At 33.5% G+C, this 72,089-nt stretch overlaps 3 protein-coding genes and 1 long non-coding RNA gene across 7 annotated transcripts; 1 reads left to right on the forward strand and 3 right to left on the reverse strand.

Moving 5' to 3' along the window:
* Positions 1-4,819: 4,819 nt before the first annotated feature.
* On the reverse strand, positions 4,820-13,311 carry LOC120089387 (uncharacterized). The gene is made up of 3 exons (XR_005485162.2): positions 12,963-13,311; positions 12,759-12,879; positions 4,820-12,655 (listed from the first exon to the last, which is right to left on the reverse strand). It is a non-coding gene; the product is annotated as an uncharacterized LOC120089387 (long non-coding RNA).
* A 6,328-nt stretch (positions 13,312-19,639) lies between these two features.
* RPL4 (ribosomal protein L4) lies at positions 19,640-21,907 on the reverse strand. The gene is made up of 2 exons (XM_039046888.2): positions 20,947-21,907; positions 19,640-19,861 (listed from the first exon to the last, which is right to left on the reverse strand). Exons 1-2 carry the CDS (start codon positions 21,770-21,772, stop codon positions 19,824-19,826), a joined length of 864 nt encoding a protein of 287 aa, XP_038902816.1. The 5' UTR covers positions 21,773-21,907; the 3' UTR covers positions 19,640-19,823.
* Positions 21,908-59,891: 37,984 nt separating this feature from the next.
* On the forward strand, positions 59,892-63,242 carry JOSL (JOSEPHIN-like protein). Of its 4 annotated transcripts, none has more exons than XM_090305764.1 (5): positions 59,892-60,144; positions 60,231-60,361; positions 60,640-61,569; positions 62,431-62,513; positions 62,629-63,242. In XM_090305764.1, exons 2-3 carry the CDS (start codon positions 60,278-60,280, stop codon positions 61,108-61,110), a joined length of 555 nt encoding a protein of 184 aa, XP_090161890.1. In that variant the 5' UTR covers positions 59,892-60,144; positions 60,231-60,277; the 3' UTR covers positions 61,111-61,569; positions 62,431-62,513; positions 62,629-63,242. The 4 variants fall into 4 exon arrangements, with proteins under 4 accessions (XP_090161890.1, XP_090161891.1, XP_038902688.1 ...); XM_090305765.1 differs by having other exon boundaries at positions 62,446-62,513; XM_039046760.2 differs by having other exon boundaries at positions 60,640-61,550.
* Positions 63,243-64,608: 1,366 nt separating this feature from the next.
* On the reverse strand, positions 64,609-65,240 carry LOC120088545 (thylakoid soluble phosphoprotein). The gene has a single exon (XM_039045932.2). The coding sequence runs from the start codon at positions 65,037-65,039 to the stop codon at positions 64,749-64,751; it is 291 nt and encodes a 96-aa protein (XP_038901860.1). The 5' UTR covers positions 65,040-65,240; the 3' UTR covers positions 64,609-64,748.
* Between the last annotated feature and the right edge of the window lie 6,849 nt (positions 65,241-72,089).

Genomic DNA, 72,089 nt, shown 5'->3' on the forward strand with positions numbered 1-72,089 from the left:
ATATCAATGGTTGCAATGTAGGTTTTAATTTGTTTCATTCACTTTATAAGAGTTATAAATAAATGAAATTAGAAATTAAAATCAATAACTAAGAGTTTCATACAAACATAGGTGAAATCATTTTTTAAAATAGTTTTAAAATATGATTGACATAGACATAAGTTCACAAGTTTCTATTTAGATTAGAAATTTAATCTTTTTTAATCTGTTTAATAGGATTAAATTGATTTCAACAAAATATTAAATTTGTAGCAAATATATCTATAAGGGACCTTTGTCTAAGGCGAGTTCTGGCTAGGCTGGGGACTTAAGCTGACAGAAACGGAACATCTCTACCTGATAACCTACCTGGAAAGGTGAATTAGATAGATTTGCTATAAGCATGCAATTGTTGATTAACACTTGTTAAAGTGTTTAATGACTATTAATCAAAATTGTTTAACTTTCCAAAGTAAGTATTACTTTTGGGCAAACTTAAACAATCACTTAGTAAAAATAATTAGCCGTATTTTTCCTAAGTAAATTAAATTTAGGTTATTAAAATACTCAGTGGGAGAAAAAGATGTATATGATATGTCATTTTTCACTCACGTTTCTCCCTTAATACTCACATGGTGAGACTCATGCTTGGCCTTAAGGCACCCTGGGAGCGTCCTCCTTCGGATGGTGTTTGCATGGGTCAATATCAAGGTAAATGGAGAGAGTATTTATAGTAAGTGGGAGAGAGATATGTGTCAACATGTCCTACGGTCTTTTTCATTGGTTTGCACTGTTAGACCTTCTTGCACGACGTCAAGGCGAAATCCAGAAATGGATAGGATCACTTTAGTTTTTACCCTAATCAGTTTTTCCCTTCGGTTGGCTGATTGGGGCGAAACTCTAGGATTTAAAATGGAGTGTCACACTTACGAGAAATTATTAAGCAAGTTAATGATTTCTTGACCAAATAAATGATGATTGATCGGTATAGGAATAAGAGTTATCTAGTGTAATGATTGGTTGAGAGTTTCTCAATTCAGTGAAGGGAAAAACTGACTACCCTTCGGTGGCTTTTGTCCTAAATCACTGAAGCATCATTGCAAAATTAGATGTTAAATGGGGTTCATTTAGGTTTTGCTAAAACTGATTGGATTATTTTAAGAGTTATGCTAAAATCTAATGTATATCAGTGCAATGATCAGAAGTTGATCTCAACGAGCAATCGGACACCACCACAAAGGCTACCTTGGTATTATCGGTGTGAGAATCGAGGAGTTGTGAGCTATGTATGACTTTGAATAGAGGAATGGAGGAAGTGAACGATCGAGTAGATGATCGAGTATGCGACCGAAGAAGGAAGTCTATTGTATAGACTTGATACTCAATCATGTAGCAACGAGTAACTATCGTACAGTAAACTCGATATTTGATTGTTTAGCTATCTAATACTATCATTTAGTAACACTCTTTTACTTGATAGTGATTTTCTTGTGAGAACTATTTGAATGATGAATCATCATGTGATTTGGAAAACTATTTTCCTTTTTATCTCAAAATTACCATAAACCGCCAATAACCTCCCACTCAAGTCGGTTAGTGAGAAAAAGAATAATTAATTATCACATAATTAATATATTATAAATAAATATAACAACTAACTTATCATATTATATTTATAACCTATAGTTTTAATATTTCATCATATGAAACACATAAACTATAGTTCTTTTTCTCTTTTATGGCATTTAATATAAATCATATTTATATTAATTCCTCCAATCAAATAATATATCAAATACATTATATCAATTATATCACATATAATTGAATCAATTTAATTATATCATATATAATCAAATTTCCTCTTGTTAATTTGAACACTTCGAACTAATCTAAAGTCTGATTCTCAACTTGAACCCATTGAGCTACCAAGGGAACCTTATGGACCTGTAGCTTGAAGCTCCCACGGTACGTGAATAACTAACTAAACTCTGTAATCACGATATCCATCATCTATTAACTGTTGGTCAATCCATTAAAGACGGACGACGTCACTCTTCGCACTGCAGATATATTTCTGTGTTCATATAACCAATCAATAGTGCGTTGATCCTTCGCAAATCGCTTGTAAGTACAGTTGGGCCAATTTACCGTTTTGCCTCTGTAGTTACATCTAACTCCTGAAGCACCACTGATTTCTCTAATGAATAATAAGTCATAGTCTCACTATGACTGAGTCCTATTTTCCCAAGAGAGGGTATGGTTACTATGTTCAAGACCCGAAATCAACCCTTAAGAAAGAAATTTATCTATTTACTCCTGCTTCAGAGAATGAGTGAATTCCGTCTTGTGTAGCTGAGTTCCCAGCTCCCCAATCAGACGAATCCCCAAAATGGTAGGCTTGTTGAGTTGGCAATTTGACCACTCTCACCCATATAAATCAAAGGACCGCCCTCATAGGCAGGAGATTCCAACTCACTCAAGATTAAGGTCATGTCAACTATAATCATCTTAATGAAATGTTAAGTCTCAATTATCAACAGCATTATATAAAGAGACGAATCATTTCGTGGTCTGGTCTTATACAAATGCTTTGTATAGGACACACCCGCTCACATGTCTCCACATGAATGATCAGAATTAGACCATTTGTAGCACTTTACAGCACTTGTAACATCTACAAAGCGGGTCGTATCCGTGGTGTCACTAGGATAAGATAGCCCTTCTTATCCATATACTACAGACCATTAATAACAATATGTTTACAAAATTTACAAACTACGAGACTACCAAGAGATTTAGGATACCATTCCCAACAGATATAACATATAGTGTATATATATATATATAATAAAGTAGTTATAAAAAATAGCAGGGATTTCACGCAAAAATTCGAAATTTGAGATTTTATCTTTCTTTTTACCTATATATATTCTATCTTATTAATTTAATTGAAACTAATGTAAGAAATTATAACTCCCTTCCCCATTCTCTCAAGTTAATTTACGTGGGATTCAAGAAGTTAAATTAATCATCACTTTCCTTAATTCTCTCAAAGAAGAAGTATTCTCTTTAAGGAAAAACTCACAGAGAAGAAAAGTTATTCTCATCCCTCTCATTCTCTCCATATCCTTCACTCTTCTAAGGATTCAAGCAAAGCCCACAACTCTTACTTGAATCCTTTATCCAAAGAGAATACATAGGGTTCTCAAGTGGTGGTGACCATGTGAAAAAGGAGATCTGTGTGGAAGGAGTTCTATTTGTGGCTTGTACAAGAGAGTTGTTGAAGAAAGGGTTCTTCAAAGGTAAGAGTTTCTGAAACTCTATGTAATTGTTTTAAAGCATGCTGTAATTTTAAGTAAATGCATATCTTGTTGTTATTTTACTGTAAAACTTTATACTCAATAAAAATGGAATTTGGGACGATCTTTGTTTCTGCTCAAAGGATCTTTTCGATAAATTTTCTTCAATAAGAACACATATCCACTAGTAAAGCTTAAAATTTTCTTCAATAAGAACACATATCCACTAGTAAAGCTTACTTCGTCATTCTATGTAGCCAGACTGCATATACTACCCTTCTAATATGGCAGGAAATATTAAAATGCAAACAATAATCTATTGTTCCATTTAGATAATTTAATAAACGACAAAAAGGATCTTAGATCTTTATCAATATTATGTGAATATCTACTCAATCTTCTCATAACATATGCAATAGGTCTACTATAGTTCATGAAAGCATCACACTTCCTATAATCCTTGCATGTTCATATCGAGAAACACTATATTCCTTATTTTTAATAATATCATAAGTTGTTCTTATAGGAGCATCATCAAAACTATAAAATCTCTATAACAGTTTTTGGTTTGTGATTAACATCAAGAAAAACTATTTTTAGTAACATCAAGTATCACATTAGTCTCATCTAATTCTTTTATTTCAAATTGTGAGGACATAAATAACTTAGTATCGTTATTTACATCTATGTTTGTACCAAAGATCAGTATACCATCAACATACAAACATATAATCATATAATCAGTTCAAATAAATTTGAGTAATTTAAAATATTTTAGTCATTATGAGAATATGCATCAAAATATTTGAATATCCAGTTAAATCTAACTGGTTTTACTAAATCCATAAAGTTCAATTTTCATTTTCTCTTTTCAAGATCCTAGATAGGCTCGATGAAACAAAAACTTTATACTTTCAATAAAATGAAATTATATATATATGTACACCTATGTACTCTAATCATCTCCTTATCTAACCAATGTACGACTTTAGTTGCATTCCCAACGATCCTCCATTTGAATAAAGAACCAACTGAACCTCCCATCAAGTAGCCATTCATCCATCTAACTCTTATCTAGGCAAATTCCTTTTCACCAGAGCATTCCTTCTATCCGACAGAGTTCAACTATGGATTACACCATGACTACTTTCGAGGCTCCACTACATCTTCGACACCTGAGGATTTATATCAACATGGCTAAGCTAGAGAAGGACTATGATACCACTTATTAGGGATAACAACTCTTCAAATATCTTCACAATAGTATGGACATAAGCCCTCATGGCTTTGCTTTTGGGTTTGACCCCAAAAAGCCTCATACCAATTGAAATAATTATTCTACCTCATACCAATTGAAATAATTATTCTAACTTATATACCCATGAAAATTTCTTATGAAATATCCACATATTTTATAGCTTAGACAAATCTCAAATTATCATCAATTTTACAAGCTTCCACATAAAAATGATAGAATTTATATATTTTCATACTACAAACAAGCTATGTGATAGTCGTAATAATGTTATAGGGCCAAACTCAATTTAAAAATAATAATAATATTTTTCAACTTCAAGAAAATTAATGGCCAAACATAATATTCCTTTTGTAAAGGTAGTAACTAACTCACTGTGAAACCAATATTTACTTTATCCTTACTGTTGTAACCAACATGTAAAACATGATCTAAAAGAGAAAATTAAGAAGAGTGAAATTTGAGAAAGATCTTATATGCTCTATTTTTACCCTATAAATTCCTCCTAGAACTCATCAATAACAGCTCCTCTCGTGCGCATAAACTTTGTTGGCTGAACCATGTTAAACCTTCATGTGTTTCTTCTTCTTCTCATTCTACATGCTTATTTCTTCATCTCTATCTCCCAGATTTTGCTCCTTTTTCTTCTTTCTTCTTGCTATAAAATTCACCATTGAAGAAAGATAAATGAGAGGGAAACTTTTATTCAAAATGAATATTGATCAAACTAAAACAAATTGATTGAGAGAAAGGTTTTTACCTTTACATGTGCCTTATCTTTACCTTTACGTGGCTTTTTGTAGATCATACATTGTAGCACAAGTTGATATCTCTCTTTTTTTTTTTTATCAACGTTTCTTCTCTTTTAGGCCTCAATGGATTTAGGAAAAGCTCAAAAAAATGGTATTGGAGCCTCCAAGAATAAATCAAGAATTTCAAGAACATAAAAGAAAGTGAATCTTGGAGCTCAAAAGCAAGACAATGGCAGTTGCAAGGTATGGTATTGAAAAGTATAATGGGAAAAGAGATTTCAGTCTTTGGAAGGAAAAAAATCAAGGTTGTTTTAGGTAAACAGAAAGCTCATAGGGCTTTAAAAGATCTTTCTAAGTTGCTTACTACTATAGCAACAGATGATAGAAAGAGTATGGGTCTAATTGCACATGGAACTCTTGTTCTAAACCTATCAGACAATGTGCTTTGATAGGTAATTGATCAAGATACAACTTTTAAAATATGGTCAAAATTAAATAGGCTCTATGAATCAAAGGATCTTCATAATAAAATGTTTTTTAGGGAAAGATTTTTTTTATTCAAGATGAGTTCATCCAAAACCTTGACTAAAAATCATGATGATTTTAAAAGGATTATAGCATAATTTAAAACACAAGGTGACATAATAGGGACAGATAATGAAGCAATTGTACTTCTTAATTCTCCTCATGAGGTATGTAAAGATGTTAAAATAACTTTAAAATATGGGAGAGATTCCGTTACACTAATATTATCAGTTTTGCTCTTAGAACTAAAGAAATATAACTGTCGTCTAATAAAAAGGAAAAACCAATGTTGAAGGTCTGTTTGTGAAAGGCAATAACAATCATCACAACAAGGAAAAAGGAAAACAGTCATCAAGATCTGAGAATAAGGATAAGTCCAACAAGTGCAAATATTATAAGAAAGTAGGACATCTAATCAAGAACTACAGAACACTAAAGTGGAAAAATGAGCAAAAGAATAAGAATAAGAAAGCTCAATCAACACATTCAGGTGAAGTTTCAGTATGAAAGACTCCTTCTTCTACTTAGATGCCTTAGTCACTTCAAATCAAAGGGCATAACTTGAAAATCCAGCATTTGATTGGGTGTTAGATTCATGGTGTTCCTTTCACATGTCACCCAACAAGAATTGGTTTAACTCCTATAAGGAAATGGATGGAGGTTCTATCTATATAACTATTAATAACTCATGTCCATTAATTGGCATTGGTCCAATTCCTCTTAAAATAGAAGACATATATGTTAAACTTCTAAGGAATGTTAGGCATGTGCCCAAACTTAAAAGAAACTTGATATCTTTAAGCATGCTTGACATAATAGGTTGTGATACAAAGAAAAAGAATGTTACTGTGAAGTTTGGAAATATTTCGAATTAGTATTCAAGGGAGTAAAGATAAATGATGTGTATGTGGTCCAAGGTGTTCAGAAAGTACAATAAGCTTTGGTTGTAACTCACAAGGAGCCAATTGATGAAGACTTATGATACAAAAGACTTGCACACATTAGTGTTAAAGGTCTTTAAACTCTAGCTAATCAAGAAATCTTACGTAAAGGGGTTCATCAAGACCTATCCTTCTGTGAGCACTGTGTAATTGGGAAGGCTACAAGAAAGAGCTTTGTTAAATCTTAGCACACAAACAAAGCAATCCTTAGCTATGTACACTTAGACCTATGAGTTCCCTCACCAATTCCATCATTAAGGGGTTCTAGGTACTTCCTATCCTTCGTTGCTGTTTTTTCTAGGAAGAGTTGGATATATTTTCTTAAAATTAAAGATCTAATCTTTGAGAAATTTAAAGAATGAAAAATTATTGTAGAAAAACAAACAAATTGTCAAGTTAAATGCCTTAGAACAGATAATGGGCTAAAGTTTTGTGCAGAAGAGTTCAACATTTTTTGCAAACAACATGAGATTCTTAGACACAGAACAATCAGGTATACACCTCAACAAAATGGTGTGGCAGAGAGGCTGACTAGAACTATACTTGAAATGGTGAGAAGTCTCTGATCAAATTCCATCCCATCAGAGAAATTTGAGCTGATGCAACTGAAGGATCACTTGAACAAGAGAACCATTAAGCGGAAGCAGATCGATCCAAATCCCATTATAAAAGAACAAGAACATTTACAGTCAAACAATAATAGTTATGCATCCACAAGTAAATTACAACGTGTTTTAAAATTAAATACAGAAGGATCAAGTAAGACATACCTTTGAAGCACTCTTCTTCAAGTATTCTCCCGAACAATCAGCACAGCGTTTAAGCAAACTCGATCAAGTGCACGAACACAACGTACAAGACCAGCAAACTCAAACTAGTAGATCCTTCAACACAATTGAGTAAAACTCGATCCTCGTCTCTCAAACAACAAACTCGACACTACCAAGTGGCTACTTGGTATTCTCGGTGTGATAATCCAGGAGGTGTGGGCTCTGTCTAGATTTGGTTAAGGGAAGGAGGAACTGAACGATCATGTAAACGATCGAGTAAGTGGGAAAATCGAGAAGCCTATAGTCTAGAATGGGATACCCGATTGTTGAGTAACGAGGAACTATTGTCTAGCACACTCGATGCTTGATCGTTCACTCTCTCAAAGCTATTGTATAGCCTTTCTTTCTTTACACGATTGGATTGCGTTGGATTATGAAAAATGAAAACAATTTTCATTTTTATCCCTCAGTTATCAAAACTGAATAAAACCTCCCACTAAATCGGTTTATTGAGCAAAAAATAACCAACAACAATTATCTCATAATTGTTTTGTTATAAATAAATATAATAACTAATTTATCATATTATATTTATAACCTATAGTTTTAATATCACATCATATATAATATATAAACCATAGTTCTTTTTCTACTTTTTGATATATAATATAAATCATATTTATATTAATTTCTCCAATTAGTATATCTAATACATCAAATCAATTATATTATATATAATTGAATCATTTTAATTATATCATATATAATCAAATTCCCTCTTGTTATGAACACTCTAAACTAACCCAAAAACTAATTCTCAACTTAAATCCATTAAGCTACCAAGGGGACCTTATGAACCTATAGCTTGAAGCTCCAACGATACGTGAATAACTGACTAAACTCTTTAATCACGATATTCACCATCCGTTAACTGTCGAGCACTCCACTAAAGACCGATAGCTGCACTCTTCGCACTATAGATATATTTTTGTGTCTATTAGATATAACCAATCAACAATATGATGACCTTTCATAAATCGCTCGTAAGTACAGCTGGGCCAATTTACTATTTTGCCCCTATAATTACATCTAACTCCTTAAGTACCACTGATTCCTCTAATGAACAATACATCATAGTGCCACTATGAGTAAACACTTCTCAAGCCATGAGATGGTGTGGCGTCACATTGTTGAAGCCCCAGAATCAGCCCTTAAGGGAGCAATTTATCTACTTACCCCTACTTCAGGGAAGGAGTGAATTCCGTCTTGTGTAGCTAAGTTCCCAGCTCCCCAATCAGACGAATCTCCAAAATGGTAGGTTTGAGTCGGTGGTCTGTCTACTCGCACCCATACAAATCAAAGAACAACCCTCATAGGTAGGAGTTCATAACTCACTCAGGATTAAGGTCATGTTACTTATGGTAACCTAGTGAAATGAAAGTCTCTATCATGAACGGTGTTATATAACGAGACTAAACATTTCGTGGTCCGATCTTATACAAATTCCTTTATGTAGAGCATCCTCGCTTGCATGTCTAATAAATGAATGGTCATGATCAGATCATTTGTAGCACTTTACAACACTTGTAACATCTACAAAGTGGGTTACACTCGTAGCGTCACTAGGATAACGTTTCCCTCCTTTATCCATATATTACAGACCATTTAAGTTATCACTTAAAGCACGATCCACTTATATGTCTCCACATACATGCTCAAGTTACAACGATAACCAAGGATCTTAGTTTATTGGTTTTGTGGTTAATGCAACTAAAATATCTCATATTTCATATATAAAAGTGAATAAAATATCTCATATTATAAATCACCAAATGTTTGTTCATACATGTGTTTACAAACTACAGGACACTACGAGATTTAGGGCTTCAACCCCAACAGCAACCTCCTATACAGCGTATACACTCAATAGATGCCATAATGCATCTCTTGACCCACTTACTTCTGAAGAGAAGTGTACCAAGCATCCCTATCACCTAAGAAACCTAAAGGTTTTTTTGGTGTATTGGTTTTTTTCATCAGAATAAAGGTAAACTGAATGCCCAAACTATCAAAAGCATGTTTATGGGGTTCATTGAAGGTGTAAAATACTACAGGCTATGGCATCCTATAGCAAGGAAGTGTATGATCTGCAAAGATGTTATTTTCAAGGAAAATGAAATGTTTATGCAAAAGAGTAATGTTCCAGAACAATCACCTCAAGAGTTTACTGATAAAATTGAGGTGGAGTCACTCATTTAATCCTAATTCAGCTCCCTAAAGCTCAAATTCTCTAAATATCAATGATACAATGTCTTAGCATGAAGAAGAAGAAGAAGCAGAGACAGCCACAATCATTGAGCAAGAGGGACTGGAGCTTAGAAACCATTCCTTGGCTAGAGATAGATAAAGGAGAACTATAGTATCACCTACAAGGTATGAAGCTGATTATATCAATCTAGCATTGATTGCATCAGATGAAGTGAGTGACCTAGAACCATCCACATTTGAAGAAACAATATATTGTGTTAATTCAAGAAGATGAATAGAAGTTATGAATGAAGAGATTGATTCCATAATAAAAAGTGAAACTTGGGACTTCGTTCCTCTACCTGAGGGATGTGAACCAATTACATCTAAATGGGCGTACAATTTCAAAAAAAAAAAAAAAAATCCTTAATGTACAAGAATCTAGATTCAGAGCTAGGTTGGTAGCTAGGGGATTCACTTAGAGACAGCAGGTGGATTACAATGAAATTTTCTCACCAGTCGTAAAACAAACCTCAATCAGATTGCTTTTATCCCTAGTAGCACAACAAAACCTAAAGCTAGACCGACTTGATGTTAAAATGGCTTTCCTCCATAGCTACTTAGAAGAAACCATATATATGTGTCAACCTAAAGGTAACCAAACCAAAGGGAAAGAAGACAACTATTGCCTACTTAAAAAATCAATGTATGGACTAAAGCAATCCCCAAGGTGCTAGAATAGAAGGTTTGATGTGTTTATGTTGAAGATTAGTTTGTTAAAGAGCTTCTATGAAAGTTGTGTTTACATCAATCCTAAGTCATTAACTAATCGTGTCTATCTCTTATTATATCTGGATGACATACTTCTATCAAGAAGCTCTAAGGAGAAGTTGAAACAAGTAAAAGACCTATTAAAATTAGAGTTTGAAATGAAAGACATGGGCTATGCAAAATAATAATAATAATAATAATTAAATAAATAAAACTTGACATAGAAAGATACAGAAAAGATCATAGATTATACATCAGTCAAGCCAAGTATTGTGAGAAACTAATTCAGAAGTTTCATATGAAAGAAACAAAAACAGTCAGCATACCCATTGCTCAGCACTTCAAACTATCAGTAGAGAATTCACAAAAAAAAAAAAAAAAGACATTGAACACAAAAAAACTGTCTAAAGTACCCTACTCCCAAGCAGTGAGAAGTCTCACGTATTTTATGATATCTACAAGATCAGACATAACTTATGCAACCAGCTTGGTTAGTAGATACATGGCCAATCCTGGCAAAAGGCATTGGGAGGCTACCAAGTGGATCTTGAGGCACTTAAAGGGCACAAAAGAAGCTAGGCTTCTATACCAACAAATCATCAACTTGGACCCTGAATTATTTGATTTGTTGACTTAAATTATGCAGGGAATTTCAATAAGAGAAAGTCCCTATCATGATATATTTTCCTATTTAGAAGTTGTGTACTAAGTTGGAAAGCTTCCCTGTAGTCAGTGATAGCTCTTTCTACCACTGAAGCAGAGTTCATTGCTTTATCTGCGATTGTGAAAGAAGACCTATGGCTAAGAGGTTTATTACAAGACTTTGGTATCACACAAACAACGACAAAGATTTATTGTGATAACTAGAGTACCATATATCTATATAAAAATCTCTAATATAATAATCGTTAGGGGTGTTCATGGGTTAGGTTAGGTTGGGTTCAAAGACTTTTTAGACCAACCCAACCCAATTGTTCGGGTTGTAAATTTTTTCAACCCAAATAACCCTTGTTAAAAAATGAACCCAACCCAACCCAACCATGAAAATGGTTGGGTTGGGTTGGTTTGAGTTAATCGGGTCATTTATTTAAAATTTTTTTCTAAAAAAAAAGCAAAATGTAAATATGTAAAAATCTAATTTAATTATTTTCATATATTTAATTAAGATTAACAACTCAATTTCAATTTATATAGTGAAAAATTTCTTTCTAAAATGAAGAACTACTTTTAAGAGTTGTTGAAGAATAAATTATTCAAAAAATATTAGAATCAAATAAAATTAAAATCAATATATGTATAAATAATTGTGTTATAAGTAATAAAAAATATATTTTATAAAGTTAATAATAAATACGGATTTGTTCGGAATGGTTTGGGTTATATTAGGTGAACCTATGGACCAACCCAACCCATAACATTTTTATTTATTTGAACCCAATCCAATCCAAATAAGTTGAAAACCCAACCCAAACTGCATGGGTTGGGTTGGGTTGATCGGTTTTTTCGGGTCATCAGGCTTTTTGAATACCCTTAATAATCGTACAAAGCATATAGATGTGAAATAGCACTTCATCAGAGAACAAATAGAAGATGAAAAGATCGAAGTTCCCAAAGTTCATACCTCAGACAATGCCTCAGATATGTTGATAAAGACTGTCACTTAGCTTAAACTTCAAAAGTGCATTGACCTCATCGGATTTGAGCTACCTGAAAAAGGTTAGAAGAAGGGTGATTAGAGAAGAAAAGCTAATTATTAATCAACAGTAATGTTGTTTTCAAGGTGAAGACTTGGAAAGGCAGTAACTAACTCACTATGAAACCAATAATTACTTTCTCTTTACTCCTCTAACCAACGTGTAAAACATCCTATATATAAAGGATCTAAAAGAGAGAAAATTAAGTAAAGTGAAATTTGAGAGAGATCTTATCTCGACTCTATTTTTTCCTTGTAAATTCCTCCAAGAACTCATCAATAGTAGCTCCTCTCGTGGATGTATGCTTTGTTAACCAAACCACGTTAAACCTTGGTGTATTTCTTCTTCTTTCTCGTTCTGCTTGCTTCTTTCTTTATCAACATCTCTTAAATTTTGCTTCTTTTTCTTTTTTCTTGTTGCTGCAAAATTCATCATTAAAGATAGATAAGTGAGAGAGGAACTTTTATTCAAAATGAATGTTGATCATACTGAAACAGAATGATTTGAGATAAAGGTCTTTACTTTAACGTGTTGCAGCTTCTCAAATACGTGGCCATCTGTAGATCACACATTGTAGTTGAAAGGAGTATGTGACTACTCACAGCAGAAAAATCGTGTCCCAATTTTAATTTTACAGAACAATCTGAGGACAAAAACTATGATATAAACATACAACATGCTTTGTACAAAATATTGAAAGGAAGAAAAGATAAAAGTATCACTTACCATTGAATACCAAGTTCTTCACAATTCCCCTTCAAGTCATTGCACGAACACGAACGACTTGAACTCTTCCTTTAAACTCACGAATGCCCAAAAAATGAAAAAATAGAAACTTCAAAACCCCGAACATTGCCATGGGTTCTTCCTCATTATTCTCAAGATAGAGAATCGCTGAGAGGTGTGGACTTCAGGAGATTATTTTTTTTTTTTTAAAAAAAAGGGAGAGCTTTTGATTTTGAGAGCAATTTATTTTCTAATTGTTCACCGAGAAATTTAATGGAGAAAGATGAAGTTTATGTTGGGATTGGTGTCCTAAATATCTTGTATTCTCGTAGTTTGTAAACATCGTATAAATAAATTGATATTAATAAAACAATTATTATTTTATGAGCATATACTCAATCCAATAAACTAAAATCCTAGGTTATTTTATGTAATTTAAACAAGTATGTAGAGATATACAGGTAGATTTTGTTTAAATAATAACCTAAATGGTATGTAGTAGATGGATAAGATTGGTACCTTATCTTGGTGACACTATAGATACGACCCGCTTTGTAGATGTGCTACAAATGATCTAATCTTGATCATTCATGCGGAGACATGTGAGCGGGGGTATCCTATACAAAGAGTTTGTATAAGACCGGACCACGAAATGATTATTATATAACATCCTTAATAATAAAGACTTACATTTCACCAAGATGACTATAGGTGACATGACCTAAATCTTGAGTGAGTTGTGAACTCCTGTCTATGAAGGCGATCCTTTGATTTGTATAGGTGAGAGTGGGCAGATTGCCAACTCAATAGGCCTACCATGGGGATTCGTTTGATGGGGAACTGGGAATACAACTACACAAGACGGAATTCACTACTTTCCTGATATCAGGGTAAGTAGATAAATTGCTCCTTTAAGGGTTAATTTGGAGGCTTGAACAATGTTGGCACACCCTCTCTTGGCCTGAGAGGGACTTGGTCATAGTTGGACTATGACTTATTGTTCATTATTAGAAGAATCAGTGATACTTAAGGAGTTAGATGTAATTATAGGGGCAAAATAGTAATTTGGCCAAGATTTACTTACGAGGAATTTGTGAAGGGTCATCTCACTGTTGACTGGTTATATCCAATGGACATAGATGTGTGAATAGTGCAACTGTCAGTCTTTAGTGGGATGACCGTAATGGATGTTGGTTGATTTAATTAAAGAGATTAACTAATTATCTAAGTACCATTGGAGCTTCAATCTACAAGTATATAAAGTCCCCTCTGTAGCTCAACAGGGTTTAATTGAGAATTAATTTTTTGTTAATTTGAATTGTTCGAATTAATTGAGGAAAATTAATTATATATAATAAATAATTTAAATTAATTATGTGTGATACAATTAATATATTGTATTGGATACATTATAATATAAAATATTTTGAGAGGAATTTGAATATGATTCAAATACTAATTATATGAATGAGATTTATATAATTAAATTTAAAATAAATATGATTTACGTTAAATACCATAAATAGTTGAGAGAAATTAAATATTTGAACATGATTCGAATACTAATTATATGGATGAGATTCATGTAACTGAATTTTGAGAGAAAATAAAACTATAAATTATATTGTATTTGATACAATTCAAAACTATAGGTTATTTGTTAATATATATATATATATATATTGATATTAATAAATTAAATTAAATTAAAATTTTATTTAATTAATGGGACGCCCTCCCCCTAATTCCCTCACCCAAATACGTGGAATGTGAGAAGTTGGAAAATAAGTCTTCTTCCACTTTTTGTGGATCTCATTCTCTCTGCAAGTTTCACAGATAATTTTTCTCTCTGGAAAAAAACCTTCTCATTCCTCTTTTCCCTCAGCCACCACTTCTGCACATTCTCATTCGCAAGAGAATACAGAGGGTTCTCAAGTAGTGGTGTCCAACTGGGATTCTATATTTTTTAGATCGAAGGTTTTCGCGAAGAAAAGTAAGTGCAATTCTTCTTCCCTTTTTCTAATCCTTGATAAAAATTGCATGTTGTATTGTTTAGATTGATAATGCAGAATTTCTATTATGATATGTAATTTATGAATTATGTGAAAAATAAAAATTGGAAACGATCCTCGCTTCCGCGCAGGAACCTTCATTGGTTTCTCTTCAGTTTATCACATAATAACTTCTATGTATCTTTATAAAACGTAAAAATAATTTCACATTATTAATTTGAGAGATAAAAGAAGAGAGACTCTCTCTCATTAATTTTAATTTAATTTTGATATTCAAAATTTCAAATTAAGTAAAACTAACTACTTCATTAATATATATATATATAATCAATTTTATTATAATTAAAATATACTATGTGTTATATCCCATAATAACACATCATCTATAGTTTATTATATCGCATATAATATAACCTATAATTTATTAATCTCTCAAACAACCTGTAGAATTAATATGAATCATATTCATATTAATTTTAACATATCGTTTTTATATGAATCACATTCGTATAATTAATATTTGAATCATATTCAAATATTTATTTTCTCTCAAATAAAACTTTATATTATAATGTATCACATACATTATATTAATTATATTTTATATAATTAATTCTATTTAATTAATTTGAATAATTCAAATTAATCCAGAATTAATTCGATTCTCATTAATCCCAATTAAGCTAACGATGGGATCTTATGGACCTATAGATTGAAGCTCCAATAGTATTTGATTAATTAAATTATTCAACTTTCATTAACTGTCGGTCAATTTACTAAAGATCGACAGTTGAACTCTTCGCACTACAGATATATTTCTGTGTCCATTGGATATAACCAATCAATAGTGTATTGACCTTCACAAATTACTAGTAAGTACAGTTTGGCCAAAATTACTGTTTTGTCCATATAGTTACATCTAACTTCTTAAGTACAACTGATCCCTCTAATGAACAATAAGTCATAGTCTAATTATGACCAAACCCTTCTTAAGCCAGGAGAAGTGTGGTGTCACATTGTTCAAGCCCCGAAATTAGCCCTTAAATGAGTAATTTCTCTACTTTTCCTAACGGTGGGGAGGGAGTGAATTTCTTCTTGTGAAGCTGCATTTCTAGCTTCCCAATCAGACGAATCCTCAAAATGGAAGGCATATTAAGTCGGCGATACTGGTTACTCTCACCTATGCAAATCAAAAGGACCGTTTTCATAGACAGGAGTTCACAAATCATTCAAGTTTCAAGTCAAGTCACCTATGGCCATCCTAGTGAAATGTAAGTCTCTTCTATCAATGGTGTTATAGAGACTATTCGTTTCGTGGTCGGGTCTTATACAAACTCTTTGTATAGAATACCTTCGCTCACATGTCTTTACATGAATGATAAAGTTCAAATCATTTGTAGCACTTTACAACAATTGTAATAACTACGAAGTGGGTCATATTCGTTGTGTCACTAGGATAACATACCAAGTCTTATCTATCTACTATAGACCGTTTAGGTTATTACTTAAACATGATCTACATATATGTTATTTAAGTTAGAGAAGATAACCTTGGATCTTAGTTTAATGAATCAATCATTGATTTAACTAACACATAACTACAAAGTTTTAGGGCACACATCCCAACTGTAACACAAGTTGATTTCTCAATTTCAGATCAACATCTCCTCTCTTTTGGGCCTTGATAGATTTAGGAAAAGACTAACACTTTTTAACATGAATCATGCATAAACTTTGTCAAAAATAGCATATGTAAAATTATTTAGATTTGATCACAACAACATCTCATTTGAGGTAATACAATCTGCTAGTCATGAAATATTCATATATGTACTAATCAAATATATATTGAATATCATGCTACAAAATAGCAATGAAATAAAATTGCTAAATTTTTATCCATATCTAATTGCAGTCCAACAAATCAATAATTAATACCTCAATCAATAGAATGATGCACAATTTCTTGCCAAATTTTCAATGCCTATAATATCTTGTATTGTAAATGTTATTTTCTTTATTTGGATATTACACATAGCAGAGCCTCTCAACTTTTCTTACACAATAGCTCTCACCATGAAACATATTTCTCTATTTTATATTTCCTCATTTTAAGAAAAGAGTTTTCTAATACATTTTCCAATTAATGTACCATTGACCTTTTCCCAAAACCAATGGTGAATTAATTATAAGCTCTCTTTTAAGCATTATGGTTTGGGTATTTTACAATGCTTGTAGATAATTAGTCACATATGGAAAAAAAAAAAAACACTTTGGTTATTGTAATTGTATGTCAAGATTGTCTAAGTAGAGTTCAAGAAATCACTATCACGTTTAATCCAATTTTTAACCAATTAAAATATATTCAATATATGTGAAAGCTGAATTTATATTAAGATTCGAATCAAAATGAGAAAATCTCACCGGCAACATTATTCAAATTTACAATAATTTGAAAAATATAAATACAAAAATTATAAGAGAAATTCAAATTCTCTATCACAGAGCACAAATGACAATTGATTTGGGTCATTATTTCTTTAATTTATTCTACCTAATATCTACTTTTAATTTTTCTTAAATTTTACTTCCTCTATCTCTCTAGTTTCTTCTAATTTTAGATCAACCGTTGGCGATCTCAAAAAAAAGAATCAAAATATAATCATTTTTCAAAACTTCTTCCGAATAGAGTATTCATTTAGTAAAAAAAAATGGCAAACCAACAACCTAATTATGCTTATATGATCGCTAAAAGAAATGAGCTTCTTTTGTACCTTTTCATACCATTACTAGCTCTGCCATTGTCAAATAGACATCGAACATGTAACCAGATCAATCACAGACCGACCGATCCAATCCGAGTATTACATAATTTTGTTGGAATATATGGTAGTGACCATTCGTATAGAGTTGTATTGTTTCATAAATGAACACGTCTTTTCATAATTAACCAACTTGAAGAAGAGACATGACTATTCAAATAACCACGTATGTCTACAAATGTCTCTTCTTTAAATTGCAAAAGAGAGTTTTTCACCAATACTTTTCTCCTATAAAAACATTTCTCCATTTTTTGTAAATTGGTTCTCATTCGGTTTATTTCTACAAAATATAGTTAGTTGGATCTTGTGGACAGGGTGTTATTTTCATAAGAAAGTTAATCTGTTCTATCATGAAAGATAATTAAAATTGTAGGAGACAACTTGAAGTCGTTGGTCTAGATTCTCTTCTATATATAGAGTTATGTATTTGTTTGGTTTTTGGTGATATTATTCGACAATTTTAGAACATCCACTTTGTATGTACAATTTTTTTCTTCATGCATCTGATTTCTTCGTGGCCATGACATTTTACTTTAGTTTCTTATGTTGATTTCAATTGAGTAAGAATGAACCAGCATATATAAACATTCAGTTTTAGAAAAATAATTTGATAAATATAGAATTCTTGAAATTCTTAGAAACATATATAGGGAAATATTTTTATATTCTGTTTCTTATCTATTCTGATAAATATTTTGTTTCTATGTGCATGTGTTACTATTATGCATAATTAATATAATACATAATATTTTCATGGCGTTTTATGTTTCAAGCTTAATGGATAATGTCTCAAGTTTATTTGATGTTTTTATTGAATTTATTTAGTGAGAACTTGTTTGGTAAAGTTATTTACTTTGTTTCACAAATATTTAGTGATTGATATCACATAAATGCCATCAACAATACCAAATTGTTGTACCTCGTTTTGGTGGAAATCATCGAGAAAATTATGAGAAATTTAATGGTATTGATTTCAAATGACGAAAAGAGAAATTCCATTCTCCCTCATAACTTGAAATATGACAAGTTTTTTGAAAAAGAAAAAGGTCATTATAATGTTGAAGGAGAAGCTAACAAAGCAAAGTTACTTACCCTTGAGGCTTAGAAATTTACAAAATATATGCAAGAAGTACATTTTAAATGGATTAGATAACACACTAAATAATGACTATGGTAGTGGATTTTAGCAAAAGCTTATGAGAATCATTAGAGAAAAATAATATATATAAGACTTGTCATAACAATGAAATTTATATTCAGAAATGATTGATTCCAAAATTGTGATAAGACACATTTTGTGACTATTTTAGCCGTTTGAAGTTTTAGGTATGGAAACATAGAAAATTCCTTGTGAATTATGGAAAGGTGGAAAGCTTTCTTAAAATCTTATGTTATTGTGGGGTATTTGGGAGAGTGACTATTTCACAATGATAATCCAAGTTTGAGAATATTGGAATACCGTGGCTTTAACCTTAGCCAACTGAAGCACGGCTTGTTTAGACATATATTCTCAATCATGAGATCAGAAATTCAGATTCCCACCTCCCGCCCCGTCATGTTGAACTCAAGGGGGGATCAGAAGATTTTCCCAGTCTAAAACAGCACCCCCACAAGTTGGTTAAAGAACTATAGAAATCAACCCTAAATTTACTCCAAAAGTGTAGTTTTGAGCAGAGCCTGAGATAATATGCAGATTCTGCTACATAAGATATGATCTACTAAAAACTAGTCCTCTTTCTCTCTGAACATTTCCACATGTTATTAACTGCCATTAGAGAAGCTATAATAATGGAAGCTCCAAACTTGGGAAGAAAGTACAGGGAAGGCAATAACAGAATGCAAGTTCCGAAAGAATAAAAGATTATTCTTGAAGATATCATCCGCTAACAACACTTTAGGATATCAGAGGAAAAAGGGACAAGAAAATACCTTTTGGTGTGTACAAGAACAAAAAAGAAAAAAATGCGTTCAAAGCCTGAAAGTTAACATACCCCGAAAGCTTCTTCCATGATTTGGACATGGCAGAATCATTCTGCTGCATCCGAATCCTCGCCCGCCTCCGGCCCTGTTTTCAGAAATGAAGAAGATGTTAATGGAAGAACTATTTTCTCCCTCTCGATTAACTTCAGTATGTGTGTTTCATTTTTCTGGTAAGAAACCCAGCTTATTGTAGAAGGGCATACAGAAAGCAAGACCATAAAATGGGTCTACAACAAGTTTCAAAAACAGATTCTAATCCAAAAGAATTACACCAAGTCGAAAATCATTAAAAGTCATCGCTCATAATGATGCATTAAACCTGAAAACAGTGGAAAGAGAAACGAAAAGAGATTAATGAAAAAGTTGTCTTGCTAACCATTTCATGTCTTATTTTTTTTCTTTTCCTGAAAATCAAGTCTATTTCGTCTCAATTTCTTAAGATGATTTGCATCTTTGTTAAGCATGATAGATGAATTTTGAGCCAAATTTCAAAAACAAAAACAAGTTTTTAAAAACTACTTTTTTATTTAATTTTCAAAATTTGGCTTGGTTTTTAAAAGCATTGGTATAAAGTAATGTTTATAGACTTACTTTTTAGTTATCAAAAATTGGCTTTGATTTTGAAAATACTTTCACAACAAAACATATAAACCAACGAATGGAAATAACATTTATACGCTCAATTTAAAAAAAATAAAAACAAAAGACTAAGTGGTTATCAAACCGGACTTCACTTCTTATGGTGTGTTTTATGTGAAAAAATGGAAGTAGCAGCAAGAAAGAGCAATGTTAAAAAAGCATAGGTTGTAGGGTGAAGAAAGTCGAATATCCATCCTGAACTAGCTTTCCATTTCGATTACTCCTCTAAGATTTCTAACAGAAATGAAACAAAAATATAAGAAATCTGAATGAAAATCGATTTTGCAAAATGACAATGCAAAAATGTTAACAGAAACAGATCCAAAACCAGAATCCATAGTATAATTCAAAGGCAGCCCAGCACAAAAGGGTATCAAAGAAATCAAGAATTCAAGAAGAAGATGGCACTGTAATTTGATTTGAATGTTGAATTAGACAAAACTGAAGAATGGAAGGATAATGTAAGTTCTTAAAGCAGTCTATCATTTATCTAATTGAATAATTGAATCGGAGAAAGGCAGAAAAATCAACCTTCTTCGTCTGCTCCACCCTCTTCTTCTTCTGCTTCTTCGTAATTAATTCCATATCTCTCATTCAGATATTCTACCGCCGCCGGCGTCAAAACCAACTTATCGGAATCCAAAATATCAAACAAATTCAGCGTCCTCGGCGTCAACAACTTCAACGTTCCGATATTACGGCTAGATAGTCGCACATTATCAGAAACCTCCGTCATTAAGAACAATGATTTCTCCTTTGGATCGATTCCCCATCTCTTCAACGCAGCAATGAACTCTTTAGTTTTCGGCTTCTCGAACTTGTCCCCAAAATCCTCCACCACTATCGTATTAACCGCCGCACTAGCCACCGCCGTCGATATTGCCAGTCTCTTCTCCTTTCTGTTGATCTTAATTGACCAATCTCTAGGTTTCGGCCCGAAGACCACTCCTCCGCCTGGTCGGAGAGGAGTACGCATCGAACCGCGACGAGCCTTCCCGGTTTTCTTCTGCTGGTAGGGTTTTCTGCCGCCTCCACTAACCTCAGCCCTGGTGAGAGTCGAGGCCGTCCCACGGCGCTTGTTCTGTTGATCGGTGATAATGGCACGGTGAACGACGGCGCGGGCCGTTTCTTGTGGAGCGGATTTGAGGTCGAGGTAGGTTTCGCCGACTTTTTCTCCGGTGAAGGAGAGGACTGGAAGAGTAGCGAGCTCGGAGGAGATTGATAAGGGTTTGGTTTGGGGTTTAAGGGAGTTAGGTTTCCAATTGCAGAAGAGCTTGGAATTTTGGTGGTTGGGGGAAGAAAGGAAGACCGATGAAGTGAAGAAAGAGAGCGACGATGGGGAGGTGGAGGTCGCCATTGTTGGAGCTTTGAGTTCTACGGATGGCTTCGTTATCCACTCCCGCTGGAGATCAGTGGCAAAGAGGAAAATACCATCTTCGTCTCTTTTTCACCAAAAAAAAATAAATAACATTTTTCACTTTAAAATTTAAATTTAGTAATTTGTATCCATTTCCATTTAATAAATAAATCATAAACCCAGGGATTTTTGTAAGGATGGCCCCTTTTTTGGGGAGGCCAACTAAAAAATAGCCCGCTAAGGAATTCGCTAAAATTTGACATTTTGCTTATGTCAGCTGCATGTGAAATTACCCAATTGGCCCTAAAAGATGCACTTGATTACCCCCTACATCCCAACTTCGATTCCCGATCTCATTTCCTGTTCTCTCCTATCAATCCCCGATCTCGATCAATGGTTCAACTCCATGCTTCTCGATCTTGTTCCCCGTTCCATGTCCCCGCTCCCCGATCCCGATCCACGTCAGACAATTAAAATCGTTCCTGATACTTCTTCTCGATCCTGATCCTCTTTCTCGCTTGCGATCCCAATTCCCATTCCCAATGAAAATTAATGTGGTGTACGAAACTAACAAAGCACACAATCGTATCCAATCAATTTAATGATACTTGATTAAGAAGTTTTGTTCGAAATTCGAAGAACATAAAATGTTTCGTTTGATATCATTTTTTATCAAATAAGCATTACATCCAAATTTTGTGGAGAATCCATACGTCCGACCAAGCTACGGCTAGCATCCCCAACAAACAGAGAATAAACATTATATTGAATCACCAAATATAAGCTACTTCACACGACAAGTAAGTAAATGCAGAACTTCATACGCTTTATTTCATCAATTTATAAAACATATCACATTTTATAAGACGTAAATATGTGTGTGGCCAATTAATAAAAACGAGCGAGTGTCGAGGAAATGTAACGAGATAGACAACCACTAACAAGATGAAATATAGGAACGGGTGAGGAAGGAGGAGGGACAAGAACGGGAACTGGGATCGAGCGACGGGACCAGGAAATGGGAGCGAGGAACAGGAGCAAGACAAATGAGGGAGAAATGACATAACTGAATTGATTTTAATGGTCTATGTTTTGTATTATTTTAAAGGATGGATGAGATGCAGTTATTTATTCGGCATGGTGGAAAATGGAATGATAGTAAACAATGCTATGAGAGAGGTCGTTTGAAGGGCATCGTGGTGTCGAGGGCATTAAGGTATGCTGAATTAAGGGATCGAGTTTATGAAATTGCAAGAGTCACTTCTTCAAAGTTCAACATTGTAATGAGGGTTCAACATTAGTTGGACTCATATGGTCCTGCAGTATGTTTACTGGACGATGACGATATCAAGTGTTTGCTTCTTAAGCTAGATCATAATGGACCTTAAATATTTGTCAATGTTGAGAAGATATACGAAGACAGAAACACGTATGAGATCGAGACAGAACATGAACCTTTGTTTGGAATAGATGTTGTTAAGTCTGAAATATTTTCATCTGTTGTATCTATGGAAAACGACGACATCAACCCATGGGATTCACAAAAAACACACCAGTATGTTGGCCAGAAACAGGTTCGTGATGATGCATTTGATGCAGTTGTGGAAAATGATTCTCATGACACCGGTAGGGATTTTGGGAATGACATTGGAACCGAAAATGTTGTTAATCATTGTAGGGATAATTCGGCAAGTGAACTACATCAAACTTCGAGCCAGCCTGCTAATTTGGATATACCATAGGAAACTCTAATCCTTCGTAATGATTTTGTTCACTGTGTTGGCAATATGCTGCGAAAGCCTGATACAGTAGTTGAGTGTGGCTTTTCAAGAGGTGGACCATCTGAGAGCAATGTTAGAAGTGACCTGGTCATACAGCCACAATCTTTATTTGGTATGAATGTAGAGGTAGAGTAATTATTCTTCTCCAAGAATGATGTGAAGATATTGTTGTCAATGCTAGCCATTGAGATGCATGTTCGAAAATCAAATAAAAAACTATATTCTGTACGGTGTATCCACGATACATGTAAGTGGATAGTTCGTTCAATGAAGATTGAGGGATGTGACATATTCAAGATTACAAAAGTTACAATTGTGCACACGTGTTCCATGGAAGTTTTGAATCACAACCACTGATAGGCTAGTGCATTTTTTGTAGGCCAATTAATTAAGGATAAGTTCAGTTAGTCGTGCTGAGAAACTGCACAATATAATTGAGGACATATGGCAAGAGTACGAGGTGAATATAAGCTATCATAAGGTGTGGCATGGCGTGCGAGGAAGACAACTTTCAGTCTTACGAGTGGGACTCTTGAAGAAACTTATGGTTTGTTGCATGCTTATGGGTAAGCGTTAAAGATAGAAAATCCTGGGACTATATTCGAAATTGAGCTTGAAGATGGTCAATACTTTAAGTACATGTTTATGGTACCAGGATCGTGCTTGCAAGGATTTAAGAATTTTCGTTGAGTGATAGTTGTAGATGGCATGCATTTAAAGGGTAAGTATAAAGGTACAATATTGGTTGGTGTTGTTATGGACGGTAATAATCAACTGTACCCTTTAGCTTATGCAATTGTAGATAATGAGACTAACCAGTTGTGGAAGTGGGTTGTGACAAACTTGAAAAATGCACTTGGAGATTGTCAAAATTTGGTATTCATTTCAGATCGTCACCCTACTATAACTCATATTGTTGATGATGTTGTATTCCCAAACACATTTCACATGTTGTGTACTTTCCATCTCAAGAGAAATGTTGATACGAAGTTCAAAGACGCAGGGGTGAGTAACTTGTTTGATAAAGCAGTTAGAGCATTCTGGGAGCCTGAATTCAAAAGATATTGGGACCGAATAATGGACTATAAAGATGGTAGCCTTGTATGATATCTGAAAGAAGTTGGTATTGAATGATGGAGTCGGTATTATCAATATGGGAGCCGATATGATAACATGACTAGCAATGCCGCCGAATGTTTCAATTCACTTACCGTCGAAGGAAGGAAGTTACCGATTGTTTCTTTCCTTGAATTCATTAGAAAATTTATCCAAGATTGGTTCTACGATAGATGGAGGCATTGGTCGGCTAGTACATCGACACAATCAAATTATGTGGAGACAATAATGTCAATTGAGTGTACAAAAGTGAGACAGTACAAGGTCAATCCAATTGATTGTTATCGATTCCATGTGCAGGACGGTGGGTTGGATGGTATTGTTAGTCTTAACACATTAGAATGTAGCTGTAAACAGTTTGATTGTCTAAAAATTTCGTGTTCGCATGTTATTGCTACAACTAGAGAGCGAAACATCAACCCATTGATTCTTTGTAGCCGACTTTATAGCATTGAGTCTCTTGTCCTTGCATACATAGAATCAGTAACTCCACTCGACCATGTGTCTGAATGGATGAAACCGACAGATTATTCTGATATTAAGATTCTTCCACCAAAAAGAGTTGTTAAGGTGGGCCACCGTCAGGTGCAACGAATTTCGTCTATTGGAGAACACCATTGAGCCAAGAAATGCCAACGTGTGGTGGCACGGGGCATGGTAAAAAAACTTGTAATGAACCATTAATTATCATGAATTTTAATGTAGTAGCGGTACAAGCAAATACTCAATGAATTGTTATTTAGTTTGAAAAAAGAAACCTGCGAGTTATGCAAATTATGAAGTAATTTTGTTTCTGTAACATTCTCGATTAAGGATATCGATTCTTAATGATAGTGCTCGTTCTCAATCCTGATTATTGATTATGGCACTCGATCCTAAACCTAGATTATGGCGTTCAACCCCAATCTTCGATGGTGGTGTTTGATCCCGATCATTGACTTGTTTTTTATAAATTTTTTAGACATTAAAGTCCTCGTTTTCTCAAAATTGTATCTCTTCATTATCACTCGCGTTTCATTAATTATGTGGTTAATAATTTGCATCAATATTTTCTCAAAATTATATCTCTTCATTATCACTCGCGTTTCATTAATTATGTGGTTAATAATTTGCATCAATATTGATTATCACTCACGTTCATCTCTAAATTTGCTCTTGTTGCATGCATTAGAGAAAAATTACTACTTGATAATTACATTTATGAACATTAAATTATACAATGGACTAAAAAAAGAATCTATCAGCCCACCACTGCATCTATATTGGAGCCGAAAATCTGCGATTTACGATTGTACAAGTGAGTCTTTAGTCGAGGTCCCCATGACTAAATACTTGAAGAACTTCAAATAGAAGATGTCAGAGTCTAATGTATTTTTGCCTGGATGTTACGAGTCTCTGCTCGATACATCATCCACAGACTAGGTTGTAGACTAGGTTTCTTATCAATAAGACTGCAGTAATGACATGAGGATGACAATGTATGGGTCAGTGGCATAAAGACGAGTTGAAGATAACCCTGTGATTTGTACAATGGTAGTGAGTCATATAGTATTATCCATCTGATGTTCATGTCTATCATCACCAGTATCTGGTGTTCATGAAAATTGTACACTATGTATACAAAGTCGACATCCGCCAATGTAGGTGATGCTTCATTTTTACCTAACACCATATCGATCAGTGACTCCTCACGTGCCCATACCTCCGTCGCTTCCCCCGAACTCCTGCTAAATATAGACATGTACAAACAATCGTTGGTGTAGAAGTTTATGTGACGTTGTGTGCATGATAAGATGTTATAAAAAATAGTATTCATATACGAACACGTCGTGCGAAAGTCAGATTATACGTATGATGTATGCATATGGGAAAACGGTGAATCTATGTATACATATCTTTGGTTGCAATTTGAACTTCTTGGATAAGAATTGTAGTATGGTTTTGAGTACCTATAATCTCGACCGACTTCTTTTAGTACCATAATTCCAAAAAAAATTAGGTAACGGATATATGAAATGAGAACAATTTATGTATTACTTACTTTGCACTCGACCCACTCATTATCCATGATTAGTTTATAAGACACTTGTCAAGTAGTGCAACCTGTCTGGAACAGAGCCCATCTCCTCAGTACATGCGACTTAACATCGTCAGCAGTCAGCCAATCTATAAACTACATGTACACATCCTCTGGTACCGAATGTGTCAGATTGTACAACACTCTGTCTACCCGTGTAGGTGGAAGGATACTCGGAGTCATTAAGTTCCTCAGAACTTTGGCCTTCTTGACAGCCACGGGATGGGTATATGGTTTGACTTCTTTTCTCTTTCTCTCCATGTGCCTATGTCCTTTATTGTCAGCTCGTTTTATTATCGGCTTCGTCTTTGAATGAGCGATCATCTCTACCTTGGGGTCGATGATGGCAATGGGAGTTTGCTTTATGGAAGTGATTTTGGTCTCCGGTACGATAGTGGTAGTGGTGGTGGTGGCGATGGTGGTGTTGTTGGGGTTGATGCGCTAAATCTCGTAGGGTTCTATAGTTTGTAATTGTATTATACAAACTTTTTATTTATGTAATAAAATATGTGATGTTTTATTTCAAAATTAGTTGCATTCATCATAAACCAATAAACTAACATCCAAAGTTATCTTGTAGCTTAAACATGTATGTAGAGACATATGTGTTGGGATTGGTGTCCTAATTCTCCCAGAGTCTCGTAGTTTGTAAACATTATACACATTGTTATTAATAAAATAAGAGTTATTTTATTTCCATTTACTCATATCCAATAAACAAAGATCCGTGGTTATTGTATGTAAACTTAAGCATGTATATGAGATATACAAGTGGATCATGCCTTAAGTAATAACCTAAAAGGTCTGTAGTATAAGGATTAAGGAGGGATACCTTATCTTGGTGACACTACGGATACGACCCGCTTTGTAGAGGTTTACAAGTGTTGTGAACTACTACAGATCCTGAACATTCACGTGGAAACATGCGAGTGAGGGTGTCCTATACAAAAAGTTTGTATAAGACCAGACCACGGGATGATTCGTCTCTTTATATAACGTCGTTGATACTTGAGACTTACATCTCACTAAAATAACCATAGGTGACATGATCTTAATCCTGAGTGTTTTAGGAACTTCTGCCTTTGAGGGTGGTCATTTGATTAGTATGGTGAGAGTGGCCCGATTGCCAACTCAACAAGCCTACCTTTTTAGGGATTTGTCTGATTGGGGAGCTAGGAACTCAATTATGTAAGACGGAATTCACTCATTCCCTAAAGTAAGGGTAAGTAGATAAATTGTTCCCTTAAGGGTTAATTCCAGGTCTTGAACATAGTGGCCATAACCTCTCTTTGGAAGAGAGGACTCAGTCATAGTAGGACTTTGACTTATATTTATTAGAGGAATCAATGGTACTTTAGAAGTTAGATGTAACTATAGGGAAAAAATGATAAATTGACCCAGTTGTACTTACGAGCAATTTGTGAAGGGTTGTCGCACTGTTGATTGGTTGATATGGACACAGAAATATATCTGTAGTGAGGAGAGTGCAACTGTCGGTCTTTAGTAGAGTGCCTAACAGTAACGGATGATGGATCTCGTGACTAAAGAGTTTAGTCAGTTATTCACGTACCGTTGGAGCTTCAAGCTACAGGTCTATATGGTCCCCTTGGTAGCTCAATGGATTCAAATTGAGAATCAGTTCTTAGTGTTAGTTTGAAGTGTTCAAATTAACAAGAGGAAATTCAATTATATGATATAATTGGTGTGATGTATGAGATACATCAAGTGGAGGATTAATGTAAATATGATTTACATTAAGTACCATAAGATAGAAAAAGAACTATGGTTTGTATGCTTCATGAAATGAAATATTAAAACTATAGGTTATAAATATAATATGGTAAGTTGGTTATCATGTTTATTTAAAATAATATTGATTATATGATAATTATTTCTTTTTCTCTAATAACCAAGTGAGTGGGAGGTTATTGGTGGTTTTATGGTAACTATGTGACAAAAGGAAAAATATTTTCCTAATTTTAGAAGGTTACTCAATTCGGAAATAACTCACGGTAAAGTTATTAAGTGAAAGTGTTTCACTAAGCGATACCTAATAGAGAGACTAAACGATCGTGGAGTGTGACTATACGATAGTTCATTCAGTTGATCATAGCTAAACGATCACGTGGCTTTGTCTATACGATAGGCTGCCATCTTCTACACGATCGAGCATATTGTCTATACGATAGATAACTTCCTATCTCCCACTTGCTCGATCGTCTACACGATTGTTACCCTCAAATTTCTTCCTTTAACCAAGATCATACAGAGCCCACAACTCCTGGATTCTTACACCGAGAATACCAAGGTAACCATTGTGGTAGTGTCTTCACTCAACTCGATTGATTTCGAGGTTCTGGAGGCCGTTTGTTGGATTTGTGATCGTTGTGTTTGTTATTGATCGTGTTGTTGTATTGGTTGTTGCATTCGAGGGCTGAGTTACTGTTTTTGGACGATTGGAGATTGATCGAGAAATTTTGAAGAATGTTTCTTCAAAGGTATGCATACTTTTTTCCCTTGACATTCTTGAAAGCATGCTATAATTTTGTTTTGTGCATGACCTGTTAGTTTTCGTTTTGTGACTGTAATTGTTTGATTTCAATTTCAAATCGAATTTGGAACGATCCTTCCATTGCTCATGGAAGTCCTCATGTCTGATTTCCTTCAATTGGGGTGGATCATATTTAGGCGATAACCTAAATCGTTTGTAGTAGATGGATAAGGTTGGATACTTTATCCTAAGGACACTACGAGTATGACCCATTTTGTAGATGTTACAATTATTGTAAAGTGTTACAAATGATCTAATCCTGATCATTTATGTGGAGATATGTGAGCAGAAATATTATATACAAAAAAGTTTGTATAAGACCGAACTACAAAATGTTTAGTCTCATTATATAACGTCGTTTATAATAGAGACTTACATTTCACCAGGATGACTATAGATAACATGACCTGAATCCTGAGTGAGTTGTGAACTCTTGCCTATGAAGGCAGTCCTTTGATTTGTATAGGTGAGAGTGGCCAGATTGCCGACTCAACAAACCTACTATTTTAGAGATTCGTCTGATTAGGGAGCTGGGAACACATTTACACAAGAGGGAATTCACTCCTTCCCCAATGTCAGGGTAAGTAGATAAATTGCTCCCTTAAGAACTGATTCTAAGACTTGAACAATGTGGCGTCGCACCCTCTTCTGGCCCGAGAGGGGTTTGGTCATAGTTGGACTATGATTTATTATTCATTAGAAGGATCAATAATGCATAAGGAGTTAGATGTAACTATAAGGGCAAAACGGTAATTTTGGCCTAGTTGTACTTACGAGCAATTTGTGAAGGTCATTATACTGTTGATTAGTTATATCCAATGGATATAGAAATATATCTGTAGTGCGAAGAGTACAGCTATCGGTCTTTATTGAAGTGTCCAATAGTTAATGAATGGTGAATGATTTACTTAAAGAGTTTAATTAATTATTTACGTACTGTTGGAGCTTCAACTTACAGGTCCATGAGGTCCCCTCGGTAGCTCAACGGGAATTAATGAGAATCAATTTTTGGATTAATTTGATTTGTTTAAATTTATTGAGAGAATTAATTATATGTGATATAATTAAGATAATATAATTATATGTGATATAATTAGTATAATGCATTTGATACACTAGAATATTATGTTTTAATGAGAGGAAATAAATATTTGAATATGATTCAAATATTAATTATATGAATTGAATTCATATAGTCAAATTTAATATAAATGTGATTTATATTCAAAGTCATTGGAGAGAGAAAGGAAACTATAGTTTATATTGTATATGATACAATATTAAAACTATAGGTTATAGGTTATATGTTATTTTTATATAACATATAGTTTAATATATATATTATATGATAAGGTAGTTATCATATGAATTTATATATTAAATTATTTATTAAATAAATAAAATTTATTTATTTGTTTGTTTTTTTAAAAAATTATTTTTTAGGAGGGAGTCAAATCCCTCCCTCCTCTTTTCTCTCCACATCACGTAAGTGGGTGGGTGGGTTTGGTTTTTGTTTTATCTTCTCTCTCAATCTTTTCCCTCTCAAATCCACAATAGGCAGAGCTCACTCCTTCTGGATTCTCATCCCTGAGAATACCATGGTAGACATTGTGGTGGCACCTTTTTTTGAAGAGGATTTAACATGAAGATTGGATTCTTCAAAGGTAAGAGTTCTAAACCCGCTTTATTTTTTTTTTTATGTAAATTTTTAATAGCATGTTATATTATTTGTTAAATGCAGATTTTTGTTCTGTAAAAATTTTGTGGATGATCCATATCTTCCACTCAAGAACCCTAACTAGGTTCCTTCAGGTGTCGGGGTCAATGGTGGTAGTAGTGGTGGTGATAGTGTTGTCCGGGTCGATGGTGGTAATGGTAGTGGTGGTGGGGGTGTCCGTGTCAATGATGGTGGTAGTAGTGGTGGTGGTGGTGGTGTCCAGGTAGATGGCTATATCAAAGCAAATGGCGGCGGCAGCGGTGTTGGGGTCAATGGTGGAGTGAAGGAATTGAATTCCTCAACAAAAGCGTGTAGGCGTGTGTGCTTTGAAAATGTGGAGAAAAAAAAATAGAGAAATATACAAGAATTTAAGATAAACATAAATACAAATAAACATGCTTTTACAAGGGAAGAAAAGACTAACCCTTTAAGGCCTTCTTCAACATTTCCTCTCCATGTCACGAACACTTCGTACCACGAACATCTCTCTTGAACTTCTCTACACAGACTCCAACAGGACACCACCACTGGGTCTTCATTACTATTCTCTGACAAGAATCAAGATGGTGGGATCTCTTTTGGGAGAAGGAAGAACTTCACAAAAGGAATTTTTTCTGTAAAGTTCTTTTGAGAGAGAGAGATTTTTGTGTGTAGAGAGGAAAAAATGCAGAGAGAGTTCTTCGCAAATAACAATGTATGATTTTTTTATTTTATTGATTTTTAAATTTTATTTTATTTTTTGTTTCTGTAACCTAACAATTAAGCTAAAGAGATGAGGAGTTATAACTCTCTACCAACATACGTTAGATAACTCCCATTTAATTTATATATTAAATCACATTTAATATATAATTTAAATAAGTAATTAATTAACATTTAATTAATTAATCAATAGATTAAATATCACACATTTTACTTAAATTATATTTGAATCATATTTAAATATAAATCCTCTCTCATGACCTATAGTTTAAATACGAATCTCATTAATATTTATTTTAACTTATATTTTCTATATGAACCTTATTCATATAATCAATATTTGAATCTTATTCAAATATCTCTCTCATGTAACCTATAGTTTTAATATGAAACTCATTCATATTAATATAACTTATAGTTTTAATATGAATCTCATTCATATAAATTAATATTTGAATCTTATTCAAATATTTATCTCTCTTATATAATAAAGCATAATTTTGAATCTTATTCAAAATTAACTTTATATTATAATGTATCTATATACATTATATTAATTGTATCTTATACAATTAATTTTCTTATTTAATTTGAATAATTCAAATTATTCCAAAGTAAATTGATTCTTGTTTTACTCTTAGTGAGCTAACAAGGGGACCTTATGGACCTACAGCTTAGAAGCTCCAATGATACAAGATTAATCAATTAAATTCTTTAATTAATTAATCAACATTCATTAATTGCAGATCATTTTAATAAAGACCTACAATTGCACTCTTCATACTGTAGATAAGTTTATGTGTTCATGGATATAACCAATTAATAGTAAGTCGACCATTCACAAATTGCTCGTAATTACAGTTGGGTCAAATTATCATTTTACCCTTGTAATTACAAATAACTCCTTAAGTCCCATTGGTTCTCTAATGCACAACCTGTTTATGGTTCTACCATAAACAAAACCCTCTCGAGCTAGTGAGAGGGAAGGGTCCTATTGTTCAAGACCTAGAGTTAGTACTTAAGGGAGCAATTCATCTACTTACCTTAACGATGGGAAGAGTGAATTCCATTTTTTGTAGTTATGTTCCCAACTCCCTACTCAGACAAATCTCTAAAATGGTAGGCTTATTGAGTCGACGAATCTGGTCACTCTCACCCATATAGATTAAATGATTGCCCTCACAGACAAGAGTTCATAACTCACTCAGGATTAAGGTTGAGTCACCTATGGTCATTATATAAAATGTTAATATCATTAATCAATAGTGTTATAAACGGAGAATAATCATTTCGCGGTTCGGTCTTATACAAACTCTTTGTATAGGATACCCCCACTCACATTTCTCCACATGAACGATTATGATCAAATCTTTGTAACACTTTACAACTTTTATAACAATTACAAAGTGAGCCGTATCTGTAGTGTCACTAGGATAAGACACCTAACCTTATCCATATATTACTGACCATTTAGATTATTATTGTTGAGGTTGGTGCCCTAAATCTCGTAGGGTTCTATAGTTTGTAATTGTATTGTACTAACATCTTATTTATCTAATAAAATATTTGATGTTTTATTTGACATTTAGTTGCATTAATCCACAAATCAATAAACTAACATCCAAGGTTATCTTGTAGCTTGAACATGTATGTAGAGACATACAAGTGGATCATGTTTAAGTGATAACGTAAATGGTCTGTAGTAGATGGATAAAGTTGGATACCTTATCTTGGTGACACTACGAGTATGGCCCACTTTCTAGATATTACAATTGTTGTAAAGTACTACAAATGATCTGATCCTAATCATTCATGTGGAGACATGTGAGCGGGGTTATTCTATACAAAGGAGTTTGTATAAGACCAGACCACAAAATGTATAGTCTTATTATATAACGTCGTTCATAATAGAGACTTACATTTTACCAAGATGACCATAGGTAACATGACTTGAATATTGAATGAGTTGTGAACTCCTGCCTATAAAGGCGATCATTTGATTTGTATGGGTGAGAGTGACCAGATCGCCGACTCAACAAGTTTACCATTTTGGGGATTCTTCTTGTTGGGGAGCTAGAAACACAGCTACACAAGAAGAAATTCACTTCTTCCTCAATGTCGAGGTAAGTAGATAAATTGCTTTCTTAATAGTTGATTCTGGGGCTTGAACAATGTGGTGTCACACCTTCTCCTTGCTCGAGAAGGGTTTGGTTATAGTTGGACTATGATTTATTGTTCATTAGAGGTATCAGTGGTACTTAAGGAGTTAGATGTAACTACAAGGGTAAAACGGTAATTTTGGTCTTGTGTACTTACGAGCAATTTGTGAAGGGTCATCGTATTATTGATTGGTTATATCCAATTGACACAGAAATATATCTGTAGTACGAAGAGTGCAGCTGTCGGTCTTTAGTGGAGTGTCCAATAGTTAAGAGATGGTGAATAATTTAATTAAAGAGTTTAATTAATTATTCGCGTACTGTTAGAGTTTCAAGCTACAGATCCATGAGGTCCACTCTGTAATTTAACGAGAATTAATGAAATTAATTTTTGGATTAATTTGAATTATTCAAATTGATTGAGTGAATTAATTATATGTGATATAATTATTTAAATTTAATTATATATGATATAATTACTATAATGTATTTGATACATTATAATATAAAGTTTATTTGAGAAAAAGTAAATATTTGAATATGATCGAAATATTAATTATGTGAATTAGATTTATATAATTAAATTTAATATAAATGGGATTTATATTAAATATCGTTATTGAGAGAATTAAACTATAGGCTATATTGTATTTGATACAATATTAAACTATAAGTTATATGTTATATTTGATATAACATATAGTTTAATTTCTATTATATGATAAAGTAGTTATTATATAAATTTCTATTTATTTTATTATTTTTTATAATTTGAAAAATAATTTTAGGGAGGGAACTCCCTCCTTTTTTTTTTCTCTACTACGTTAACAGGAAGAGGGTTAGAACAGATTGATTCATCTTCTTCCACATTGAGTTTTTTTTTTTTTTTTTTTTTTTTTTTAAATAGTAACATTCTGTAAAATTTTTATCTTCTCCTTCCCTCCCATTTTTCCCTCTCTTCCAAGATAATCAGAGCCTACACCTCCTAGACTCTTACTCAGAGAATACAAAGGTTTCTATTGTGGTGTGTCCTTTTTGGTTCGAGGGATTCTACTTGAAAAACGGTTTTTCAAAGGTAAGAGTTTTTAAACCCAATTTACTCTTCTATAATTTTTCTTTAAGCATGCAATTATATTTTAGATGCATAATGTTTGTTTGTTGTAAAATTCTTAATTCTATAAATTTTGGATTTAGGTCCGTTCCCATTTTTCGCTTAAGAACCTTCAATAGTTCCTTCAATTATTTAAACATAATCCACATGTATGTCAACCACATACATGTTTAAGTTACATAGAATAACCTTGGACCTTTCTTTAATGGATTATTACATACATTGAATAATCAACAATTTTTTTAAATAACGTATAACTACGAGACTTTAGGGTATATATTCCAACGGGTAGTGGCGTCTGGGTCGATGGTGGTGGAAGGATACGCGAGTGCCTGTAGCAAAAACGATCGTATCTTAATTCTAATTTTACAAAATATATAGAAAACATAGAGGATGAAAACAAGGTATACATAATATAATAAACATGTTTTATATAGAAATTAAAGAGGAAATACAGATCCAAAGATCATGTACTTTTGAAGATTAATCTCTTGACAATTCCTATCCGAATCTCGAACACAATGAACTCTTCAATCGTGAAATCTCAGCAACAAATTCAAAACAATCAGACACCACCATGCGGAAACCTCGTTATTCTCGGGGTAGAGAATCATTAAGAGTTTGTGGGCTTCAAGATGAAAAGGAATTGAAGATTGATTTGAGAGAGTAGAGAACACACCAAGAACCACACATTAAAGCCCTTGTGTTCTAATATGTATTTTTATAAATGCAAGAATAAGATCCATCTTCCTCATCTTTTGCACTTCCACTTCTACATATTAAAAAATGAGAAAATAATGGGGGAGTTATTCAAAATAACTCTCTCCCTAATAATTGAATAATTAAAAAACTTATTTCTCAATTTTTAATTTTAATTAATTAAAATAATATATATATACACATATATATATATTCTATAGATTATATTATATCTCATATCATATAACCTACAGTTTAATATTGTCTCACTTAACCCATAGCAATTAATATGAATCAAATTCATATTAATATTTGAATCAAATTTCAAATAATTATTTTCTCTCAAATAAAACTTTATATTATAATGTATTATATACATTATATCATAACTGATTCCTTTTATTAATTTGAACAATTCAAATAAATTCAAAATTAATTCGATTCTCATTAATCCCAATTGAGATGACAAATGAATCTCATGGACTTATAGATTGAAGCTCCAATAGTACTTGATTAATCAATTAAACTCTTTAATTAAATTAATCAACTTCCATTGAATTAATCAACTTCCATTTCGCACTATAGATGTATTTCTGTATCCATAGGATATAACCAATCAATAGTGCATTGACCTTTCACAAATTGCTCGTAAGTACAGTTGGACCAAAATTACCATTTTGCCTCTGTAGTTACATTTAACTCCTTTAGTACCATTGATCCCTCTAATGAACAATAAGCTATAGTCTAACTATAACCAAACCCCTCTCAGGGCAAGAGAATGTGTGATGCCACATTGTTCAAGCCCTAAAATTAGCCTTTAAGGGAGCAATTTCTCTACTTTCTCCAACTATAGAAAATGAGTGAATTCCTTTTTGTGTAGTTGTGTTCCCAACTCTCCAATCAGACGAATCCCCAAAATGGTAGACATATTAAAACGGCGAAACATGCCACTCTCACCCATGTAGATCAACGGATCGCCTTTATAGGCAAGAGTTCACAATTCACTCAAGATTCAAGTCAAGTTACCTATGGTCATCCTAGTGAAATGTAAGTCTCTTCTAGCAATAGTGTTATATAGAAATACTATTCATTTCGTGGTCTGGTCATTTGTAATACTTTACAACAATTATAACAACTTCAAAGCGGGCCATATTCGTAGTGTCACCAGGATAAGGTACCAAACATTATCCATCTACTATTACCATTTAGGTTATCATATAAACATGATGCACCTATAGATCTCTATATACATATTTAAGTTACAAAAGATACCCCTAGATCTTAGTTTATTGGTTTTTGTTGGTTAATGCAAATAAATGTCAAATAAAGTATCTCTTATTTTATTAGATAAATAAAGTGTTTGTACAATACAATTACAAACTACAAGACTCACGAGATTTAGGGCATCATTTAAATGCGTTCAATAATATCTTCCACTTGCCCTAGACTAAACGCGGTCTGTCTCGTAGAAGCAGACTCTCTAGATGACCCTCAAACACCTTAGTCGTGAGGCCTGTTATAAACGGATGAGCAACGTTGTGCGCTGAAGCGATCTACATGACAATCACGTCCCCTCGATGAACAATCTCTTTAACAAGGTGATATGATGTGAATTCAACCATTGAACCATTGCATATACCTAAAGGACCAATTACAAGAAGCAAGGTAAAGAAGATTCAAGAGGCATTCACACTACATCTTCAAAAGCTAGCAAATTCACAAGAACCGACAAATAATTTTGAAGCCAAATTTTTTTATAATATTAGTTCAATGAGTCAAGAAAATAATGACATGAAGATGGCACGGGAAAAGTCCTATAGTTCGGAAGATGATATGGTGGTAAAAAAAAAAGTGTAGTTTTTTAAAGAAAATGTTGTCAAGTGTGCACCGCATGGGAAAATGTGATGTTAAACCTTGTCAAATGTGAGAATTAAGCTTGCCGCCTTCTAGAGGATATATTTAGACAATTTGAAGACTTTCTATATTTTTAGTTTTGCAATTTGACTTATAACTTAGTATGCAATTAAGTTTCATGTTCCTAGGTGTTATTTTCTATAATGTGCAATTAATTGTATTTGAATGACTTTTGAGTTTCTTGGTCCATCCATGATTATTTGGCCGATAAAATGGCTTGTAATGCTCTTGAAAACTCATATTGTCAATATTAAAAAGTCAACCCTTTCGTGTTGTCATTTCTTTCAAATCTTGCTTTAGATTTGATGTTTAAATCAATTCATATGATTAGTCTTGATCAAGTTAATTCTGAAGTGAGTTGTTTTAGGATTTAAGAATGACCATCATAGATTCTAAGTACGATCTAAGTTAGTTTTCTTTATGAGTGTTTGCAAGGATCCTAGAAGGACTTCTAGCTTTGCATCCAACAAACATCGCGGGTGCTCATCATTTGGTATCAGAGAATTTGGTCATCATTCTGGCCGACTCTAGAGGTTTTATCTTTACTTTATTTCAATTTTTTTCTCCAAAGCAATTGCTTACATCTTATAATACAAGGCATTCTACAGTTTATCTTGAAATCTTCTTCAAATCTACTCTTAGATCATAAAAGAAAAAAAAATCAGTGGAAAAAAAAAGGAAAAAAAAGTCAGCAACAAAAAAAAAATAACAAAAAAAAAAAAGAGAGAGAGAGAAAAAAAAAATCAAAGAGCCAAGGCACATGAAAGTTCTTGTCATTAGTTTGAAATAAAATTCCATATTTGTTTTTGAGTTGTTGATCCTAAGTTTGAGTTTCTCTAATCTTAGTTTGTGAGAGTTGATCATTTTGAATTGGTTTCCATCAAACTTTTAGTAAGATTGCACCTAGTACCAAAAGCCTACCCTTGAGTGATAAATACGAGCGTTCTTGAGTGAAATTGGTGAGGATTGTCGTGAGGTCCTTTTATTACCAACTTTAAAATGTCACGGGGTGAAAGAGTACCACAAGTACAAGATACTAATGTGGCTATTCTTCAAGCCATTCAAGGCATGATAGAAATGATGAGGGAAGATAGGCAAGAAATGAAGGCACAACAACAAAGAGAAGAACGAGCCATAAAAGAAGATGAGGGAGTATTAGATTTGGTTGAACAAGAAAGACAAGTTGGAGGAAGGGGAAACGTGAGAAGAAAAGGAAGAAATAATATGCAACCTAGAAAAGGAGAAAGAATTCATGAAGATAAAGATAGTGGAGTCAAGCTTAAAATTCCACCATTTTGTGGAACGGTGATACAGAGGCATACTTGGAATGGGAAAGGAAGATAGAACATGTGTTTGATTGCAACACATTTAGTGAGAATAAGAAGATGAGACTTGTCATTGCCGAATTCATTAACCATGCCAAAAGTTGGTATCAACATCTCAAATTTGAGAGAAAGAGGAAAGATGAGGATCCCATTGAAACTTGGAAAGAACTTAAAGAAGCAATGAGAAAGAGGTATGTTCCAAAACATTATGAAAAAGATTTGAAACTAAATTGCAAACTTTGAGGCAGGGTACAAAAAGTGTGACTGAATATAATCAAGAGATGGAAACTTTGATGGAAAGAGCAAACATTCGAAAAGAAGAAGAAGAAGACACCATGTCTAGACTCCTTGGAGGTTTGAATCGAGAAATTGATCGTCCCTTTGATAGGTATCCACAACTTTACTTGAAAGATATGTTTCATTATGCAATAAAAAATTGAAGAACAATTAAGAGTAGAAAATGAACATTCCAAGAGGTATAATTCTAAAGCTAATACCTTTTCAAATTATAATGTTTGGAATAAGGATGGTTTTGTGGATAGTAGTGAAGCAAAAGGGAAGTTTGTGGCTCCCAAAAGAGTGGACGTCGAGAGCACCAATAATAAAAAGAATCAAGCTTCAAAGGAGGTAAGAGATAAATCTAGTTCTATTCAATGTTAGAAGTGCAAAGGATTCGAACACACGAGCAAAGATTGTGTCAACAAAAAAGTCATGGTCATAAGAAATAGAATTCTTGATTCGGAAGATGAACGTGATGAATAAGATGCTCGACTTAAGGAAGAATCTGAAGCATATGATGATGAGTACATTGAAGAAGGTAACTTCATATCCTTAGTTGCGAGACAAGTATTTAATGTGCAAATCAAAGAAGAGAAAGTTGAAGATCAAAGGGAGAACTTGTTTCACACAATATACTTGATTGAAAAAACACCATGTAGCTTAGTGATTGATAGTAGAAGTTGCACAAATATAGTAAGTAGTTTTCTTGTAAAAGGACTCCAACTCACTCTTGTCCACATCCAAAACCATAGAAACTTCACTGGTTGACAAACAATGAAGAATTGAAGGTAAACTCCCAAGTTCTTATTTCTTTTACGTTGGAAAGATATAAGAATGACGTCCTTTGTGATGTAGTACCTATGCATGCAGGTGATATGTTATTGGGCCGACCTTGGCAATATGATAGAAAAGTCACATATGATGGATTGTTTAACAAGTACACACTTACTTTGAATACTTTGAATAGGAAGAAGTTTACTTTGCTTCTATTATTTCCATTTGAAGTACAATGTGATCAAGTAAAATTAGAAAAGAAAAGAAAATAATTTGAGGATCAAAAGAGGAGAGAAGAAAGTAACTTAAGAGAGAAAAGTGAGGGGCAAAAGGTGAGTGAAAATCAAGAGAGAGAAAATAGTGATTTTGAGGAAAAAAAAAATAAAGAATGTGAATTTGGTTATGAGAAAAGGGGAAGTGAGGAATGTGTTATCATCCGAAGCACCAAACTTTGTACTTATGTGCAAAGGAATGTGTTTAGTAACTGAACCTAACTCTAATGGTGCTTTGCCTAGTGCTTTTGAATCTCTTTTGTAGGAATTTAATGATATGTTTCCACATGAAGATGCACCTATGGGTCTACATCCTTTAAGAGGGATTGGGCAAAAAATTGACTTCATACCTAGGGCAACTCTTTCAAATATGGCTGTGTATAGAACCAATCCAACCGAGGCTAAGGAAATTCAAAGGCAAGTGGAAGAACTCATGGATAAAGGTTAGTTCGGGAGAGCATGAGTCATTGTTTGGTTTTGGTGATTTTGGTACCCAAGAAAGATGGAACATGGAGGATGTGCATTGATTGTCGAGCCGTCAACTAAATAACGGTAAAGTATCAACATATTCCTAGATTGGATGACATGTTAGATGATTATATGGTGCAAATATATTTTCAAAAATTGATATTAAAAGTGGTTACCATCAACTTTAAATGCATGTGGGAGATGAATGGAAAACAACTTTCAAAACAAAATTTGGATTTTAGGAGTGACCTGTTATGCCATTTGGTCTTACTAATACACCAAGTACTTTTATGAGGCTAATGAATCATGTTTTGAGAGAGTACATTGGAAAATTTGTTGATGTATACTTTGATGATATTCTTGTTTACTTTAAAAATTTGAATGAACATATTTTGTATGTCAAGACAATTTTGCTTAAAGTTAGAGAAGAAAAGCTTTATGCCAACTTCAAAAAGTGTAGTTTTTATTTAGACCAAGTCAATTTCTTAGGATTAATTGTCTGAAAGGATGGGGAAAAAGTTGATGAAGAAAAGGTCAAGGCTATTCGAGACTGGCCAACACCCACCAATGCAACCGAATGAGATCTTTTCATGGTTTTGCTAGTTTCTATAGGAGGTTTATTCAGAATTTCAATAGCTTAGCCTCACCATTGAATGAACTTGTTAAAAAGAATGTGAAATTTGAATGGAAAGAAAAGCAACAAAATGCATTCAATGAATTAAAAGATAAATTGACTAATGCACCTTATCTTGCTTTACCTAACTTTGAAAAATCTTTTGAGATTAAATGTGATGCAAGTGGGATAGGGATTGGAGATGTTTTGATGCAGTAAAAAAGGCCAATCATGTTCTTTAGTGAGAAATTAAATGGAGCACAGCTTAGCTATCCAACATATGGCAAGGAATTACATGCACTTATAAGGGATTTGCAAGTTTGACAACATTACTTATGGCTAAAAGATCTTGTCAACCACACTGATCATGAAAGCTTGAAGTATCTCAAAAGCCAAACAAAGTTGAATAAGAGGCATGCTAAATGGGTAGAGTTCATTTAGACATTTCCATATGTCATTCATTACAAGAAAGGTAAGGATAATGTGGTAGCTGATGCATTATCAAGAAGGTATGCATTGTTGATTTGAAACACATGATTGATTTGAAACACTTAAAGTCCCTTAGTGCAAAAATTGCAAATCCTTACCTTTCTTGATTTGAATGCAAACATTTAAACACATGAAAGGTAAGGATAATGTGGTAGCTGATGCATTTCCCTTAGTGCAAAAATTCTTGATTTGAAACACATGATTGATTTGTACAAAGTTGAGAAATCTGAATTTCATGATGTGTATACGAAATGTTTAGAAGGAAAAAACGTGCATGATTATATTGCGTTTGATGAAATGCTTTTTAGGAAAGGTAAACTTTGTATTCCTAAGTGTTCCATTCGAGAGTTACTTGTGAAGGAGGCTCATGGGGGAGGATTAATGGGGAATTTTGGGGAATTTAAACATATAGAATGTTGGCTGACATTTTTATTGGTTGAAAAATGAGAAAGATGTGAATAAATTGTACAAATAATGTTTCAAATGTAAGGAGGCTAAGTCTAAGACACAACCACATGGTCTTTACACACCTTTAGATGTTTCTAGTGAACCTTGGGTTGACATTAGCATGGATTTTGTTTTAGGACTACCAAAAACTAGGAGACATCATGATAGCATTTTTGTGGTAGTTGATGTTGGGGTTTGTGCCCTAAAGTCTTGTGTCCTGTAGTTTGTAAACACATTTTGTATGAATGCTTGTGATGTATAATATATGATATTTACTTCACTTCTTGACTTTGCACATTTAGATGTTTTATTTTCTTTACCACAAACCAATAAACTTAAAATTTTAGGTTGTCTTTATGTAACTTAAGCATGTATGTAGTGACATACAAGTGGATCATGTCTTAAGTGATAACAAAATGGTCTGTAGTATATGGATATAGGAAGGAAACCTTATTCTGGTAACACTACGGACGCGGCCCGCTTTGTGGAATAGTTACAAGTGTTGTGACTTGTTACAGATGGTCTGATCCTGATCATTCATATAGGGGATATGCAAGCGAGGGTGTCCTATAAAAAGAGTTTGTATAAGACCTGACCACGAAGTGTTAACTTCTTGTCATATAACTCCATTCATGATAGAGACTTCACTTCACTGGGATGGCCATAGGTAACATGACCTCAATCCTGAGTGAGTTGGGAACTTCTATCATTGAGGGCAGTACTTTGATTTGCATGGGTGCGAATGGCCAGAGCGTTGACTCAAATCTACCACTTTGGGGATTCGTCTGATTTGGGAGCTGAGAACTCAGCTTCACAAGATGGAGTTCACTCCTTCTCCAGAGTAGGGGTAAGTAGATAAATTTTTTCCTTAAGGGCTAATCTCGGGGCTTAAACGATGTGGCGCCACACACCTTCTCATGGTCCGAGAGGTGTTCACACATAGTAGGACTATGTTGTATTATTCATTAGAGGGATGAGTGGTACTTAAGGAGTAAAATGTAACTGCAGGGGCAAAATAGTAAATTGGCTCAACTGTATTTACGAGCATCTGTGAAGGGTCATCGTACTGATGATTGGTTATATCCAATGGACATAAAAATTATCTATGGTAAAAAGAGTTCAATTGTCGGTCTTTAGTGGAATGCCTGGCAGTTAACGGATGGTGAATATCGTGGCTAAAGAGTTTAATCACTTCTTCATGTACCGTTGAAGCTTCGAGCCATAGGTCCATAAGGTCCCCTTGGTAACTTGGATACAAATTGAGAATCAGTTTTTAGGTCAGTTTGAAATGTTCAAATTGACAAGAGGGAGTTCGATTATATATGATATAATTGACTTTATGTATGAGATACATTAATTTAGAGGAAATTAGATATAAATATGATTTATATCTAGTGGAGGAAAAATACTATTGTGAATATATGATATTAAGCCATAGGTTATGAATATAATGAGATTATATTTATTATTTATTAATTGGACAATTATGGGATAATTGGTCGGCGTCTCTTCTGTTTTCGTAACGGATGGGTAAGATGAAGAATTGCTTTGAGGAGCTTAAATAGCTCATAGTGTGTTAAGCATAAGAGATAGCATTTATGTGTGTCATCGCTTAGTAAAATCAGAGCCTATACAATAGTGCTAAACGATCGTTTAATGCTTACACTTGCGCGCTCCTTGTGCTAAACGATCACTTAACGCTTACACCCGTGCGCCTCTTGTACTAAACGATTGCTTATCTTTTACCAAACGATTGTTTAGCGCCCAAGATTTACTAAATGATCGTATAGACGATCGTAGCTTTTTCTACTCGATCATTTAGACGATTGCTTACCTTTTTCTACACGATCGTATATTTCACCTAAATGATCGAGCATTTTGTCTATATGATAAACGAGTCTTTCTCTCACTTGCTTGAACGTTGTATACGATCTCTTTACCTCATCCCATTTACCAAATCCGAACAAAGCCCACCCTTTGGATTCTCACTCCGAGAATATTGAGGGCTCTGAGTGGTGGTGTCATCCCCGTTTCCTTCTGTTCGTGTGGAGATTGTTCGTGATAGACGATTGGGTGTTGTTGAACGATAGCTTGTCGTTCCAGCGAAAACGAAATTTGCTGTGAAGAAGAGTCTTCAATTGGTATGATCTCTTGGTCTATTATTTATTGATCCTTTAAGCATGTTAGTAATTTAGCTTTACAATGCATCTATGTATGTTTGAATGTATATGTGGAAATTCTGTCACAATGAATTAGAAAGATCCGCTTCCGCTCATAGGTACTCTTGAATAAGAGTTTCTTCAGTTGATAGGTTTAGTAAAATAGCATATTCCATTCCATGTAATAAAACAGATGATGCTACTAATATAGCTAATCTTTTCTTTAGGGAAATGGTTAGATTGCATGGAATTCCTAAAACCATTGTTTAGTGATAGAGATGAAAATTTTTTAAGTCATGTTTGGAAAGTTTTGTGGGGTAAATTGGGAACTAAGTTTTTGTTTTGAACAACTTGTCACCCACAAACCGTTGGGTAAACTGAGCTGATTAATAGAACATTGGGGGCTTTGCTTAGGTCACTAATTTCTAAAAGTCTCAAGTCTTGGGAAGATACTCTACCTTTTGAGAGTTTGCTTAAAATAGAGCAATACATAACACCACTCATTGTTCACCTTTTGAGGTCGTGTACAGCTTTAATCCATTAACTCCTTTAGATTTTTCACCTTTTCCACCTAATATATTCATCGATGATGCAGTCGTTTCAAGGGTAAAATACATCAAAAAATTGCATAAAGAAGTCAAAGAAAGGATTAAAAATAAGAATAAAAAGCTTGTCCATAGCAAGAATCAAGGGAGAAATAAATTTAATTTTAAACCTGGTGATTGGGTTTGGGTTCATCTATGAAAGAAAAGGTTTCCAAATCAAAGGATTTCTAAACTTCAACCAAGAAAAGATGGTCCATTTCAAGTGATAGAGCAGATTAATGGCAGTGCCTACAAATTAGATCTTCGAGGTGAGTACAATGTATGTTCTACTTTCAATGTGGCTGATTTGACTCCTTTTGATGTAGGGAATGAAGGCCTTGATTTGAGGATAAATACTTTTAAAGAAAGAGGGATGATGTGAATTCAACCATTGAACCATTGCATATACCCGAAGGACCAATTACGAGAAGCAAGACAAAGAAGATTCAAGAGGCATTCACACTACATATTCAAAAGCTAGCAAATTCACAAGAACTGACGAATAATTTTGAAGCCAAATTTTTTATGTAATGTTAGTTCAATGAGTCAAAAAGAGAATGACATGAAGATGACACAGGAAAAGTCCTACAGTTTGGAAGGTGGCACGGTGGTAAACAAAAGTGTGCAATTTTTTTTTTTGAAGAAAATGCTATCAAGTGTGCACTTATGGGAAAATGTGGTGTCAAACCTTGTCAAACATAAGAATTAAGCTTGCCGCCTTCTAGAGGAGATATTTAAGACAATTTGAAGACTTTCTATATTCTTAATTTTGCATTTTGACTTATAATTTAGTATGCAATTAAGTTTCAAGTTCCTAGACGTTATTTTCTACAATTTGCAATTAATTGTATTTGAATGACTTTTGAGTTTCTTGGTCTATCCACGACCATTTGGTGTTGTAATGCTCTTGTAAACTCAGATTATCAATATTAAAAAATTTGTGCTTATTCAACCCTTTGGTGTTGTCTTTTCTTTCAAATCTTGCTTTAGATTTGATGTTTAATTCAATTCATTGATCAAGCTAATTCTGGAGTAAATTGTCTTAAGATCTAAGAATGACCATCATAGGTTTTAATTTTGATCTAAGCTAGCTTTCTTTGTGAGTTTTTGCAAGGATCCTAGAAGGACCTCTAGCTTTGCATCCAACAAACATCGTAGGTGCTTATCATGATACTTACGCTCAAAGTGTTTTCCATGCTTGTGGCTTTTGGGCTCCTTAGAATTAGTCACAACACCACTATTATCACAATAAAGAGTGATGGGCTTGGATATGTCTGGAACTACTTCCAGATGAGTCAATAATTTCCTAAGCCAAACAGCCTCCTTGGTAACTTCACAAGCCACTACATATTCTGCCTCAATGATGGAGTTAGCAATGCACCTTTGCTTGGTGCTTCGCCAGACTATAGCTCCTCCATTATGAGTAAACATTGATCCTAGAGTGAATTTCCTTGAATCCCTATTAGTCTGACAATCTGAGTCAGTGTATTCTGTAAGGATTAAATCCTTAGACCCATATACAACCATGTAATCCCTCATTCTCCTAAGATACTAGAGGATGGTTTTAACGACAGTCCAATGATCTAATCCTAGATTAGACTGATATCGATTGACTACCCCCACTGCATAACAGATGTCAGGTCTAGTACATAACATCGCATATATCAGGCTACTAACAATCGATGCATAAAGGATCCGTCTCATTTCCTTAACTTTCTGACGTATCTTAGGACACTATTACTTAGACAAAGCAACTTCGTGCCTGAAAGATAATAAGCTTCTCTTGGAGTTTTGCAATGAATACTTGACAAGCATCTTGTCAATATAAGATGCCCGATACAATGCTAGCATTTTGTTCTTACGATCTCTAAAGATCAAAATGCCTAGAACAAATTGCGCCTCTCCCAAATCTTTCATTTGGACTTGGGCCGCCAACCACTGTTTGATGTCAGTCAATAGTCCTACATCATTTTCGATGAATAGAATATCATTTACGTATAACAGTAAGAAAGTTACTGAACTATTGATGATTTTCCTGTAAACACAAAGTTCTTTAACGTTTTGATCAAAGCTATAAGATTTGATCGTAAAATCAAATCTTATATTCCAAGATCGAGAATCTTGTTTTAAACCATAAATGGATCGATTAAGCTTGCAAACCTTTTACTCTTGGCCTTGGATTATGAATCCTTCTGGTTGTTGCATAAAAATGGTCTTCTCAAGATTGCCATTCAGAAAGACAATATTGACGTCAATTTGCCAAATCTCATAGTCATAATATGCGGCAATGGATAGAAGTATCTAGAAAGACTTTAACATGGCAACGGGTGAGAAAGTATCCCCATAGTCAACTTCTTCAACCTGGGTATAACCCTTTGCCATTGGTCTAGCCTTAAAGGTTTGCACCTTACCATCTACACCCCATTTTCTCTTGTAGATTCATTTGCAACTTATAGGTTTTACCCCATCAAGTTGATCTACAATATCCCATACTGAATTGAAGTACACATACTCCATTTCGAGATTCATAGCTTTGATCCATTCATCTTTGTCTACGTCCTCCATTGTCTTCTTATATGACAATGAATCCTCAACATCGCCATCAGATATGAACAGAAACCCTAATATTGAACAGGCAAGTTCGAAACCCTTCCATTACATCGAGGTTCCCCCAATGGTTGAGGTAAATGTGACCTACGAGATGAACTGTATCAACAAGTTGTTGATGTCCTTGGCTTTTCAACAACTCTTGTTTAAGGTTTAGTAGTTTCGCTGGAAAGCTCATTTGATACTATTTTACTACATGGTTTGTGCTCCCTGATGTGGCCCTCTTCTAAAAATATAGTGTTTATTGACATAAACACTTTATTATCTTTTGGATCATAGAAGTAACCACCTCTTGTTCCTTTGGTGTAATTTACAAATAGACATAATTGTAAACGAGGTTCCGATTTCATAGGATTAGCCTCAAGCACATGTGTTAGGCAACCCCATATTCTGAAATGGCGTAAACTATCTTTATAATCATTCCATAATTCTAAAGGTATTTCATAAACACTCTTGGATGGAACACAATTCAAAATATAGGTTGCAGTCTATACTACAGAACGAGTCAGATAAGGGAGCGTAACTTATCATAGACCGAACCATGTCCAACAAGGTTCGATTTCTCATTTTTGATACATCATTTTGCTGAGGTGTACCAGGTGGCGAGAGTTGGGATATAAATCCATATTATATCAAATAGTCCTGAAATTTTAAATCCATATACTTTCCATCTCGATCAGATCGAAATGTCTTTATTATTTTATTTAGTGTATTTTCAACTTTAGCATTTGAACTTTTCAAAGGCTTCAGACTTTTGTTACATTAAGTAAACATACCCGTACCTTGAATAATCATTTGTAAAGATGATAAAATATTCAAAGCCTCATTTTGTCTGAACATTCATAGGACCACAGAGGTCCAAATGTATAAGTTTTAAGGGTTCTTTGGCTCTGTGACTTTTTCCAGTATAAGGTCTCTTAGTCATTTTGCCTCCAAGGCATGACTCACATACTGATGAATAATTTTTTTCTAACTGACTTAGAAGTCCATTATTAACCTATCTCCCAATCTTATTGAGATTTATGTGACCTAATCTTAAGTGCCAAAGATGGGTATTCTCTTTAGAAGAAACCTTTTGTTTTTTGTTTTGAGTTACCGCAGTTCTAAATAATTCTCTAACTTTATTCACATTACGGAGGGCCTTTGATGCTAACAGTCTTAACACATAAAGACTACTCTCTAACTTTGCAGAACAAATCTCAACACCATTTTTGTAAATAAACGCTTTATTCACATTAATATTCAAAGTGTATGATTGTTCTAATAAGCATTTTACAAAAATCAAGTTCCTTTTTAAATCATGAACTACATAAACATTTTCTAATAAAAGGTAAGATTTCTGTAAACAAAGTCGGAGTCCTCCCACTGCCACAATTGAGACAACTTGCCTAATTTCTACCCACATCGTCATCTCACTAGTCTCCAGCTGCTGCTAGGAACTAATTCCCTAAAAAGAAGAAGAAACATGGTTAGTGTTGCCTGAATCAATTATCCAAGTAGAATTATCATTCTCCACTAAACAAGTTTCCAACACTAGTAAATCACATTTACCTTGTTTGATCTTCTTTTTTTCTACCAATTATTTGGGATAATTTCTCTTCTAGTGTCCCGTTGCAATGGAAGCAGATTCCCTTTGTAGCATTGGTTTTCTTGCCCTTTTGGGCAGTAGTGAGATTAACTTTCCCCTAATTTCCTTCTTCTTCTTCCACTTTTTGGTGCTAAAGGAAGAAGGTACAGACTGTTCCAAAGGTCAAACCTCTGTAGAACTTTTTGGAGGACAAGGCTGAAGGGATCAAATCCTGCATTTGCATCCCGCAAATCGATTTTACATTAAACAAAATCATTGTATAAAACAGAATGAATAAACACGTAAACTAGCATACTATTGAGGAAAGGATTAGAGCGCTTCTTGCCTTTGTAAATTCCCCAAGTTCCACGAACAATCCTCTCCAAGGTTCCAAGGAATGGATCTCCAAACGATCTTGATCACGAACAACTCTTTGAGCGATCTCGAACACTACCACAAGAGTTATCTCGTTATTCTCTAGGATTCCAATAGAGGGATAGGTGGTATCGAACTATTTTAAGAAAGAGAGGAGAATAAGGTTTTGGAGAGTAGAGAGACTCAGAGAAAATTCTACATAATAACACTAGAGAGTTGTGTATTATTAGAGTTTCTCTACAATGAGAATTGTGTATTCAGTGCATTCCCAAATGGCCATGGGGAGGTCTTTATATAGAGAAGGGTCAAGCCCCTTTCCCAATATATTTTCCTTTTCTATAATTAATTAAATGACATTTATTGAATTAATTAGCTCATTTAATTAAATAACGCTTATTTAATCAATAACCCAATTAAATAACACTTATTTAATTTTCACAATTTTCACAATATTATTTAATTTTAATTTGCACAACAATTAAATAACTACTTATACATTAAACCCAATTTAATGTATACATTTAATTATCATATATGTCTCATGTATATGTGCAAAACCTCTATTAAATAATTCTTTGTTAATCTAATTCACTTGAATTAATTAATTTGAATCTTATTCGAATATTACTTTCCAATTTAAATATAGATCATATTCATAATCAATTAGATATTAATCACATTAATATATAGTTTCCTCAAATAAATTCGAACCATTCAAATTATCCCTCTTAAGTATCCTCTAGTAAGCTAATCAGGGGACCTGGTGGACCTGTAGATCAGAAGGTTAGATATGAGATTAATTGGTTAAATTCATTAACCAAGTTAATTAATATTCGTTAACTATGGATACACTCCACTGAAGGCCCACAACTGCACTTTTATCACTATAGGTATATTTATGTGTCCACGGATATAGACCGATACCAGCAAGTTAGTCATTCATGAGTGTTCGTAACTCCAACTGGATCAAATTATTGTTTTACCTTTAGGTTACCTCTGACTTCTTAAGTACCCTCTAATAAACAACCTGTTTATGGTCCAACCAATAAACAGAAACCCTTTCGAGCCAATGAGAGGGTAGGACCCTTTGTTCAAGTCCCGGAGACGCCACTTAAGAGAACACTCATCTACTTACCTTAAGGCGGGAAGGAGTGAATTTCATCTTGTATTTTTATGTTCCCAGCTCCCCACTCAGTTTTGTCCCCAAAATGGTAGGCATATTGGGTCGGTGATTTGGCTACCCCCACCATACAAATCAAAGGACAATTCCTCATGAACATGAGTTTATAATATACTCAGCATTAAGACTAAGTTGCTTAGGTCATCCTAATGAAATAGGACCTAACTAGTCAATGGTGTTACATCTAATGGTTACTATTTTGCGGTCCAATCTATGCAAACTCATTGCATAGGATACCCTCCCTCGCGTGTTACCTACACGAACGCGTTGGATCATTACATTTGTATCAAATACAAAGTGGTCTGTATCCATAGTGTTACTAGGATAAGGTACCCAACCTTATCCTTATACTATAGACCTTTTAGGTCGTATCTTAAACATTACATTTCAAGACTCATAAGACAGTCTTGGATGTTAGTTTATCGGATTTGGGGTTATTAAGACAAAATAGACAACAATGCAAACAATAACATTTATTGATTCAACATCTATAACTCTTTATTGATGACGGTCAATTAATAACGTTTACTATCTCTGAGTTTTAGGGCATAAAACCCAACAGAGGCAACATTTTTCTCATCCTTCTGTTCCTTGACTTTCATCAAGGATTGGTATGTCTACAGGTCATTGAGCAGAACCATGAGACAAACAAAAGATCTTCTTTCTAAATAGATTCGATTTAGAACTATTATATGTGGTTAGGTTGTAGTTAAGTTTGTTCATAACAGCGTTGCTGCGAAACTATAAGAAACTTTCAGGTAAAGTTTCCAGGATGAAGCTAACCTGATTGGCCTCATCATTAACAACTCTGTTCATCTCTACCACGTTGAAATGAAACATCATGTTCATAACATGTTCACGAACTAATGTCCCTTCTTTCATATGAGCATTGAAGATATACTTGAAAGTATCATGCTTGAGTTGTGAGGACTGTTGTCCAAACATTCCCCTCAGGAACTCCATGATCTCATAGGCCGTAAGCATGAGCTCATGCTTCTTGGCCAAAACTTTAGACAAGCTGGCCAATATATACGCTCGAGCCTTTTCATTTGCCTTGACTCATCAGTCATATGCCTCTCGAACATTTCGGGCTACATTGGTATCTGGGACTTAAGGGCGCTTCTCAATTAGGACGAATCGCAGGTTATCGATAATGAGTACAATGTTAATAGTACTTTTCCAGCTTGTATAGTTATCATTGTTTAATTATCAACGAAAAACAAGTTTAAAGTAGTGCTCATCATTATGAAAATGTTGAAACCATACAATTTATTTATATTAGTTATTCGACGCATTACCTAATTAAATAACCATCAATTTAGCAAAATTCTAATGTACCCTACATGACATCTATTTTACAATTATGCTTCAGTGGGACATGGTAAAAGCCGTCGTAGAGTGAACAGTTACCCCTTCACTGATTGAGACAATCTCAACTAATAATTACACAAGAATAACTCTTATTCCTATAATTATTAATCACCATTGTTTGGTCCGAAAAATGTTTACTTGCTTAAAAGTTTCTTGTAAGTGTAACCCCTCCTTTTAGATTCTAAAGTTCCGTCCCAATGAGCCAACCATAGAAAAAAAATTGATTGAGGCAAAAACTAAAACAATATTATCCATTTCTTTTCTGGAGTTTGAGTAAAAATTCATGCAAAGCCATTTGTAGAGGGACACAAGCAAAGGTGTCTTGAGGCCAAACATGAAAGTTTACTTCAAACTAATGAAGGAGACCATGGGATGTGTTGACATACTTCCTCTCCCACTTACTATGAACACTCTCTCCATTCACCTTGTTATTGACCTATGCAAACACCACCCATAGGGGACGCAAGCAAAGGTACCTCAAGGCCAAGCATAGATCTCACAATGTGAACTTTTAGAGAGAAACATGAAAGGAAAAAATGAAGTATCATATATCTCATTTTCCTCTCACTGAGTGTTTTACCTAGAGTTGATTAACTTAGAAAATTCGGTTAATTAATTTTATTAAGTGTTTGTAAACTTTTCCCAAAGTAACATTTACATTGGATAGTTTAACAATGTTGATTACTATTTATTAAACACTTTAACAAACTTTAATCATTCATTACATGCTTGTAACAAATCTATCTAATTCACCTTCCAGGTTAGTTTCTAGGTAGGGGTATTTCATTTCCATCAGCTTAAATACCCCAGTCTAGACAGAATTGCACTTAAACAAAGGTCCCTTGATACATTTATTACAAATTTAATCTTTTATTCAATAAATCAATTTAATCCTATTAAATTGAATTAAAAGATTTAACCAATTTCTAATCAAATTGGAAAAATATTAAACATAGGTCTAATATGAAATTAATTTTAAATTATTTAAGAAAGATTCAACCTAGGTTAGCATGCAATTCCTTTTTCATTACATTACATATATAATAATTATATATATATATATATATAAAGTAATGAAATATATATATATATATATATACACACATCTAAACTATACATTATAACAATTATAATATAAATGATGCATGAACATACATATATCCTATGATGGGATTTTTCTATATGACATAAATTATGACATATATTAAAATAAAATAACCATACATCAAATGCATAAATAAAAACATCAATTGGGACCAAAATTGACATCCTATACCTTTAATTAAATTATTATAACAATTATAATAAATGAAAAACAATTAAAACTAAGCTATTAGAAAAACTGAAGAAAATCGCTTGAACCGAACCGTCGAACCGGAAGTTGAACTGTTGAAACGCGCGTGCCTCTTCAAATCTGGAGTGTCGCAACGCTCTTCGCCAGTATTGGGACACTGGCGTCCTTTTAGTGCTTATCGTTACGCTGCTCGCAGTGTTGTAACGTTGCAGCTGGAACATTGCAACGCTAAGACTTCTGCCTTATAGAATGAGGCCAGCATTACAACGCTGAAGCCTGATACTGTAAGGCATAATGCTTGCAGTTTTTCACATATTCATTAGTAATTCTCCATTATTTCTCCATTTTCCACCAAATCAAAGCTGAAACTTGATCATGATTGATATGGACATCAGATACAGACTCAATAGCAAACAAATATGTCTAAAACAATGGGCCCTTTACATATTTAATCAAAAATTGAACGACAAAAATTCCAAAACCAATCCCAAAAACATCTAAACGAGCAAACCACATTCAACATATATTTATTCAAAATCAAAATCCCAGCATCATTCTATATTTCATTTGGAAATTAAAATTAGGATGGAAACCTGGCTCTGATACCAATTGAAAGGAAACGCAAGTACCCGTAGCAGAAACGATCATGTCTTAATTCTAATTTTACAGAACATACAGAAAATATAGAGGACGGAAACAAGATATACATAATATAATAAACATGTTTTTATATAGAAATTAAAGAGGAAATACAAATCCAAAGATTACATACCTTTGAAGATTAATCTCTTGACAATTCCTATCTCAATCTTAAACACAACAAACATTTCCATCAAGAAATCTCAGCAACAAAATTCAAAACAATTAGACATCACCATGTGGAAACCTCGTTATTCTTGAGGTAGAGAATCGTTGAGAGTTTGTGGGCTTCAAGATTAATTTTGAAAAAAGGAATTAAAAATTGATTTGAGAGAGTAGAGACCACACCAAGAACCACACACTAAAACCCTTGTGTTCTAATATGTGTTTCTATAAATGCAAGAAGAAGATCCATCTTCCTCATCTTTTGCACTTCAACTTCCACATATTAAAAAAATGGGAAAATAATGGAGGGAATTATTCAAAATATCTCTCTCCCTAACAATTGAAAAATTAAAAAACTTATTTCTCAATTTTAATTTTTAATTAATTAAAATAATTAATATATATATATATATAAACCGTATGTTATATCTAATATAACATATAGCCTATAGATTATATTATATCACATATAATATAACCTATAGTTTAATATTTTCTCACTTAACTTATAGCAACTAATATGAACAAAATCCATATAATATTTGAATCAAATTCAAATAATTATTTTCTCTTAAATAAAACTTTATATTATAATGTATCATATACATTATATCATAACTGATTCCTTTTATTAATTTGAATAATTCAAATTAATCCAAAATTAATTTGATTCTCATTAATCCCAAATGAGCTAACAAGAGGATCTTATAGACCCATAGATTGAAGCTTCAATGATACTTGATTAATCAATTAAACTTTTTAATTGAATTAATCAACTTCCATTAACTGTTGGTCACTCCACTAAAGACCGATAGTTACACTCTTTGCACTATAGATGTATTTTTGTGTCCATTGGATATAACCATTCAACTGTGCATTGACCCTTCATAAATTGCTCGTAAGTACAGCTAGGCCAAAATTATCATTTTTCCCCCATAGTTCCACTAACTCCTTAAGTACCACTGATCCCTTTAATGAACAATAAGTTATAGAAACTTGGCTAGGAGAGGGTGTGACGCCAAATTATTCGAGCCATGGAATGAGCCCTTAAGGAGTAATTTATCTACTTTCATTAACTATAGAGAATGAATGAATTCCTTCTTGTGTAGCTATGTTCCCAACTCTCCAATCAGAAAAATCATCAAAATGGTAGGCATTTTGAGTCAGCGAAACAAGCCACTTTCATCCATGTAAATCAAAAGACCACCTTCATAGGCATAAGCTCACAACTTACTCAAGGTTCAGGTCAAGTCATCTATGGTCATCCTGGTGAAATGCAAGTCTTTTCTAGTAACAGTGTTATATAGAGAGATTATTCATTTCGTATCATAGTCTTATATAAACTCTTTGTATAAAATATCCCTGTTGACATGTCTCCACATGAATGATCAAGATTAGATCATTTGCAACACTTTACAACAATTGTAACAACTACAAAGCGAGCAATATTCGTAATGTCACTAGGATAAGACACCCAATGTTATCTATCTACTATAGATCATTTAGGTTTTCACTTAAACATGATCCATCTATATGTCTCTACATACATATTTAAGTTACAAAAGATAATCCTGGATCTTAGTTTATTGGTTTTTGTGGGTTAATGTAACTAAATGTCAAATAAAATACCTCATATTTTCTTAGATAAATAAAGTGTTTGTACAATACAATTACAAACTACAAGACCCACGAGATTTAGAACATCAACCCCAATAGGTGGCGCTAGTAGTTGTGGTGGTGGTGGTGTCCGAGTAGATGGTGGTGGTAGTGTTCAGGTCGATAGTGGTAATGGTATCCAGGTCGATGGTGGTGTGGTGTCGGGGTCGATGGTGGTAGTGGTGGTTGTGTCCAGGTCGATGGCAGTGGTGGTAGTTCTGGTGGTAATAGTGAAGGACCGATCCCACACAAAAGTTATATTAATCGATTGATGAAAATAATTGAATAACATAACTCACCATTATATACATACCTGGTAGAATGATCGTAGTAGATCAACAAAGGTTTGCAACTGTGATTTCACATCGCGTATATCAAACTTCATCTCCTCCAAGGTAGTCGCGACTCTTGCAACTTGTTCATCTAGTGACAGACTATAGTCACCACGTTATACCCTTCTTCTTCTCGTTAACAAACCAAGGTCTAAGTCACAATGCTCCCAATCTTCACCATTCATATGATCGGGATCGATCAAACGGGGTTTTTCTATCTCTAACACATCCAGACTATGTGTATATTGCACAATAGGGGTTCTTCCATCTCCAATGTAATGATCTTCATCCTTATCGTCCATATTATCGGGATTGGGGCAGCTTGCGCCTGACTCAAACGACATTCTTTCGTCTTTTGTGAGATCCACATGCCCAACCTTATCCTCCACTTGGGTATCTCTATATTGTATCTCATAGTCAGACAAGTAAAAGACCGTGATGATAACCGTCTACATTACGCATGACGTAATGATTTATTGAGCAAATACATACAATATAATAAAAAAAAATAGTAAGTTATTAGAAGAATTGTTAGTTACTCATAGTAGGAAAGTTGAATACATCTTTCTGTAATATTTTGTTGAGCAGCGAGTATGAATATGCCCAAAGCAGGAATTGAGGCACCGCACTATCGTTCAGTCGAATTGCAACTGTCTCGGCTATTGTGGATATTGTCTCATATGCCCACACCTAACATAGAGTTTTAGTTAGTTATCATTAAAGTCAACACAATGTTATATGACGTGTATGTAACATAATCTTTTTAGTTACCTGGAATGCATGAGGAAAGCCAGGTAGACTATACCTGAACATATAATTCTTATTCAATAGTGTCTTATGCTTGTATACACCGGCCTTATCCTTCAAGGCTCTCTAAAGGCCACCAATGGTCCTCTCCCCTAAAATCTCCTTCCAATCTAGACCGTTGAAGTGTTCCAAGTGTCGCACCCTATCGAGCAAAGACTTGTCAATGCTTCTCTTCGTATTTTCCTTGCCTAACAAACCCATTTCAAACAAATATACAAGACTGACATTTACCACATATAGGTCATTTACAAATTGTAGCTCCTTATAAAGCTTTTTTAAGGTGGTTAGATGAATATCCGTCGCTTGTAGATTACGGAAGTACTTCATCTGCAATGACTTCGTCATTTCAATATTCTCCTCAACTTGCACAAGTGATCACCACAGTCCTGTCACCAATAGGAATTCATCCTTCGAAAAATTCACATTGTGTCCTTTCAATCTAAAACTCATAGACTCATCACCCCTATTTTCACCTACCTCTCTCAATAGAATAGGATGGACTGGCAGGCTGTTGAAGACTATATCCATATCCACAAACCTTCCACATACATTCCTCTTAAACAAATGAAGTTGTGTATCAGTAAGCTTTTCCTTGGTTGTCCAGTTGACAACCTCAATATGAGATGATAAGCTCATAGCTTGGTCGCAAAAACAGTCTTTAACATCAATCTTGTATCTATCCATCGAATACTGCAAGGAAACAACACATTCAAATACTAGGAAAATCAAATTAACACACCTAGCTAAAAAGAAATCTCATTGAAATTTTCTTGATAAACTCTCTCGATTCTCGTACTCGGTATCAGTTCCCATACTTAATTCTCATATTCGATTTTCTCAAACGATTCCCATGCTCAATTCTCTCAAATAATTCTCATGCTCGATTCTCTTGCTCGATTTTTATTAATGATTCTCTCAAATGATTCTCATGCTCGATTCTCTCGTTCGATTTTCTCTATCGCTTCTCTCAAACGATTCTTGTGTTCGATCTGCATCCTTGGTTTTCATGTTTGGTTCTCAATATCGCCCTCTGAAAAATCCTACATTTACCATATCATTCATCCCCATAGTCGACATTCTTCCTAAACCTAATAGCCACCCTAGCCCCTAATCCCCAAAGTAACACATGCACAAAAATCCAAAACAACAATCCAAAATAACAAACAACAAAAGAAGAAAATGAAAATGATACCTTTCGAATTGAGCGACGAAATATGATATTTTGTAAGTCGTTAGAGGCGCGAGGAATGTGGGAAGAATGTCGTGTCTCTGAAGATTTTGTAGATCATTCGATGGGTGTGAGGATGATAATGACCAATGGAGTGAGAAGCTTCAGAGACACGACTTTCGGTATCAAAAATTTCAAATTTAGTCAAGATAGTGGGTTTCCTGGCGAGGATTAGGATCAAGAAGGAGTATCAAGAACGAGAATCGAGACCGATTTTAATTATCTGACGTGGATCGGGATCGGGATCGGGGAGCGAGGACATGGAACGAGGAACAGGATCAGGAGACGTGAAGTTAGACTGCTGATTGGGATCAGAGATCAATATGAGAGAACGAAGAACGAGATCGAGAATTGAGACTGGAACGCAGGGGGGCCAATCAAGCGCATTTTCAGGTATAATTGGGTAATTTCACAGGCGAACGATGTAAGCAAAAGATAAATTTCAACGAATTCCTCGACATGGGCCATTTTTAAGTTGGACCCCCAAAAGGAGCCATCCGTACAAAAACCCCCAAACTTAGAGGAAAATTACTAAAACTTTTGGGTATTAAAAGTCAAATATCTTATAAATTTTTATTAAATATATGGGAATGAAGAGCACATTTTTTTTTTTTAAAAAAAAGGACGAATGATCATTTAGCTAGAATAGAACGAAGATGAATAGAGAGGTATAATCCCTTTTTTTTGGGGGGTTAGCGATTTGAATTTTCACTCTATTCACCTATTATTTTAAATTAAAATAATTGAACTCAAATGGAAAAATATCTTTCTTGATCAAAGAACAGCCTTGAGAGTTAAAATTTATATCCTCTTTCGAAACCTTTATTGAATCTAGTAGTTAAAATTTATCTTGGATATTTCTTATTTTCAACTAAATTGAGTAATATGATTTCTCATCCAACTCTAGTCGTTGAGAAAGTCTTCGTTTGGAGGTTATTCGTCATTTTAATCAGATTGATGTAAATCACATTGGGTTTATGATCATCATGAATGAAAATTTTCATATCATTGCTTATATTGGATGTTCAAAATTTTGATGCATTAAACAATCGCGAAATGTTGTTCCTAGTATATTAGTTCATTGGGCGATAATGTTTATGGCTTGTTCTGCTTGTTGCCGGTATGATTTTCTTCTTCAAATTTATTAACTTGTTAATGATGATAGACATTTTATTGATTCTTGTAAATTAAAATTGTACTTCAAGAAAAAACTAGTTTATTAATGTTAGTTTCAAATTTTCAACTACAACACTTAATGATTTTATACTTTTCTTTTAGTAATAATTTAATGGAAAGATATCAATTTATATCCTTAAATTTTAGAGATTATATCAATTTAAATACTAAGTTAAATTTTGTATCACTTTAAACTCTAAATTTTTTTAAACCTTAACATAATAATTGTACCAATTTAGACACGGACTTTCATAAGTATAATAATTTAAACCATAAACTTTGATGAATGTATTTAAACTCCGAACTTTCTATATCCAAATAAAATATAATGAAAGGTTTAGATTGATACATTTGAAAGTTAAAGATTTAAATTAATATACTTATAAAAATTCAAAGTTTAAATTGATACAACGTTTCAGAGTATAAATGTCCTTACCTAATTAAAAAAAATGTAAGAAAGTGATTTTTGTTTTCTTTGTATTTTTACTATTCATTTTGCTAAATAATATAATAATTGGGGGAAAAATCGGAAGAGATCCCGCCGAATGTAATAGCAAGTTCCGAAACGCAGAGACGACCCGATTTCTTCGGAGTCGAAATCCATCACCGCCCTCTTGACCGAAGTTCGTGGCGGCGCATTCCCTCTCCGTGGCGAAGGTACTCCGTCGGTGATATATGATTCAGAGATCGCTTCCATCTCCGACGATTCTTGAAGTCTTGCATTCGAAACGAGTTCAGGTTTGCCGGTTTTGATGTCTAATGCCACAGTTCTAATTCTGAACCTAAATTCAGAGATTTCAGGGTTATTCTTGCTTCTCATATAGGATTTTTCGAGATTTCGTACTGAGGATTTAGATCTAGAACTTAGACGATGGCGAGCGAGGATTGCCGAGTTTATCACGAGAGACAAAAGCTACAGTTCTGTCTCTTGCACGCTCTCAATAACCTATTTCAGGTATCTTTTCATCCTCAAGCCTCTGACTGTGGAAGTTTTCCAACCGTTTTCTTATTGACTGATATTGAAAAGTCGTTCAACCTTGAAATTTATTATTTGCTTTGTAATTAAGATGCTGATTAACGGAATTATACTGTTTCTCATCATTAAGAAAGAACTATGGCACATAGGATTTCAGAATTCGAACTTATCATCTCACTGTTTCACGATTTGTTGCATTATTTATGTATTTCCATGTCTTTATCTTCTAGTAGCATCATAAATATCTTTTCTAACAGGAAAAGGATGCATTTACTCGAGCAAACTTAAATGCAATTGCTGAAAAGCTGGTGCTTGATGAGCCAAACGAAGAACGTTGGACGCCATTATCATTTGTCTTTAAGCCTCATCACAACACAGTAACTGGAAATTATGACATAAATGTCCTAATTTCAGCTCTGGAAGAGAAGGGGAAGATTGTAGTGTGGCATGACCATCGGAATGGAGCTTCTTCAATCGATTTGGATGGACCTGAGGATACTCATAAACTTATGGGAATTGTACTTAACGTCTCAGTTAGAAGGTTTGGTGGCATTTGGAAAAGTAGGCACTGGGTTGCTCTGAGAAAGATCAACGGATTATGGTATAATTTGGACAGTGATCTGCCTGCTCCTCATCCGTTTAAGGACACTGATGAAGTAAGACAATTTTTGGATCATGTGATCGGTAACAATGGAGAAATTTTGCTTATTATGAATGACAGGAACTAAATCTTTTCCGTTGGATACTTATGTCTGTGCTGGAATCAAATGTAAAATAAGAACTATAGCTGGGATTGCGTTGGTTGTTTATCTGCGACATAATTCGCATACTGAAATCTACTTGGTTTGAGTTAATATTTCTGATTATTTCATATTGCTGATAAAGATGGTAAACAATTTGAAGTGAAAAGCAACAAGAAACGGTTCATGTCTAGAATCAAACCTGAGTATTTTGCACCTAAAAGCGACATGAAAGACTATTATCTGATGATGGGTACCCTGAACGAATTCTGAATTTGCTTAGCTGCTGGTAGAACCGCTATCAGACGAAACCTTGCCCGGTATTACAGAGAAAATCTGTTTGTTATGTTTAAAAAAGACTCAATACTAAGGCCATAGAATGCCTCACCAACAAACTCTACTGGTTAAGGGCTCTACCAGCATCAGAGGTTAGCTTCAACTCTTACTGTGAGTTCTGACCAAAAGTTTATGTTATCATCACTCATACACCATTATCATCATTGCTAAGAACAAACGCAGTCTTTTTGTCTGATGAAAGCCTATATTATATATTTTAATAAGAAGTATGATGCATCACCACCAAAGAATGCTTCCGAAAGGTTTGTTAAAATAAGAACAACTTTACGTACTAAGTAGATGTATTGCCCTATAATTCTCTGCTCAAAGTCCTTTCTTCTTAAATGGACATCTAAGCTTCAGAAATTCCCCTTTTCCCTTTATCTGAAACGCGAATCTTTTGAGCCTTTCATCATTTTCTTTTTCTCTGTCTGCCCCTTATTTAATATTGACTTTGCCTCCTTTGTGATTCGTAAGTCGCTTTCCACTATTGCTTCTGTTCCAAACTAGTGAATGTTGGAGAGAATTGTTTTCTCTGAAAAAGAAAATGAGAAGAAGAAAAAGAATATGGAAAAGATGGACAAAAAAAAGTCTGAATTCCTAAGCATATTCTCTCTCCTAAAGTTTCACATTTAAAGTGATTTATAGTAGTCAATCTACCTTACTAGATATATTCAATAGTTTTAACATTGCCAGCAATTTAGTCCACTAAAATGCAATAGAGAGGACGAAATGATTATTGCTATATTTATGGTTTTGTTTATTATTTGATGTCAAATTGTTGATTTCTACCATTTCTGTACCTACTTCATGCGTGCAAAACTTCCTTTATTCTCTGTTTATCTTGACATCCGCATAAAGTTCATTATGTCTCTGGCTGTTGGATCAAATATTTCACGGTTGAGATTGTATGATTAATAAAGTGTTAGGCAATATATTGAATGACCCTCACTTTCGTTCGTTACTTGATAGAGATTTAATACACAGAAACGATAGAGCCTTCTTGGGTTTGCTTGAGAAACGCTTAGTGGGCAGGCTGCATTTTTCAGCTGTGTGTACGTCTCTTTTCCCAATCTCTTTTGCTCCTTTCCACAAGATTTGGTATTTCAATTCATCTTAATCTCTCTCTCTTTCTCTCGTTACCTTATTTGAACAAAATCTGTTCTATAGGTTATACAACTGTATCCTTGAGTTCTCTCTTCATCTCGCTCTTGTCTCGGACCTTTCTTCTGATTCTATGACGACAACATTGGAGATTGATAAACAGAACTCGTCAAGCAACAAAACTGAAAGAGGCAGAGGGGCTTTCCAGAAGTGCAGATTTCGTTCCCCAAAATCGCTTAAAGGGCTGCAATTCTCTCCACTGAGCTTCCTAAAGTGCCTAGCCGATAGAGTGGCCCGAGCTTTGCATTTGATGGCCATGAAGAGAAGGCCCTGCCACAAACAACCCGCTCCAGCCGTGCCTGTCGTGAGTTCAAAGCCGATCCAGGCATCCGCCATCGATTCACATAGAACAGAGGCTGTGGAGGACTGCATCAAGTACATCAACGCGTCCACTTGACTCTCACACCAATTCTTGTAAGATTTTCTCCTGAAAATGCGTATATAATGTTGTGTCTTTGTGGGTTTTAATGTCTGATATCATTGTTGGGGACTATGAATCATGATGCAATGTTCTTCTTTAGATGAAAAAATTGGGGGTCAGTAGGTGGGATAAGCCTATCATATATATAATATTTGTTAAAGAAGATCTATTGCGGAATGGAAAAAACGTCCTTCACCAATCAGTTTCAAATTTCCATTACTTTCTTTGTGTGTCATTTTGTTAATCTTCATTACATGATAGTAGAAAATTTTACTTTTTTTTGTTAGTGGGTCCATTTAAATCCTCCTTTGGTGAAACCCATTTTCTTTTATTCAAAAATAAAATTAATAGGAGTTAGGACTGTTGGTTCGTAATAAAGGGAAATTTTGGCCAATATTTTAACTAAACCAAACAAAATTGAACAAATTGTTTTATGGGAAATTATTTTAAATGGCAAAACTCTTGAAAATATTTACAAATAATAGTAATATATTACAATCTATCCGCGATAGACCGTAATACACTACTATTTCTATTTGTGTTTATATAGATACAGGTAGTAGTCTATCGTAGTCTATTGTAGATAAATAATGAAATTTTGCTATATTTGTAAATATTTTGGTTCATTTTTTTTATTTGAAAATAACCATTGTTTTATTCTTCCAACAAGTAAATTTTAGGATAATTACAAATTTGTGTATCAACATATTTAAAGAATTGCAAATATATAAAAATATATTGATAATAGACTCATGTTGGTTATCATTGATAGATTATGAAAGTTAGATCTAAATTTTTCTATATTTACAATTTTCTATTGTATTGTACTATATTTGTCGATATTTTGGGCTTAATTATTATATTTGCAATTGTCGTTAGTCAAATTTAGTTATGTTTGAAAGTTTCTTTTTATCAAAGTTGGTTAGATAATAATAACTTTTGAAACACTTGAAATTTTAGAGTATTAATCGAGATTAAAAAAAATTTCCCATTTTTTGAAAAAGTAAACTAACGGCATAAACTATTTTTAGCGGGATATTAACTTACTTTTTTTTAAATTAAAAATAAAAAAAAAAAAAAAAAAAAAAACAAAGATCAATATCCATAGTTGGATGGATCAATTAATAATCATCATACAAAAGTTTGTATTCTTTTTCACATCAAAAGATGGGGAAAAATGGAAGTTATATGATATTATGTGGGTCATATTAAAAAAAACTCTTATATTATTAAGCACAATTTAGAGTAATGTAATAATAGAAAACAAGGAAGGGGAGACAAACAACAACGCAAAGACTACTATTATTAGTATCATTATTAAGTAAACACAAGCATATCAAGCTCAATAATTCAAAAAGTCTTAATAATCCAACAAGGAAAAAATCAATAAAACATTCGAGTAAAAACCTTTTGGTAAATCAATCCATCTCACTATAGCAACAAAATTTTGGTTATTTTGTTGTTGGATCGGTTAAAAAAAAACCGACATCATATGAGCAGCAAGATCTTTGTCATATCAATTGATTGAACAAAAATAAAAAAAATGAACTAATTATCAACCATAATTAATAATGTAACGATAGTATTGAAGAATAATCAATCAGAGAGCAACAGAGAGGCAACAAAGACAATGGCCTGAAATTGCAAAAGTTTTTTCAATACAAAGAAATTATATATGAGTGAAATGACATCGCCGCCGCTACTGTCAGTCTTTCTTGGCAAAGAGACCACCAAAGCCGCCGCCGTTCTTCTTCGGAGGAACTTGGACGGAATTCTTCCGGCCACCACGGACGGTGCCACTGCCGTTGCCGGCGGCGGCCTTGCCCTCGACCTTTTGAAGAACAGGGTCGGTTTCGAGAAGCTGATCCTTATTCAAGCTTCCGATGATCCAATCAAGAAGGCCCTGTTCCTTCTTGCTTTCGCCGGCGCCCTTCGCCGCCGTGGCTGCGAACACCCGTACGGCGGCCGGAGAAAATGCGATTGGAAGAGAGGCCATAATGTACTTTAATTTCTTTATTGGTTTTTGTTTTGAATAGGAAAAATGAAATGGGAAGAGGATATTTGGGTAAAATAAGAGGCGATGGAGTGTTGAGAAGCGCGAGCTCACCACAGGCGTCTTATCCCTTTGATTCAGAGTCCTCAATTTTTCTTCTTTTTTCTTTTTGTACGTTTTATGATTAATCCGCACCAGACTTGGCTGCCAATTCGACACGTCGGTTTGTCTGTAGCTTTCTACAATGGGTCCATGGGCCGAGACAGCTATTGGGCCGGCCCATCGAGATTTGAGTAATGGATTTCCAACGTATGCTAATTAGAGAATTTGTGCAACATGCCCAAAACAGAATATCCGATTCAAAATAAGGCTGATATGAATAATAGCAGTTTTTCAAGTTTTATTTAGAAAAATAGCAAAAAGGTTTTAAAATGGTAAGAATAGCAAAAAAATTTTATATAATAGAATATACAAATTAGTAAATGACAAAACTACCCTAAAAACAACCAAATTCAATACAAACAAAAATGCAAAGATACACTGCTTCGAAAACAACTCGAGTACCGCAATTACACCCTATCTAAATATTTTAGAAACAAAAATTAAAAAACATCCAATATGACCCTTAACGCTTCCTACTGCCTATAAAACGTGTGTACGCGAGGGAAGCCAACGACCAGGCGGCAAGGGTCATTAGAAACTTCTGGATATTCACAACGATGGGCTTCCTCCAAGGTGAGAAATAGTATAGTTAATTGTACCAATGAAATTGTTGTTGGCAAGTGAGTATTTGAAAGAATTGCAATCTCAGTTGCAACCTCAGGACAATGTGCCTCTTGAAAATCATATCATGTTTAACACCAAACCAGTGGTAGAGAATTTCTTCATCTTTATTCCATGTGATCAGCTTGCCCATAGGATCTTAAAATCCAACTTTAAACACTATCAATCCCAGAATATCATTGTTGAAAACAATGTTCAAAGTAAAAACAAAAGTAAGAAACATATGTGCGAGCGACCAAGGTCAACGACCTAGCGAGGGTGGTTGTCAAAAGCTAGCTAAAATGATGGAATTCAATAAAGGGTTGTTGAACCAACGATCACAGACGTAAGATTGAGAATGAGACATCAAGAGATTTTGGGGGCGACTAAGTGAAGAAGATAATAAGAGATTTAGAGTTTTTTTTTTTTGTTATTTTATTTTATTTAGATTGCTAAATAATAATAATAATAATTTCATTCTCATTTAAGCTTTAACAATTACACTGTATTTATAACTCCATGAAATAGTAAGAAACCTAATTCGTTGTAGAGCAATAACAAAACAGTAAGATTGCAAAAGTAAATACTTACTTGGTTGTCGCAAAGATAGATTTTTATTGAGATGTTGATAAAATAAAGTGTATATACAAAATTTTAAAATGATATAATAATATAATAAGATGATAAGTGATATAACAAGATAAAAAAATTGAAAGATGAAAAAATTTGAATGAAATATGCACTTTATTTGATGAGATATTTATAAAATAATGAACCAAACTTATTGGAATTAAATATGTTAAAAAATTTGAATAATAAAAAATTAAAAAAATAATGTAAGATGTGAAGATTTACTATAAACTAAAATTAAAATGAAGATATAAAAATGAGAGATTAATTCATTTTGTATGAATTCGGAAAGTGGCTATACATATTAAATCTGATAAAAAAAACTACCAATTCAAATTTCAAATTGGGCAAAAAATTGACCACTTTTTTCTACAAAATCTGTTCAATTGAAAACTGATGCTTGTCGATTTACTTTATATTTCTATTCAGAATTGATACATATTATAGTAATTACAGTGTATTCGATATTTTTGTTGGTCAACCAAATTAGGGGCAAATCCGATATTACAAACGTCAAACTCACGTGAGTGACACACATTTTGACAAAAATCTTATTATTTTCGAATTTTGTCATAAATCCAAATGAACCACCGAATTTTTCGGTTTTCTCCAATTTCCTTAGAGAATATGGTCATTTTCTGAATTTTATGATTTATGACAAAAAATGATTTTAGGAAAACCCACTGTAGTTTAAAACTTCTTTATGGATTTTTTTTTTTTTTTGGATTTGATTTTAAATATAACTAAATTAAGATTACCATGTGGATTTCCCACTACTTCTTTGGGATTTCGATCACCACACAGTTTTAGATGTCGAGGAACGCATTAGATTGACGATGAACAACCTGCTTGAGGATTTCAAAATCTTCTTGTATAATCTTCAAAGCCCAGATCTATGTGCAACATCTATCAAAAGGAAACAAAGTTAGCAACTTGTGATATAGGAAAATGTCCAATGGAGTAGTCAGTATGGGTAACTCTAACCTTTGTTCATCAATATACTATTTTGTTGATCGTTTTCAAGAGCATGGAGTAGAATAAATGGATTGGGTTTTGTAAGGACAAGGAAAAGTTAAAAAGTACACAGTAATTGTTGAGTATTTTTTTGTCAAATGCTTGATTATGGACAAATTGAAGGGTTGGACAATTTTGAGAGCCCGAAAGCTCTCCTAATCTCATTGAATATATGTAGACACGTTTGAAACTCTAGCCAAAAGAATCAAAGATGGAGAAAGGTATCATTTTTGTCCCTATCTAGAAATAGAAAGTGTTTGATAGGAGATTTTCATTGGAACATTGTGAATACTAGGTTTTTGCATATTTTTTTCAAATTTATTAAACTCTTGTTTACACTATTCTCTTGCTTGTTATTATTTTAACCCTTGAGATTTTGATGAAGTATTTGCATGTACTAAATGTCTTTTGTTTTTTTTTTTAAAAAAAAAATTAGTGATTTTTAAATGTGCAAATACCCGTATTTACATTTTTTCCCCAAATATATTGAAGTCTTCTTTATACTAATTATTTACCTTTTATTATTCCAATATTTAAGTTTTTCAATGTCTACACTAAGTTATTAATAGAAAATCTTTTTGTCGAATATAGTATTTCTATCAAAAGATTTAATTTGTTATTATAAAATATTTGTATGGTGATTGATTTTGTGTTTGTTGTATTTGCAAGAATTCAACCTACAAGATTTTAATTGTTACAAAGTATTTATCTAATTCAATTTTATGCATGTTGCTTTACTTTCCTTGAAGGCTATCATGGCACCAAGTATTTTTTTTTCTTTTCAAAAACATCATTTTTTTTTAGTTTGTTAAATTAGTATATTATCTTAAATTTAGAAATTTTAGGAGATTTTTGGTCCGGTAGTTAATTTCATTATTTTTAATTTATTAGATTTGTTGAAAATACACCATAATTGTAGGGATTAGACAACAGGGTATATTGGTCCATTATATTTTTAGAAGATTTAGTTATTTGGCCATTACATTCCCATAAATGGTACCAAATGTCTTTTGGTACCAAATGTCTAAAAGAGGGTAGGAGATTTGAAAAATGTCTATATATAACTTTTAATAATTATTATAAAAATTATAAAAAAAGAAAAAAGAAAAAAAAAAAAAAGGCAAAACATAGTTAACTTGGTTACTAGGGATGTTAAAAAAAAATCCGATGATCCGAAAAAATTGATGAACCCAACCCAACCCAACCCGTTCGGTTTGGTTTGGGTTATCAACTTAGTTGGGTTGGGTTCAAATAAATGAACATTTTATAGATTGGGTTGGTTCAAGGGTTCACCTAATATAATTCAAACCAATCCGAACCAACCCGAATTTATTATTGCCTTTAAAATATGTTTTTTTTATTATTTATAACACAATTATCATACATATATTGATTCTAATTTTATTTAATTTCAATATTTTCTTAATAATTTATTCTTCAACAACTCTTAAAAGTAGTTTATTTGCACTTAAGAAAAAAAATCACAGTTTAAATTGAAATTGAGTTGTTAATCTTAATTCAATATATGAAAATAATTAAATAAGTTTTTTTACATATTTATGTTGTGCTTCTTTTTAGAACAAAATTTTAAATAAATGACCCGATTAACCAAAACCAACCTAACCCAAATATTTCATGGTTGGGTTGGATTGGGTTCATTTTTTAACAAGGATTATTTGGATTGGAGAAATTTATAACCCAAACAATTGAATTGAGTCTAAAAAATCTCTCAACCCAACCCAACCCATGAACACCTCTGTTGGTTACCTACTAAGATACAACTTTCTTCCCGATATACTCTCTAAAGTGTTTGAAAGTGGAGTCAAAAGGAACATGGGAAGAAGATGAATAGGAGTCATGGTATCGATTATTATCTACACACCTTCCCTTGTAATCATGTAAAAAGTGAAAGTGTGTTCAAAACAGTTTTTCAAAACAAATTACTTACATCCCGTTTAGTAACTATTTAGTTTTTTTGCTTTTGTTTTTAAAAATTAGGCCTATAGACACTACTTCCATCTTTTAATTTATTCCTTTCCATTATCTACTTTTTATCAATGGTTTAAAAAACCAAGTCAATTTTTTAAAACTAAAATAACTTTTAAAAACTTGTTATGCATTTAGAATTTAGCTAAGAATTCAACTATTGTAAGTAAGAAAGATGCAAATTATTGTAAGAAATGGGGAGGAAATATTTTTAATTTTCAAAAATAAAAAAAAACGAAATAGTTACTAAATGAAACCTTACATACCTAAAGACCATCGAAACGTTGCAACACCACAAAAACCCTAAAACTCCACCGATGTAGAGACCAACCAACGATGAACAAATATGAAAAGAGCAACGACAACTAAAAAAAATGATACCTCAAAATTACAAAATCTGTAAAATAGGAATAAATAAAATAAATTTATGTTAATTAATTAAAAAGATAGTATTTCAAAATTTCAAAACCATTAAAATACCCTAAACACCCCAAAATCTAAATAAAATCCAATAAACCTTTTTTTTCTTTGGAACTTGTATTGTATGACAAATATATTTTAAGAAACTAAAGCCATGACTTCAACTTTTTTGTAATTGCAGATGTGGTAATTACATACAAATCAGATAGTAATCATATAACAATCACATAGAAATTAGATAGCAATCAAATTTTCAAGCAGAAGTTTTTTGTCATATTAAAAAAAAATCTAGAGACACGTGCCTAATTTTTATTTTATTTTTTTTTATTAAAGTTACAATTGATTTTTTTTTTAATGAAAAATCTCTAAAGATAATAGATTCTAAACAAAATCCAATAAAGTCAACAAAACTCATTTTTAAATGCGCACAAATGTAGTCATGCAATGTGTGAATTGTTTGAGTGGAAAATTGAAAGCTAAGGTCCCGTGTGGTAATTATTTTATTTTTTGTTTTGTTTTTTAAAATTAAGTCTATGAATGCTACTTTCACCTCTAAATTTCTTCCTTTGTTATCTACTTTTCACCAATTGTTTAAAAAACCAAGCTAGATTTTGAAAACTAAAAAAAATAGGTTTCAAAAGTTGTTTTTGTTTCTGGAATTTGGCTAAGAATTCAATAATTGTACTTAAGAAAGATGTAAATTATGGTAAGAAATGTGCATGAAATAGGCTTAATTTTTAAAAATTAAATGGTTGTCAAACATACCCAAAATTCAATGAATTGTCCAACAATTCCAACAATAGACATTATCTAAGTAAAAAAAAATCAAATTAGACATATATCAAAATCATCTCCCCGTTATTGACATATTCTATTATTTCTCTTTCTTTCTCAAGTTACTTTCATACTACAAGAAAAAGAGGCTCTTCCGATGCCTAAAACAACCGTTGAAAAAGAGGATCTCGCCCAACTATGTAAGGGCGGCATCGAGAGTTAGCAATAACTCCTAAAGCCATATATAAGTCGTCAGGAATAGATCCAAACTCCCGACAGGTCGACAATATGAGTTAGGAGTTTGGGACATGGAAGCTAGCGTGACCAAACTCTTGATGGCTCACGATAACCGTCGGGAGATGGGTTATAAAACCCCAAATCGAATAAGGTAGATCAGATCTACCTGCTTCAACCATAGGGTGAGTCGACCAGACGAGAGAGAAAGCAGCGCCGCCATTCGTCTATGTCTTCCATCGTTCGTTCGTTTGCCGTCTTCCGTCGGTAAGTCGATTGTTCGTTCGTAGTTAAGCTGTCCATTCGCCCGTCGTCCGTTGACCATCATTCGGTAAGCCTTTCTCCCTTTTTCTTTATTAGACCTAAAATGTTTGATTTATTTTAGGAGGATCAACCCGCCCACTTTCCCTTATCTAACTCTAATTTTAGGAGGATCCAGTTCATTAATTCTGTTGGATTTATATTCTGCCATATATGCTTTGTTGAAAACAATAGATTAACGTTGGAAAGTTTTTCAATTAAGTGTGAATGTGATGTAAAACAACAACGTTAGAAGTTGGATGCTTTGTTTTTCTTTATAATATATATTATTATATCATACTTGTCGAGTGAATTTAAACATATTTCAATAATAAGATATTATCTTATTTGAAATTGACTTACATTAAGCAATTCAAATTTCAAATCAATTGAAACATCATAGTTAATGGGTTTAAAAACTGAAAAATTTCTAGTTGTACAGTAGAATGGGAAATGCCTCCATTCGTTACTTATCACAATAGTAGAATTTAAGCATTATGTGGAGTTCACAAAATAAACGAATGATAAATAGTACAAGAAATTTTTTTCGTTTAAAATTATACATGTGAAAAGATTTCAATTGAGGGTGCTTAGGTTTGACAAGTATGACAAATTATGACGAGTTAGTTGCCAAAAGCATAAAATATTTACCTAAATATTACTTTATTTACAATATACTTGTAGAAGCATTAATATGTGGATGAACAACATAGTTTGATTTGTTAGATTGGATTTGTAGTTCGGGGTCCCCTTTTCTTATGGGATTTTTCTATGTCCTTGTATATTCTTTTATTATGTTTAATGAAACATCGATTTCATTTTATATATATAAGCCTCTAAAAGTTAACCACTATTGATTATGTACACAACACAAATTATAATTTGTTTTGGATTTCAAGCTGGGTCGGAAAAGGTTTATTTTTAAGGATGAAT

Source organism: Benincasa hispida, chromosome 10 (genome assembly GCF_027475165.1).
Source record: "Benincasa hispida cultivar pf3 chromosome 10, pf3_genome.v1.1, whole genome shotgun sequence".
NCBI lineage: Eukaryota > Viridiplantae > Streptophyta > Magnoliopsida > Cucurbitales > Cucurbitaceae > Benincasa > Benincasa hispida.

Bases quoted from the DNA above. Each gene is read 5' to 3' on its own strand.
- LOC120088545 (XM_039045932.2), bottom strand. From the start codon at position 65,039: ATGGCCTCTCTTCCAATCGCATTTTCTCCGGCCGCCGTACGGGTGTTC.
- JOSL (XM_090305764.1), top strand. From the start codon at position 60,278: ATGGCGAGCGAGGATTGCCGAGTTTATCACGAGAGACAAAAGCTACAG. The intron at 60,362-60,639 runs GTATCTTTTCAT...CTTTTCTAACAG, and splicing joins CTCTCAATAACCTATTTCAG to GAAAAGGATGCATTTACTCG.
- RPL4 (XM_039046888.2), bottom strand. From the start codon at position 21,772: ATGGCGACCTCCACCTCCCCATCGTCGCTCTCTTTCTTCACTTCATCG. The intron at 19,862-20,946 runs GTTGATTTTTCT...TTCTGAAAACAG, and splicing joins GGGTGGAGCAGACGAAGAAG to GGCCGGAGGCGGGCGAGGAT.